The sequence below is a fragment of the Stegostoma tigrinum genome, chromosome 4, assembly GCF_030684315.1.
Source record: "Stegostoma tigrinum isolate sSteTig4 chromosome 4, sSteTig4.hap1, whole genome shotgun sequence".
Classification (NCBI taxonomy): Eukaryota; Metazoa; Chordata; class Chondrichthyes; order Orectolobiformes; family Stegostomatidae; genus Stegostoma; species Stegostoma tigrinum.
In genome coordinates this window covers 38,361,977-38,434,065 of record NC_081357.1, presented here as the reverse complement: position 1 = coordinate 38,434,065, position 72,089 = coordinate 38,361,977, and positions in this window count along the sequence as shown.

The window sequence follows — 72,089 nt, the reverse complement described above, 5'->3', positions numbered from 1 at the left end:
TGAAATGTATATTTGACATGCAGCCAAGTCATCATGTTGCCCATTGAAGCCCTGCCTGCCTTTTTTGGCACTCTGTGTTTAAGTTGTTTGAATCCCTTCAACCTCTGCTAAAGTGTTGTTACATCTTTTATTAAAGTCAAAAGTGACATTCTATGTAACTGGCATAAAGGTAGGCTATCTATCCTAACCTTATCAGCCTGCCTGCACCATCCGGCAGGGTTGAACACGCTATCCTCTTCCATGACATTCCATTCCAACCCTTTCATCCAGCGACTGCACTCTTAAGGTTCCATTATTTTCTGTCTAATTATAGCCAAAGATTCCTTAGTTATCTCTGATTCTCATCTACATGCTGCCCATGTACAATTCCTCCCAAAAGCACTGCGCTGAATTTTATCAGAAATCAGCGGTGTCAATTTTGGCGAGTTTCAGGAAGGGTTTTTCTTCATGAAGCTGAGTGAGTTTTCTTACACTATGTTCCCAAAATTGTCTGATTACCTATGGTGCGCCGACTTTCTTCAATTCTTCCACTCACCATGGGAAAAAGCTTTTGTCACTGCTGCGCTGTTGCAGGCTTTACTTACTCCGTTCCTTCATGAGATATCCAGGATCTCATTGAAGCCTATAAAATTCGAACAGGATGAGACAGGGTAGGCGCGGGAAGGATGTTCCTGATGGCAGGACAGTCCAGAAGTGGTGGTCACCATCTAAAGCTACAACATAAACCATTTGGGACTGAGATGAGGAGAAATTTCTTCATCCAGAGGCTCCGGGTGGTACAGCTTGGAAACAAAACCAGGAACGAAACAGAAGTTGCTGGAAAAGCTCAGCAGATCTGGCAGCATCTGTGAAGAAAAAAAAATCAGAATTAATTTTTCCGTTCCGATTACCCTTCCTCAGAACACAAACCCTTAGGCCCAACCAATCCATGACGATCATGTTCCCAGCTCCTTCCAAACATTCCTTAATCGTGTTCTTACCTGCTTGCCTTTTAAACATTGTAACCGCACCTGTACCCACCACTTCCTCTGGAAGTTTGTTCCATGTAAGAACCAGTCCATGTAAAAAAAAGTTGCCCCTCAGAGATAATGGGAACTGCAGATGCTGGAGAATCCAAGATAACTAAGTGTGAAGCTGGATGAACAGAGCAGGCCAAGCAGCATCTTAGGAGCACAAAAGCTGACGTTTCGGGCCTAGACCCTTCATCGGGTCTAGGCCCGAAACGTTAGCTTTTGTGGTCCTAAGATGCTGGTTGGCCTGTTGTGTCATCCAGCCCCACAAGTTGCACCTCATGTCTTCTTTAAATCTTTTTCCTCTCACCTTAAAAATATGCCCCTGGCCTTGAAATCCCCAACCCTAGGGAAAGGACACTTGCCATTCACCTTATTTATAACCCTCATGATTTTATAAACTCACATGTGGTCACCCCTCAATCTCCTACGCTCCAGTGAAAAACATCCCAGCCTGTTCAACCTCTCCTGATAAGTCAAACCCTCCAGAGAGTGGTGAGCCTGTGGAATTCACTACCAAACAGTCAAGGCCAACACAAAGCATGATTCCAAGAGGATTTAGCATTTGTAGGTAAATGGATGAAAGGACATGGAGAAAAGCAGGAACAGGCTATTGTGTTAAATGACTAGGCATGATCATAATAAACAATGGAGGAGGCTCGAATAGCAGCCTATTCCTGCTCCTATTTTTTATGTTTCTACCCCCAATCCCTGCAACTGTCACCTGCTTTAAAGCTCAGCCATGCATTCTATCATGTGCTGAAAGTTGCCCTTCAGCATATATGTTGGAGCAGGACAGCCACAGACCAACACTTCTCAGGGCAGAGAGGAATGGAAGAAGTGTTTTAGAGAGCTGTAATTGTTATCCTGTATGTTAGAACACAAATGGAGTTCACAGCACTTGCTGAGAATCAGACAATAGTTACACTTAAATCAGGTAAGGACAAAGATGCAGCAGACTCAATAGGAGCAGCCTAACTATGTAGATCGGTCTGAAGGGTACAGCACTGAAACTCAACTCCCTGACATCAGGCTGAATCTATGAAGATGTGATATTGCAGGCTTTGGTTCATGGAATATCCCTGTTGTGGGGACAGCAACATTAGCATAGATCAGGTAGCTCAGTCAGTCCGTGTTGCAAGAACGTGCTGTCATCTCTCAGGATAGTAAAACTTGTACTCCTACAACTCTGAAAGTACAAAAAAAACTCATACTCTTACAAATGCTCATGCTTCCATAACTCTGCCAGTCCTCTTGTCATTGAGTCTCGGTTAACCAACCCCAGGCTGGAACTGCCCATGTTAAAGCAATGTAAACAAAAGCTGCACATTCAAAGTCCACAATGCTAGATAATATCCTGAAAGGACATTTGCAGTCTTCCATTCAATCCTATTTCACAACATTTCCAGATTGGGATATCACTGTACAACTTCTGAGTAAGCATTTCCTACACACTACTTAATCATTGTTGTTAATGTGAAGCTACTCTATCCCTGTCTGTGATATTGCAATAAAAAGAATTAAACACCTATTAAATGACCAGTGAGCAATGTTATTGGTGGTCTCATGATAGAAGGAAAATGATAGATTCAATAGATAATCGGGACAGGATGATTTCACAAGGATCTCTTGAATAACACCTTGGAAATACAATGATCAAACTTCAACAACAAAGCTATCTTCCTTTATGTTGGCTATAGGGAGACGCTGAATAGACTAGGACTATTTTCTCTGGAGGATCAGAGGCTGAGGGGTAACCTTATTGAGGTTTATAAAATCATGAAGGTCATGGATAGGGTGAATAGACAGGGTCTTTTCCCTGTGCTGGGGGATTCCAAAACTAGAGGGCATAAGTTGAAGGTGAGAAGGGAAAAATTTAAACGGGGCCTGAGGACAACATTTTCACACAGAGGGTGGTGCGTGTATGTAAAGAGTTGCCAGAGGAACTGGTGGAGGCTGGTACAATTACAAGATTTAAGAGGCGTCTGAATGGGTATATGAATAGGAAGGGGTTAGAGGGATATAGGCCAAATACTAGCAAATGGGACTAGATAAATTTAAGATATCTGGTTGGCATGGATGAATTGAACCAAAAAAGTCTGTTTCCACACTGTTCAGTTGCATGACTCTGTGAATCCACAGCATTTTCTCATGGATAGCCATTGACCTTAGTTTCACTGGAAATCTTGAGTGTTAGGCTGGGCATATAAGAATCCAAAACTTGGCCTGGGATTATAACTTGACTGGATCCTCCTCATTTTTAAGCATTTCAAATTTTTGTTAGAATTTCATGAGCTGGTGTATTGAAATATGGGAACAATATCATGAAACTGCATGATAAAACGGTTAGTGTTCCTGATGGAGATGCTAATTTCTTGCATCAATCATTGTAATTTGTGTATAACATGTAAATCAATTGTGCTTGAGGTTTGCCCATTTTGAGTAGATAGATAAATATGGTACAATCATGCAAAGTCAAATCACGTGTGGGGTACACCCATAAATTTGTTTGTGTGGAATTTCAAGATAACTGAGGGTGACTTCGTGTCACCTCGTTTGTCTGCAAACATGATGGTTTGATTATCAAAGAGACAATTGAAAATGCAATGATGCAGTAAATACATGAACAATGTCTATCTTTCAATTTGTTCACATGTTGCAATGACCTGACCTTGTACAATGAAGACTTTGAAAAACAATACTGAGCTTTCCCAGAGTTAATTTTTATTCTTTTTCTGCTTCACCTCCTGATTCCTGAGGCATATGATATAGTCCGCTACATCATCAATGCAGGCAAAACATAATTTCTGCATTTTTTTTTGCAGTGAAATATGAAATCCTTGAGCATCTCTACAAACTTTGTGGCTTCAGCTAAGGAAACTGGAAGATGAGCAGGTGGATATTAATCAGACTCTTTGGATCATCAGGGTGATAATCTTCCTTTTCATCCATTGATACATTTTGTCCAATTTCCTGATGCACACCTCAAAAATGCTGGAGGTTATCCAGGAAATTTTATTAGCCTGATACTACTTGGGTATTGCCTTGACATTCACAATGTGGAGCTGTGGGTATTGGATTGGGATGGACAAGGTCAGAAATTAGTTATAGGCCAATAGGTTTATTTAAAAACAAAAGCTTTCAGAATCTCACTCCTTCTTCAGGTGTTAGTGAGAGAGGCACTGTCAGACACAAAATTTAAAGCAAAAGATCAAAGGGTCATACCACTGATGAGGATGTGCTAAAAATCCCTAAGATGCTGCTAAATCTGTTTTGGTTTGCAGTTAGACTGGCTTTATATCTAAAGTAGGAATTTTTAAAACACAAACAGATTCTAATCAAGGCCTCATGCCTAACATGCTTTGTCTCATCTAAAATGGCGCCTCTCTCTTTACACTGATAAAACTTTTCGTTCTCTCAGGAGAGTGACTTCAAACAAATTCGGGGGATTTTCATGTACATATTAATCAATTAAAACCTTCTAATTGATTAAAAATTTAATAGCGTCTTAGGTTTGTTTGGTAAATCCTCATCAGTGGTGTGACCCTTTCAATTTTTACTTACAAATTCTGTGTCTGATACTACCTCTCTCACTCACACCTGAAGAAAGTGCAAGTCTAAAAAGCTTGAGTTTTCACATAAACCTGTCGGACTATAACCTGGTGTCGTGTGATTTCTGACCATGACATTCACAAAGCAATGTACTTTCTTGGCCTTTCCAAGAAACAGCAACTTTTTGATGCCATCCATGTTGACACATTCCGGGAGCAGAAGTAGACCATTTGGCTCATTGAATCTGCTCTGCCATTCAATGAGATCACGGCTGCTCTGATAATCTTTAACTCCACTTTCTTACCTTTTCCCCACAACTCTTGATTCCTTTACTGATTAAAAATCTGACTTTCTCAGCCTTGAATACAATAAATGATCCAACCTTGACTAGGAACTACCATATTCCACAGACTGACTACCCTCTGAGAAAAAGTATCTCCTCCTCTGTTTTAAATGAGCTACAATTTACTGAGAGTATGCTGTTTGCCCCTGGACCCTACCACAAGGGAAAACTAATTCTCCACATGTACCCTGTTGAGACCTCTTAGAATTTTGTGTGTTTCAGTAAGTTCTCTTCTCATTGTTCTAAACTCCAATGAATACAGTCCTAGCCTACTTAACTAATCTTCAGAAAAAAAATCCACCATACCTTGAATCAACCTAGTGAATGTTGTCTAAGCTTCCTCTAATGCCAGTCCATCTTTCTTTTCTTTACTTCCTACAATTACCTGTTTCAACTTTATTAAAGAGCAAGCTGGTAGTAAAAATTAAAGCAATCCAATTTTGTCCATGCCTCTTGGTGCATACTTGTCCATGATGTGGGCAAGACAATTTGTAGCGTGCAACTTAGTGCTGTAGTGTGGCCTAGCTATGCTACAGTTTCTTAGTGCAGTAACATGACAAGTGTATATGAGTTTGTTTAATCCAATTACTAGTCTGGAGTTTTGGCTTATTACGAACACCCTTCTTTATGTTTCATTGAATTTTGGGGAGGGCACAGTGGCTCAGTGGTTAGCACTGCAGCCTCACAGCTCCAGGGGCCCAGGTTCGATTCCAGCCTCAGGCGACTGTCTGTGTGGAGTTTGCACATTCTCCCTGTGTCTGTGTGGGTTTCCTCCAGGTGCTCCAGTTTCGTCCCACAGTCCAGAGATGTGCAGGCTAGGTGGATTGGCCATACTAAATTGCCCATTGTGCTCAGGGATGTGTATCATAGGTGAGTTATGCGGGATGGGTCTGGAAAGGATGCTCTGAGGGTCGGTGTGGATTTGTTGGGCCGAAGGGCCTGTTTCCACACAGTAGGGAATATAATCTAAGAACTGTGCAGAAAGAGGCCATTTGGCCCATCAGTCTACTCTCACCCTCTAAAGAACACTCATCCCACTCAGACCCAGGCATCCCATCACCCCACATTTACCACGGCCAACATGCCTATCCTGTACATCTTTTGGTGGGAGAAAACTGGATTAACTGGGGGAAACCCATGCAGGTTCCTGGCAATTTGAAGCAGCAGTGCTAACCACTAATTTACCAAGTTGTTTCTGTTCTAAGGTATGGAAGTTACAGTTGGCGTTGTCACAACCAGAGTTTTGAGCGATCCAAATCTGACTCATTGTGATTTTACTGCAAATACATAGATAGCTCCTGAAATATGCATGAATGGATAGAGCTTGAAAGATAGATAAACATATACATGGAAAGTCAGGTAGGTAAATAGACAGATGAGGGGAGCTATTTCAAGAAATGGACAGACAATCTGATAACTAGAACAGAAATAATGCATACTGATGGAACATTCATGGTCCCAACAGGACATTATTAATTCTGCTTCTTTGTCATTGCTCACAACAATCTGCATAACTTGTACTTTCTCTACCATGATTAAACTTTCATGACAACAGGTATTTTCCAGGCACTGTCCTGGTAAATTAATTAAAACATTGATGCCAAGTGGAGTCAACTGCATTATCACCAAATAAAGAATGCAACCATGCCCACAAACTAAAATAAAGTTGGGGAAGTTCCTATGAATTACTCCCACAATGTGGGTTTGACTTCACCAGAAATGCAATGGAAACTCTGTTTACGCACATAGATTGCTGAAGTACATCTGATGGAGCGTTTCCGGTGAATATCCTGGCCAGAAACAGTGTATAATCTATAAATGTTTATGTGCTGAGCGAAAAGAAAATCAATCACATTACTGCTTATGTAACCAACACATAGTTGCATGTTCATCGATTCAAAAGTTATTGCCATTTGATGGTTTATTTTACATGAACAACTAGCTCCTGCATTCTCTATTTCTGAGTCATGAAAGAGTTTTTTTGTAATGTTCTATTTCAGGTTTAGTACAGTAGCAGCCTGTTTGTGGGCACCCTATCCATGAGAGCATCTTTGTAAGAGAAAAATGCACTGAGGCACCTTTCATTCTGGAGTGTTTGTTTAAGAGCAAAGACTGGATAAGTTAAACATTTTGCATACTATTTGGAAGATTGTGTATGTTTTAGAGCAGGAAATGGCCAGGCATTTAACATTAAATATGTTGAACAAATGAGAAAACAGTGAACTGAAATTCTGGTCAATATTTCTGAGAGAGATTAATGTTGAACATCTGCATAGCTTCACTAATGAAAAGTTCCTCCAAAGCTGTTAGATTACAAAAGCAATTGTTAAGTGCTTAGGTCATGTTTCAAACAAAGAATGTACTTTGTTGAAAGTTAGGAATTTAGATATACAAAAAAACAGTATATGCAGCAATTGTAGAGGTCTCTTTGGATATTTCCTTCTTTTGCCTCCTATTGAAGATGCATCTCCAATTTTGCCACGTAAGGTTGGATGTGTGAGGGAGTGTGGAAGTTTTGTGTTTCTTCTACTAGTACTCTCTGCCCGCATATTGTACAACCACCTCCAAATTAATGCCACATTTCTGCCATCGCTGGAAGTGATGACAGGTGGATATAACACATCTGGTCAAATGTGAGTGAAAAACATTATAACTAGATACTAAAAAAGAGACACCTCGTTACTTCATAATATAAAGCATAAATGGCACAATGGCTCAGTAGTTAGTGCCGCTGCCTCACAGTGCAAGGGACCTGGCTTTGATTCCACCCTTGGACTGCTATTTGGGTGGAGTTTGCACATTCTTCCCATATCTGTGTGGGTTTCCTCCAGGTGCTCCTGATTCCCCGCACATTGCAAAGATGTGCAAGTTAGGTGAATTGGACATGCTAAATTGTCCAAAGTGTCCACCGATGTATAGGTTAGGTGGATTAACCGTGGTATATGCAGGGTTACAGGGATAGGGTGGGATGCTTTTCCGAGCAGACAGTCCTACTGGAGTTGGGGTAGGGGAGAGAGGACATGATGGCAGAGAATGCAACAAGTAAAGCTAAAAGAAAGGGAAGAAATGAGAGTGAGTTCACAATCTGAAGATGTTGAACCCAATACTAAGCCCAGAATTTGTAGTATTTGATTTGATTTATTATTGTCACATGTACTTAAGTACAGTGAAAAAGATTTGTTTTAAATGTTGCACAGTCAGATCACAACGTACAAAGATTATATGGTGATTGAACAGAGCAAGGAATACAGCTGTAAAGTTACAGCTTCAGAGGAGGTTAAGACATTAGTTTTGAAATTTGAGAGACACACTCAGAAGTCTAATAACAATGGGTAAGAAGCTGTTCTTGAACGTGTTGGTAAGTATGTTTAAGCTTTTGTATCTTCTGCTTGATGGTAGAGTTGGAAGAGGTTATAGCCAGGTTTGGAAGTGGTCTTTGATGTTGGCTGCCTTTCAGAGAACATTGAGAAGCTAAAATCGAGTTAGTGGATGGGAGGTTGGCTTGCATGATGGTCTGTGCTGTGTTCACAACTTTCTGTAATTTCCAAGGTCCTGGGCAGAGCAGTTGCTGTACCAAGCTGTGAGGTATCCAGATAGAATGCTTTCTGTGGTGCCTCTATAAAAGATGGTGAGGGGCCTTATGGACATGCCAAATTTCCAAAGCCTCCTGAGGAAGAAGAGGCATTGTGGTGAACTTGATGATTAATTACTTTGTTTTGTTGACATTGAGGGAGAGATTGTTATCTTTGCACCACGATGCCAAGTATTCTGGCTCTTTCCTGTATGCTGACTCATCATTGTTTGATATCTGGCCTATAACGGTGGTGTGGTCAGCAAACTTGTGGATGCCATTTTGACAAAATTTGGCCATGCAATCGTGACTGTACAGGGAGTAAAGTAGGGGCTTGATTATGCATCCTTGTGGGGTGCCAGTGTTGAGGACTATCTGGGAGGAGATGTTGTTGTCCATCTTCACTGATTGCAGTTTGTGGGTCAGAAAATGAGGATCCAGTCACAGAGAATGGAACTGAGACCTAGATTTTGGAATTTGGATTATAGAGTTGAAGGCAGAGCTGTAGTTGATATGTAGAAGCCTGATGTGGATATTCTTATTATCCAGATGTTCTAGTGGTGAGTGTAGGGCTAGGGAAATAGCATCTTCTGTAGAACTGTTTTGCTGGTAGCTGATTTGCAAGGCATTAAGGTAGGCTAGGAGGCTAGCGATGATGTGAGCCAAGACTAACCATAACTAACTATGGTGTCTTACTCTGCTAGCATCCAGCTGATTATAAATCCAGGCTGCCCAACCTTTCCTCATAAAACAAACTGTCCATTTTTGATAATAGCCTCAGAAACTTTCTCTGAAAAACCACCAATGCATTTACATTCTCCCTTAAATAATCATGTACGTTGTACTCAAGATGAACTTTCACTAGTGCCATGTATCATTGAAGCATAACTTCCCAAATTCTATATAGACAGTCTCTGATTTACAAATTTTTGGCATATTCTTGCTGTTCTTCTTATGTAAGAACATAAGCAATTTCATTTTAAGATTTCAGAACTATACTTAATTATATAATCACTACAACAGTTTGGTTTTGCACAGTAGCATATGAAGAAACAAACAAACATTGGAGTGTGACTATATCCAGAAAACAAACCCAAGGCATCTCTTGTAGAAGACTACATTTACATATATTTGAAGCACTGGGAGAGCCTGATAACTGAACTGAACTGTTTAACTTTGGCAGAAAGACTTTGGAAGATGTTCTTTCTCCACTGTGCCTTAGTGGCTTCTGCTCCAAGCTTTAATGCGTCCTTCAACACATAGTCCTGGACATTGGAATGTGCCAGTCTGCAACACTTGGTTGAGTTCAACTCATTCAGGCAGACCAAAGAATGTCTTTCATCCAGTGGGTAATCATCCAGGTGCAATATGACAGCTACATGGAAATATGAACACACTAAACAGGACTTCAATGGCAAGGTTTCTGATTCTGTGTGCACATACTTGAGATGCCTTTCTCAGTCGACATTTATCTGTACAACGACTGAACTATTTACAGACAGTAGCACCAATCTGAAGTGCAAATAAAAATTGCTGCAAATGTTTATCAGCATTTTGTCAGCATTTGTATAGAATGGAGAGAGGATGGTAGAAACCATTCTAGTCCTAAAGCCCAGAGGAATCCAACTAAGTGGACAATTAAAATTCAGAGATAATGGGAACTGCAGATGCTGGAGAATCCAAGATAATAAAATGTGAGGCTGGATGAACACAGCAGGCCAAGCAGCATCTCAGGAGCACAAAAGCTGTTGCTTTAAACAGGACAGTGTCTGCTGACTCTGGAACTGCAAGATAACAATGCATGCATACTCCTTAGAAATGCCTGTGTACATGGTTCCAGACCCTCCATGTCTTTGTGTCAAGTGCAAAGTTCGCACTCCTCATGTGCTCAGAACAGGCTTGACATTGAAGTAGGAATTGGACCTGGCTGGGATAGGGGTGACAAAGATATTTGGCTGAATGGAAATCTGGGGGAAGAGATTAGGAGGAGTGGTGGGGGTGTGGGGTTTGAGAGTTTGGGTTTACGGCGAGAGGAGTTCATGGGAGACATCTCTTCTCCCAACTCCAGTCACTGCCCAATTTCTTCCCTGGCCAATATCTCATTGGCAGGCCACCCATCCTGGCCTGATCATTTTGTGCATCTCTTCCTGAACATTGCAACAACAGTCCTATATCTGTTTCAAAATAGTTAAATTCCTTCTCACATTATCGCTTATGAACTTTAAGCAACTATGATTGTTTCAGGAAATTTGGAAATATGAGCATATGAACTATGAAAAGTATAAAAAGAAATGTCAGTTTTAATGTATGACAAGCACCTTTCAACCCAAAATAGGTAGATGTTTCCCACTGTCTTCTGAAATTCAGTTTTATTCATGCTACTAATCTCGGTGAAAATCAGTTCTGCACCTCTCTACGATCGCCTCCACTGTCCAATATGATAAGATTATCGTTGACTATTTTTGGGAAGGAGGATGACTCAGTTGTTATTTTGAACTTACTGCAAAAAAAAAGTTTATTTCTAAATGCTGTTCTAAATCCAAGCTGTCTTAATGAGCAGAGTCATAAATTTTCATATGGTACCTTCTCCCTTTTATTCATCTCAGCCATAGGTTGAGTGCTTTCACATATGCCTTTGGTTCAGAATGTTGTAACTTCATGTCACACACTAGAGACTTGGGCAGATGCTCCAGGTCAGCACTGAGAGAATACTACATTGTCAGAGGTCTCATCTGTTGTTTATATGTCTGGAACAGTCCGAAAGTGTTAATACTTAATTGAACGCAATAAGCGAGCAAAGTCTGATCTTGTTGGGGGCAGATCTAAGGCGAGGACTTCCCAACAGCCTTTGCAAACATCAAGCTTTAGTTCATGAGACACTGTTTACAGTCAACAGAAGTTCAACTACTCCAGAGGTCATGGCCTTTACAGTTAAAAGTGTGCTGTGAGCCATCATTGGAGACACCAAGTATGAGAAACCTGTCCATAATTTCCAAACAGGAATTCTCACTCCTGACCAGAACGACATGCATTGGCTTTTGACTCATCCAAAGTGTAGAAGGCCTTGACCAAAACAAACTAAAGAATTCCTTTGAAGGGGAATATCCAATTTATCCAAAGGATTAGGAAGATTCAAACTGAATATTGCATTACAATGAAGAAAGATGGAAGCAAAGAAATTAGGGGAAGGAGTAGGTCATTTGACCAATAACAAACACACTCTGTCGTTCAATATGATTGTGTTTCATCCTCTATCTAATATTGTACTCATAATCTAGTTTTATGTTGTCTGAAAACTTTGACGTATTATGTTTGAATCCCTCTTCCAAATGAAATATGTTGTGAATACTCAGGATCTGAATCTGATCCCTACAGTACCCCACTCATCACCACCTCACACTTCACAATGGCCCATTTATTTTGATACTCTGTTTCCTGTATGCTAACCAAATCTCAATCCATGTCAGTATTTTGCCAACTATCCTATGTGCTTTGATTTTGCACAATAACTTCTTATGTGGGAACTTTATTAATGTTTTCTTTAAAATCCCAAAAAACCGCATCCACTAGTTCTCCCTCATTTATTCTGAGTTACACCTTCAAACAAATTCCAGTGTTCTTGTTCTACATGATTTCCCTTTCATAAATTCAAGTGGACTTTGTGTAATCCAGTTGGTATTTTGTAAATGTTCAATTATCACATTCTTTAATATAGACGCCAGCATTTTCCCCTCTACTGATGTTAGCATAACCAGTTTATAATTCCCAGGTTTCCTCCTCCCTTTTTTTAAACAGTGGGGCTATGTTTGCCACCCTCCAAACATCCAGGACTGTTGCAGAATCTGAAATCCTCACACCAAAGTAAGTTCAGCATCTTCAAATATTATTGGGCATGGTGAAATCTTGGCAAATGTTTTGCCAATAACATACAACTATTACACAATCCTTGAGACAACTCGTCACAAGGGCACAAGGATGCTGTTACGATCCTCATCAAGGAAACACTTACCAAAAGATTAGGAAATGTTGAAGTCTACAGCTCTCTTAGTACTTTATAGTCCTTCATTTCCAGTTATAATAGCAGCTGATGCTTCAGGTGCAGGCTAAGGAGCAGTGTTCTTTCAGGAGCAGATAGATGTGTGTCACAAATCAGTCTATTATGCATCACAGGCTTTATCTGATGCAGAAACATGATATTCAGTGATGTAGAAGGAGGCTGTCTCGGTTTGTTAGGCTTGTGGCAGATTATCAGATCACAATCTGCATCTGTAAATAGTCGTTGAAACAAATCACACATTTAATTTCTCAAAAGGATGGGGAAATAAAACTAGCAAGAATGTCTCCAAGATCATAAAAATTTCAACCGTGTCTCATAAATGATGCGAATGAAAGAATCCATGCACATGGGAAATTGCAAATCATGTAGGTAGTCTCCAGAGTGATGGCTCAAAGACTTACCAGTCATGATGGCAATTACATCCAAGAAATCAAGCTCCAGACCCAGTCTACAGTGGCACAAAGATCAATAGGTCACAATCCACTTAGCCAGAGTCGACAAGACCAAAAGAAAGGCCAACATCTGCCTGCACGCACCGAGGGACCGTTACATCAAGGCTCAACTGGGTGGCCGTGAAAATGTATTTCAAACAGGAATCATTTTAGCATTATTGATGCCGTACTCATGTATGCCAATGGCTTTTCATTCTAGCTTCACTTTGAGAGGTCCATTTCGGGATACTGCACAAAGGACCCTTAGACATCACCAAGTGAACCATGGTTGGTAATGTGGAGGCTTGGGATCCCTATGTAGTTTGAAGAACCTATTACTAATTATCAATTAGTGCCATGCATAGACCAGAACACAGAAAGCCATTAGTACTCTTATGGATAAGAGATTTAATACAACACAAGTGAATTACCAGGATGTTGCTGGGAATGGAGGATTTCAGTTATAATGGACGCTAGATAGGCTGGGACTTGTTTCACTACAGCATTGGAGGTTGAGGAGCAATTTTATAGAGGCTTATAAAATAATGAGGGGTATAGATAAGGTGAATGACAGGTGCCTTCTCCCTATGGCGGGGGATTTCAAGACTAAGTAGCACATTTTTAAGATGAGAGGAGAAAGATTTAAAGACATGAGGGACAATTTTTTTACACAGAGTGGTTTGTGTGTGGAATGAACTTTCAGAGAAAATGGTGGGTATGGGTATAACATTTAAAATACAACTTAGATAAGTACATGAACAAGAAGTGTTTGGAGGGATATGGGCCAAGCACAGGCAAGTGGGACTAGTTTAGTTTGGGATTATGGTTGGCAGGGACTGGTTGGACTGAATGGTGTGTTTCTATGCTGTATGACTCTATGACTCACTACATTCCCAACATGAAAACATATGGAAAGGGCTTGTTTGTGCATGATAGGAGATCTTCTTCATTATTGATTATTTGTCCCAATGGGCCAAGGTTAAGAAATTACATTTGACAACTGCAAAAGCAGCTACCTGGATCTTACACGAAACACAGCATACAGTATCCCTGATGTAATTGTTTTGGACAATAAGCCACAATTTTTGAATGAGTCCTTCACCCACAGCTACCAATTCTGGATTTGAACGTGTCATAAAGTTATCGTGGAGCCCACAAGCTAATGGAGAGGCAAAGCATGGAGTTTAATTTGCACTGGAAGAAGATTTCTAATTTCTACACAGACCTATTGAATTATGGGTTCAGCCCACCTTATTGTAGCTTAGCACCCTCTGAGTTACTGTTGAACAGGAAACTGAAAACTCAACTCCTCATCCTACGATAGAAATTGGCTCCAAATTTATGCTTTAATAATTCCAAGATAAATAGCATGATAAATAGCAATCCTATCATGCTGGACAGGCACAGCACATCAAAATAAGTGCTATTGTGTGAGATATCCATCAGAGCTAAGAACAAAGTGATAGATGGAGGTCAAGGCTTTGAATAGAAAAGATACAAACATCCATGAAAATGCTAACAAATGGAAGTTGTACATCATTCATGCTAATTCATTGTGTACTCCCTTGTCTTGTTGGGCCTCCCAGAATGCATCAGCCCTCACTTTACATGATTTAATTCAATTTGCCAGTTCGGTTCATCTGACCAGCCCATTCATATCATCCTGTAGGCTACAGGTTTCTGCTTGCTATTTACTATGACAACAATTCTTGTCATGTGCAGACATACTGATCTGGGCATGAATGTAAGCGATTTGATCATTAATCAATGCTACAAAGTAGCCCAGCACTAAACCCTATGCTACGCCACTGGAAGCCATTCTGGAAATGCCCATCGGGCATCACTCTCTGCTTCCTGCTCCTCAAACAACTTTCCAAATCTCCTGCATCACATGAGCTATTACCACCTTGACCAGTCAGCCACATTAGACCTTGTCAAAATCCTTACCGAAGTCCATACAGCTACAACATGCACTGCACTGCATTGCCCTCATCCACACATCTATTAACCTCAAAACTCACTACTCAAGTTCCACCACCTGTCACAGTGGAATTAGAACCTGTGTTCCAGATCTTTGCGTATGTCACTAATCAGTAATAGCACAATGATGACATTATCTCTGCATTTCTTTTGAAAAAAAAATAGAAATTGCTATTATCTTTTATATACATGTAAATATATCTCTGGCTAGCTTTCTCTCATACTCTGATTTTCTTCTTTGTTAATTTTCGGTCATCCTTAGCTGTTTTTAATGTTCTGTGCAATCTTCTGACCTGCCTTTGCACTATTATAGCCCTTTTTTTAGTTCAATACTTTTTTTTAATATTTATGGTTAACCATTGATGAGGTTGCAGAGATATCACTGAGCCAGTGGGTTTGGTTGCAAACATTTCATCACTCTGCTAGATAATGTGGTCAGTGCACCTGTGGTGAAGTGTCGGTGTTCTGTCCCACTTGTTATTTATATGCCTCAGTTTGCTGGGGTGGTTAGTATTACTTCTGGTTCTGTTTCTCAGTGGTTTGTACACAGGGTCTAATTCATTGTGTCTGTTGACGGCGTTCTGGTTGGAATACCTGGCCTCCAGGAATTCTCTGGCATGTCTCTGTTTGGCTTGTGCAATTATGGATGTGTTGTCCCAGTCAAATTCATGTCCCTCGTTGTCTGTGCATTGTGAGAAAAGTGAGGATTGGTTGTGTCTCTTAGTGGCTAGTTGGTGTTCATGTATCTGTATTGTCAATTTTCTTCCAGTTTGACCTATATAACTTTTTTCACAGTCCTTGTGTGGTATTTTGCATATTACCCTAGTTTTGCTGGTTTTGGGTATGGATCCATTATGTTTGTCAGTAGCTGTCGTAGGGTGGTTGTCGATTTGTGGGCAACTCTGAAACCTAGGGGGCTATGTAGTCTTGTGGTCCTCTCTGAAATGTCATTGATGTGCAGTTGGGTGGTTAGTGAGTCCAGTCGTGCTGTGAGTTCCTGTTGTGGTCTGTCTCAGAGGTAACAGCGGATTGTGCTTTTCGGGTATCAATTCCTTTTGAAGAATTTGTTTAAGCATTACGATCCTGCTTTGCACAGTTCTGGGTTGCTGCGATGTGTTGTGGCTCATTTAAATAGTGTCCCAATGCAGCTCTGTTTGTGGGCATTGGGGTGGTTGCAAGTGTAATTGAGTATTTGGTCCATATGTGTGGTCTTTCTATATATGCTGGTCTGGAGTTCCTCGTTGTTTTTGCATTCCACCATTATGTCCAGGAAGGATAGTCCGTTGTTATTCTCTTCTGCTTTTGTGAATTTTATCCTGGTAAGGGTATTGTTTGTGTCGGTTGGTTTCTCCTAGTTATGTGGGTTTTAATAATCATGAAGGTGTCATCTACATATCAGACTCAAAGTTTGGGTTGTCTAGTGGGGAGCGCTGTCTGTCCTAACCTTTGCATTACCACTTCTGCAGTCAGTCTTGATATTGGGAATCCCATTGGTGTTCCGTTGATTTGTTTGTATATGCTGTCATTGAACGTGAAGTGGTTTGTGAGGCACAGATCTAGTAGTTCATGGTGATGTCCTTACTGATGATGTTGGTGTCCTGGGTTGCCTGTTTACTTGAATCATCCAGCAATTTGGTGATTATTTCTTTGGCTAGGTTGATGTTTATGGATGTAAATCATGCTGTTACTGTGACCACTGATGGCAGGCCCGTCCCTCAACTTTTCAGAGGCAGTGTATTCTAAAGTGTCTCAGCTCTCATAGAACAACTTTCCCTTCATCTGTGTTAAGGCCACACCAGATTTTGAAATTGTGTGCTCCTTTGTTCTAAAAACATCCTTCTCAAATCTACCTTGCAAAGGCCATTCAAGATCTTATACACTCAAGTTATCCCTCGGTCTTTTAAATTCCAGTAGAAACAAGCCCAGTCTGTCCTTCAGCCCACTAATTCCAGGTATCAGCTTAGAACCATCTCTGAACTACCTCGGTGAATTTGCATCTACCCTTAAATAACAGCCTAGAACGATACGTGGCAACATAGAATCATCGAGTAATACAGCATAGAAACAGGCCCTTCGGCCCAAACTGGTCCATGCTGATCATCATGTGCACTCAGCTACATCCAATTGCCCGCATTTGGTCTGTATCCTTCTAAATCCTTCCCATCCATGCATCTATCCAAATGTTTTTTTTTAAATATTGCTATTGTACCTAAATCAATCACTTTCTCTGGCAGTCCATTCCACATATGCACCACTCACTTGTGTGAAGAGGGGTTAGGGTTAAATCTATCCCCTCTCACCTTAAACCTATGCCCTCCAGTTTTCAATTCCCAATCTCTGGGAAAAAAGACTATAAGCATTCATTCCATCTATGCCCTTCACGATTTTATACACCTCAATAAGGTCACCCCTTATTCTCCTTTGTTCCAAGGAATAAAGTCCTATCCTGGCCAACCCCTCCCTATAACTCAGGCCTACTGGCCCTGGCCACATTCTTGTAAATAATCTTTGCACACTTTCCAGTTTAACCATGTCTTTGCTAGAAAAGGGTGACCAAAACTGTACACAATGCTCCTCGTGTGGCCTCACTGATGACTTATACCACTGTAACGTAACACCCTAACTTCTATACTAAATGCTTTGACCGATGAAGACCAGCATACTAAAAGCCTTCTTCACCACCCTGTCCACCTGTGACACTGCTTCCAATGAACTATGTACTTGCACTTTTCAGCCCACTTCCCCCTCTGATCAAGATTCCTCTGTAATTTTTGAAAACCTTCCTTGCTATCAATGATATCTGCTAATTTTGTATCATCCTCAAACTTACTAATCATGCCTTGTATTTTCATGTCCAGATTATTTATGTAAATAAAAAATAACAAAAGTCCCAGCACACCGTAGCACACCGCTTGTCATAGGCTTCTAGTCTGAGAAGCAACCTCCAACCATCACCCACAGATTCCTACCATCGAGCCAATTTTGAATCCAATTAGCTTGCTCTCCCTGGATCCCACATGATCTGACCTTCATGATTAGCCTGCTGTGTGGGACCTTCTCAAAAATGCCTTACTAAAATCTATCTTGACAATATTCATTGCCTACCCTCATCTATCCTCTTGACTACCTCTTCAGAAAACTCTAGAAGATTTGTCATATGTGACTTCCTGCACACAAATCTGTGCTGACTATGCCTAATCAGACTTCACCGTCCAAATGTTGGTTGAACTTGCCCCTCAGCATCTTCTCCAATAACTTACCTACCACTGATGTCAGGCTCACAGGCTTGTAGTTCCCCGGCTCGTCTTTGTTACCTTTCTTAAACAATGAAACAACATTAGTCACCCTCCATTCTTCCATAACTTAGGCAGTGGCCAAAGATGAAGCATAAGTCTTGGCAAGGGCCTCTGCAATTTCTTCTCTAGCCTCCCACAGCATCTGAGGATAGACTGGATTAAGCTGAGGGAATTTATCCACCTTAATGTGCTTTAAGACTGTAAACTCCTCCTCTCTGGTAATATGTATGTGGTCCAAAACATCCCCACATGGTCCCCTTTTTTGTAGCTTCCATGGCTGTCTCCTCAGTCAACAGTGGAGAAATGTTCATTAAAAATCTCCCCCATCACCTGTGGTTCCTGACAGCCATGTTGATCTTTAAAGGGACCTATTCTCTCCCTTACCACCCGTTTACTATTAACATAGCTATAGAACCTCTTGGGATTATCTTAAACCTTACCTTTCAGATTCAACTCATACCCTCTTTTTGCTCTTCTGGTTTCCCTCTTAAGTGTGCTCATCTGCCCAAACCTGAATGTTCTCCCGATCTTCCTACACATGGGCAGAGTTCTTCAGTACCTGCAGGGTTGCAAATGATGCTGAATATTATGTGAACATCTCCACTTCTGAGTTTATGATAGAGAGATCATTGAAACAGATTAAGATTGTAAGGCCAGAAATCTACCTAAGGACCTCCTGCAGTGATGTCCTGGAGCTGAGATGATTGACAATGATAATCATCATCCTTTGTTCTAGGTATGACTCAAATCAGCAGAGTTTTCCCCCTGTTCCTATTGATCCTGGTGTTTCCAGGGCTTTTTAATGTTATCAGTCAAATTCAGCCCTGCTATCAAGGGCAGACTCTCTCACCTCCCCTCTGGAGCTTCATTCTTTTTTCATGATTAGACCAAGAGCGTAATGACATGAGGAGCTGAGTAATATGTATTCTGGAATACAAGTTAACTTTGAGTTTTAATTGCTGTCTAAGTGCTGCTTGTTGATGCTTTATACAACCTCTTTGATTACTTTGCAGATGACCAAGGATTGGCTGATGGGATGGTCATTAAGCCAATTGGACTGCCATGTGTTATTGCGTGGATGGAACATAGTTTGGAAGTTTTCCATATGATTAGTAGATGCCACTATTGCAGCAGTGCCAGAGTAGCTAGACTAAGGTTGCAGCTATTTCTGGAGCACAGGTTTTCATGGCTGCTGATTTTGAGGTGGGGATCTATAGCCTTTGCAATTTCCAACGTTTGCGGCCATTTCTTGATATTATATAGCAAGTTGGGCTGGTCACCACATTACCAGAAGGGTGTGGATGCTTTGGAGAGAGTACAGAAGAGGTTTACCAGGATGTTGCCTGGGATGGGGGCATTTTCACTAAGAAAGGTTGGATAGCCTGGGCTTGTATTCACCGGAACGCAGGAGGTTCAGGACCAACCTCATACAAGTTTATAAGGTTCTAAATGGCATAGATAAGAGTGGAAAGTGTGAGGCTTTTTCCCAGGGTGGAGGGATCAATAACTGGGGGACACAGGGTGCGTGGGAAGGGTCGGAGTCGGGGTAGAGTTTAAAAGAGGTGTGTGAGGCAAGTTTTTCACACAAAGGGTGGTGCATCCCTGGAATACAATGCCAGAGGAGGTGGTGGAAGCAGACACAATAACAGCTTTCAAGAAGTACCTGGACGAATATATGAGTAGGAGGGAATAGAGATATATGGATCCTGTAAGTGAAGACAGTTTTAATATAGAAAGGCAAGGTGCATCGGAGCAGGCATGGATGACCAAAGGGCCCATTCCTGTGCTGAATTGTTCTTTGCTCTTAAATGGGACTTTGACCAGATTTAGCAACTCAAGACTGGGCGCCCAAGAAATATTGTTGGCCAAAGCAGCAGCAGAATTGTACTGTATACAATCTGCAGCCTCATTGGCCCAGCATATACCCCAGTCAACAATTGCCAACAAACCAATGGATGAACCCTGGTTCAGTGGAGACTGCAGGAAGGCATGCCAGGACCAGCACCAGGCATCCCTAAAAATGAGGTGTCAACCTGGTAAAACTAGAAAACAGGACTACTTGCATGTCAAACAATATAAGTAGCAAGGCAGAGACAGCATTAAGCAATTCCCCAAACTATGGATCAATGATGGATTATTAAACAATTCTCTGGGGGAGGAGGCTGCACAGATATCCGGATCCTCACTGACAAGGCTGCATCACACATCAGTACAAGTAGAAGGCATAACAATCTTCAGCCAGATGTGTTGCGTGAATGATCCACTGCAAACTCCTCCAGAGGTTCCTATCATCAAAGATCAATCTTCAGCCAACTTGATTCACTCCGTATCATATTAAGAAATGGTTGGAGGTTCTGAACACTACAAAGGCTCCAACAACACTCCATGAGCTTAACTTCGTCCAGGACAAAGCAACTGTTTGATTGGCACCAAATCCACAAGCACCCACTCCTTCCATCACTTATGTTCAGTAGCTACAATGTAAAACATCCTCAAGATGAGCTGCAAAAATACACCGAGGCTCTGTAGGCAGGAGCTACTAAACTCATGATCACGACCATCTAGAAGGACAGCAGATCAGGTACATGGAAACACCACCACCATATACCACCATTCCTTCAGTGTAGCTAGGTCAACATCTTGGAATTCCTTCCCTCATTGCATTGTGGGTCTACCTACTGCAAACAGACTGCAGCAGTTCAACAAGGCAGCTCATCACCACCTTCCTATGTGCATCTGGGCATAGGCAATAAACACTTACTTAGCTAGCAATGCCCCAAAAGCATGGGTGATTTAAAATTGAAAAGTGCTGTTGAAGGACACTTACAAAGGAATCACAGGAATCTCACCTCCTTATGGTTGAGCCATCCTCAGAGTAAACTAAATGATGAGCCTCACAATAGAGAACAACCTCAGACCTCAGATCTTAACATGTCAGGAAAACAGATAAACAGAGCAAGTCTTTAACATGTAAACCATTTTTCGATGAAATCAGTGGAGAGCACATTCGCGAATAATAATGAAACCTCCAGGTCATTTGACTGTTAGGGGATGTGGAATATCAATGTATAAATAAGTATATAATGATAATAATGATCAGAGAAATTCTTGGTGGAGACTTATGTATGGGTCTGGAAGGGTCTGAAGAAGTTAGTACTTGATTGAATGCAATAAGCCCCACCCATTATGATGATGTCATGATGGCTTTGGGGCAAAATAAAGTTAGATCTTGTGGGAGACTGACTGTACAACCATAAGTACAAGCAAAAGTAGGCCGTTCAGCCCATTGATTCTTCTCCACCATCCAATGAGATAATAGCTGATCTGACTTTTCAATTCTACTCTCCAGTCTTTTTCCCCCATAACCTTTGATTTGCTTACTGATTAAAAATCAGTATTAGTCATGACCTAAGGCTATGTCATTTGAAGGGTCTTTACAGTAATGTAGAGCCTAATCTGATAAACTGTGAATAGTTGCAGAGATGCACTGTATTTCATCTTGTTTGCTGTTCTCATTAGTCCAGAAAGTGGCTACCTTTGCACGAGTAGACCACATAAGCCCTGAAAGAAGACGACACTCAAAAGATATGGATGACAGCACATACAGCATGATCATTTAGTTGAGACATTAAACTGAGACACTATCACCTCTCAGTTGGATACAAAAGATCCCTTGGCATTATTGAAGAAGAGCAGGTGAATTCTGTCAGGCAAGCTAGCTAATATTTATTATTCTAACAACATTGGGAAAAAGGCGGCATTTTCTTGCATTCAACAGGGATGACCCTCTTAAAGTACTATTGGAAATAAAATCCTAAGGTAATGGAAGGAGATGAAATAATGTAATCTTTGTTTATGTTATTTAAAACAGAGGCACTTCTTATTCTTTAATCATTGTAGCTTTTAAATGATTGCGCTCCACAATGTTGTTCTGGGAATTCAGTTCAGGGATAAGTAATTCATAATCATTCTCTTACTCTGTTACTTCCAGAGTTAAAACTTAATTGCTATTTTTATGTCGGAAGTGATGCAATTTTATTTTACTCCCAAACTAATAAGTCTATCTTCTGTGATGCGCATCATTTCCAATAATTTTAAGAACCAGATGTTTCTTAAGATTCATGACTCAAATCTTCCAAGATTTGAAAAATGTCTGATGAATGAGGTGGTAGTGTTGCCCATAAGCAGTTAAACACATTTTATTAATGCCACTTAAATTCAATGGGCACGTTTGAAAGCATATCTATATACTTCATATTTGTCGTCGAAACTCTTTACTTCGTATATATATGTCAAAGAGCATCATGTTTCATAAAAGCAAACAGATTGCAAAGTTCATCAACCTTCCTTTGATGTTGGAAATGAGGGTGCAACATGTTTCTTTTCAAAATATGAGCTAACAAGAACAACATTTACAGACCTTATCTATTGTTGTTAAAAAAACTCTCTTCAGGCCTTTACAATCAAATTATCTGTCATTTTCTTTTCTCAAGTTGCTATTCAACAGATCTAATTTTCTTCTGAGTTCACAGAAGCCTCATGCCATTGGGAGATATAAAGGCTAAATTGGGATCACCCATGAATGGATATTGGAATCAATGGAAGACAAGCCTAATTGATGTAATACAGGCAGCAAGCTAAATTTGCCTGACCTGCTTACTTGAATGATTGCTGTTTGCAACCAACGTTGTTCATTGGCTGCATGCAACAACAGAGCGGTCAACATTCAAACGCCAGCACCACTTCAAATTAGCAGTGCTGCAAGAAGTTCAATGGCCTCGTGAGTGGGTCAAGGTCAGTGAGTTTATTTGCAACTTAAGCCTTCTACAAACCGCATTATTTGCCTGAGTCAATTTGCCACTTAATTCAACACATCCCATCAATCACCCGCCAGGAATCTTTATTTCCCAGAAACTCACTCCTCACATTAATGAGTTCAATCTCGCCCTCACACACTTAACACTGCTGCAAGCTTCTCACTCACATTAGGTACACAGGTACCAACTAAAACTACCTGAAAATAGGATGGCAGCAGATTCAGGAGTAAATCTCAAAATAGAATTGGGTCAACTTTTGAAGAAAGAAATAAGAACAGGGTGATGGGAAGTGAGCAGGAGAGTGGAACAAATTATTTGGGCCTGAATTTTGTCAGAAAAGATCAAGCCCTACAACTGGGGCTAAAAATGTGTGTCGACCCAGCTCTAGCAGAATCCTGACAGGGCACTTGTTGCTGGTGGTCTCTTAATAGGCAGTGCCAGGGATGCTGTTTTCTCCTGAATCCTAACCTCCACCACGTGAGCTGCGAGCCCAACCCTAGAAACAGTAAGTCAGTAAGCCTTACCACACTTATTGTTGGAAGTGGCCAGTGCTAAGGCAAGGGAAGGTGATGGCCTAGTGGTATTATGGCTAAATCAATTATTCCAGAGAGCCATGTAACACCCTAGGGACCTGGGTTTGAATCCTTCCAAGTAGATGTTGGAATTTGAATCCAATTTTTAAAAATATCTGAAATCAAGTATCTAATAATTACCATGACACCATTGTCAATTGTTTGGGGAAAAGTGCATCTGGTTTCCTTTAGGGAAGGAAGCTACCATCTTTACCTGGTCTGGCTTTACATGTGACTCCTGAACCACAGCAAATGTGTTTGACTCTTAACTGCTTTCCATCCAATTAGGGATGGGCAATAATCACAGGCTGAACCAGGATTTCTACATCACATGAATAAAAGCAAAAATTCTGCAAAGGAGTAGGTGCCTCAATACTGAGATACGCTTCCAGACCAGTGAGGAGTACCTTTAGTGAAACTGTGAAAGTGCAGCCGAGGGTCTGAGGTTGGACATTAGGATGTTCTGCAGCTGGGATTGGCGGGGTAGAAGAAGGGCAGGTAACATTTGTTCTGGTAATAGCATTTAGGGTTTATAGAAGGCTATTGCCACCAGGGAGATCCTTTGTAGAAGTAATATCAAAGAGGCCTCACCCCTCCTGTGCCACCACCACAGCCCCTCAGTCAGCAGCCAGGTGGTCAGAAAGGTAACAATAGGCCATCTATACCTGGAGGTAGCAATAGGCCATACTAACATGGGCAAAGTTCCCATAGGAGTGGAAACACTTAACTGGGCTTTGAATTGTCTCAGTCAATTGCTCCGTGTGTGGCTGTGGTTCCGATTCCTGTCACTGGCAAAAGCATGGCAGTGGAAAGATGACAACTCCCCTCCAGGTGCTTTCCCCACCATATTGCCGTCTTTTCCTCCTACCTTTCAACTCAAAAACCTTGGAAAATTTAGCTTTCAAAGCCAATTCTTTCAATGCTTACAGAGGCATAATGGGCTGAATGGCCTTTTTCTGCACAGTATCAATCCTTATTCCATTAATGTATAGACAGTTGAAAGAAAAGCTGTATTTTTCTGTTGATTAACAACTGTTTTGTCAATTTTTGTTAGTAAACATAAGGATGTGCACTGCTAATATATGTGAACAGGGAACTAGAACCAAAGAACAGAGGAAGAGTGTTACAAGATTGTGACTAATATGAGCAGCATGTTCTATCTCATAGTGTAATGGAGGCTCCTGGCTTCACTCTCCTTTCTTCCATCCACCCTGTCATACCTAATGAGGTCCAGAATGAATTCCTCAAAGCTTTGAAAGATCAAGGGATTGTAGCTTTTGAGCTCTAATCCCATCTGGCTCTGTTCCTCATAATGATGAGTCAAATTGCCGTCCAAACACAAAATAGTCTTGAGATGTTGTAAGTTTTCTGGAGCAGTACAGTGACACAAATCAGCTGAACTTGCAGTGCATTTTGTGTTCAATAAATGAACATGCATCTTGCTACTTGGTTGAATTTGAATGGTTTAATCATGAAGGTGAGTTAACATTTCAATGTGATAATAAACCTTTCGTCCTTAATTTTATTTAGATGTTTTGTGTTGGCCTTTGACCTAGAAGGAGTAACTGAAAGGAAAAATAATGATTGCTTTAAAATATGGTTAGATAATTTGTAATTGTTTTGCAAATCCTTGTAAAAAGACTTTAATGAGCTTCTAACACCTCTAAAATGGAACAGTTGTGATTTCTGAGTAATACACTGTAATGGTCAAAGCAATCAGTAGCCCTTGATCTGGAAGCAGTACCAATGGGATATTAGATACGGTGTGCCATGCAGGTGCAAATAGGAGGAGTTGGCTGCTGTCTGAAGAGACTTGATTAAGCCCTTAAAGGAAAGGGACTGGACTTCTGCTTTGAAGGATTCTATACCTGAAACTGAAAAATAAATGCGCAGTGGACTGACTGCTAACACTGTGATATAATGTTTGCTGCATCTGCTTTTCCATTACAATTCTTGCTTTTATCAAATGTGATTTGCATTCTAATTCATGCTTGATTTATGTTGATTCTGATTCATGTTATAGTAAAGTCTACAAAAAGTGATATTGTGTCAATAATATTTAAATCTGAAGGTTGTGTAGTAAATTGGTTATTTTGATTTGCCGATGCCCAGAGGGATCAGAACATCTGTTACTTTACAGCTGTATGTGTAAAGATTGCATGCAATTACTTTGAATTTAAAGTATATAAACAGACCATTTGGTCTAACTGATCCATGAAACAGCTAATCCAATCAATATGTCCTTCATTCCTTTCTCCCTTATGCATGTCGCTACTCACCTACTGATCTATTCAATTACTCAATGAATCTATTTAGTGGCAAATTCTACATTTTAACCCAAGTCTGAAGGGTTCAATGACCTCAAAAAAAGCATTGGATATAGATACATACAAATGTATAAGAAGTAATGTGCAAGAAGTAAAAAGAACCATTTGTGGCAAAAACGGGCCTGGATGAGTACAGCTCCAACAACATTCAAGAAGCTTGGCCATCCAGGTCAAAGAGTAACTGAGGTGGGATGCTCTTCTATTTGATTGGTACCACACCCACAAGCATTCACTCCCTCCACCACTTTTGCTCAGTAGCAACAGTATGTACCATCTATATATGCACTACAGAAATTCACCAAGGCCCCTTAGTCTGCACCTTCCAAACCCATAACCACTATTGTCTAGAAGAACAAGGGCAGCAGATACGTGGCAGCACCATCATCTTCAAATTCCCCTCCAAGCCACTCACCATCCCAACATGGAAATATATCGCTGTTCCTTCAGTGGTGCTAGTTCAAGAACCTGGAACTCTGTTCCTTGCAGCATTGTTGGTAAGCAAGTAGACCATGTTGATTCAAGAAGGCAGCACTGCTATCTCACAGTCCCAGGGATGAAAGTTTGATTCTCGCCTTGGGTAATAGCCTGTGGAGTTTGCATGTTCTCCCTGTGCCTGCTTGAGTTTCCTCTGGGTGCTCCAGTTTTCTCCTACAATACAAAGATTTGCAGGTTAGGGGGATTGGCCATGCTAAATGCAGGTTATGAGGACAGGTTGGAGTCTGAGTCTGGGTGGGATGCTCTTCGGACAGCTGGTGCCGAATGCGCCAAATGGCCCCTTTTCACACTGTAGGGATTCTATGATTTGATTTGCCCAACCAGAATGCCTGGGTTCAAGTCTCACTTGCTCCAGAGGTGTGATAACATGTCAGAACAGATTGATTAAAAATATTTAGAAAGCCATTCTGCAATATTTGCTGACCAACTTTTTCTACCTGCAATATTTTGCATTTTCAATCAAGGCCTCGGGGTTATGCACTAGTATCATCTGCTATCTGTTGACTGTAGCTGGTTTGGCATACATGTTTCTTTACAGCGGTCTTTCAGGGCCTCATTTGTTATATTATGACTTCCAACACTGAATTATGTTGCTTTTCAAAACAAATTACTTCCCTTATGTCCCATACTTTTTCACAATCCCAAGTTTCTAACATAATGCAACCGCTTCTGGGCGAAAATGATATAAATTTGCTCATATTAAACCTACTAATCATTTTCTTAGCTTTGTTGTGGTACAAAAGGGATCAAAACTCCACTTCAGTTAACTCCCACTTAAAACTCCTATAGGCAGTATTGTACTGAGCTCCCAAAGTGGTCGAAACTGTTAACCATCATTCTCGTTTTGTTTGTCACCATGATGTGAACAGAAGGAATCACTCTGGTTTTCTGCTAATGGAGCTCAATGTCTGGTGGCTTTGCTTCACTACTGAGGTACTCAGTGCCAGACAAATCATTTTCAACATTACTCAGGGAAGGATAGAGTCATCGCTGTTGGGCAGAGGTGATTGCTTCCATGCTTGGCATTGTGCTGTTTATTCTTTGCCAAACTATACAATCCAAGGTCCAGTAAATGGTTTGCAGAACAAGAAATGTGTAATGTTTTCCTTTATCAGGTGATTGAGATATTTGAAATAAATGTGAATGAAATATTCATACATTATGCTGGAGCAATACACAATGTTGTAATGATCTCACACATTGAATGATTACTTGCCACTAATAAAGATGGTGGCAGTAACATGGAACCCGTCTCCACCCGTTTTCCCGTTTGCTACAAATGTGAGACTGGGAGTTTCTAATTCGGTTCTAGCAGCCCACACTGGGTATTTTTAAAACCTCCTAGTCCATTCTGGCTCCATTTTTCTCCTGATCTCTGCTGTTTCTCCCCCACTTTCGCATCTGGGCAAGATGGTGGTGGTGTAGGTCTCCTTACCGGAGATCTTCTGCTCTAACCACTTCTCTTTTTTTTTGCTCCTTTTCTTTTCTTTTTTAGTTCACTCATGTGTTTCAGGGAAGGAGGCTACCATCCTTACTTGGCCTGCCTACATGTGACTCCAGTCTCACAGTGGTTGACTCTAGGGATGGGCAATAAATGCTGCCTAGCCAGCGACACTGTCATCCCATGAATAAATAAAAAAAAGTTCTTTATAGGAACAGGCCCTTTGGCCCAACATGTCCACACTGACCATTGCCCTGCAGACCCATCCCCCTAATCTACACATCCCTGAACACTGTGGGCAATTTAGCATTGCCAATCCAGTTAGCCTGCACATCTTTGGACTGTGGGAGGAAACTGGAGCACTCAGAGGAAACCCACTCAGACGAAGGGAGAATGTGCAAACTCCACACAGACAGAGGGAGTAATTGAACCCAGGTGTCTGGTGCTGTGAGGCTGCAAGGCTAACACTGAGCCACTGTGCCACCCCATTTAATCTTTAGCTCTTGATCATGGAGGCAGTGATGGCATCTGGCAACATCGCAGCTTTCTCGATGTCCAGAGTGGGACTCTGCAATGGGGTAGCTAACGCAGCAATAGAGTGTGGCAGGGGCTGGGGTCCCATGCGAGCCCGCATGTCAGCAGTGGTGGTTAGCGATGGGCTGGCAGCCGGTTGGGAAGGATACCAGCAGAAGCTGCTATTGGTGCTGCGGGGTAAGCGGCTGGTGAGCACCATAGGGTCTAGGCCCGAAACGTCAGCTTTTGTGCTCTGAGATGCTGCTGGGCCTGCTGTGTTCATCCAGCCTCATATTTTATTAACAGGGAAAAGTGACCCTTTTTGGCCAAAGCCCAGCTTGGAGCGTCCACAGGCCCATGGCTTAAAAAAAGGACTGTAATGTTTGACTTTTTAACTTTCTTTATTTTTCTACTTTTTATATAAAGAAAATTGTGCTTCTGAGCTTTTTAACTTATTTCTTTATTTTTCTTCTTCTGTAACTAAGGTTTTGTACCTCGGTACTTTGTACCCAGGATAACACCATGCGTGGTGACATTGTACACTTTTCATTGTACTCTTGTACCCCTTACTTGAGTATCCATGACAATAAAATCTAATTCAAAACAAAAGCAATAAAACTGTTCTATGAAAGGTTATTTTGTCATGAAGATTTATCTTTGTGGTGCCCATTATGTGTAACCTGGGCAATGAGGATGGAATCCGTTGATAGTTCGTTGGGTTCCTACAGAATTTTAGGTGAACTTGTTCCATCTTGACTGCCATATCATGATGCTTAATATTAACTGCCTTGCATGTTTGGTGCACGAGACTGTATATTACTTTTACAGAGAGAGAAACTACATCATTCACTGCATTACTGTTGAATTTCAGATGATGAAGGGTCTAGGCCCGAAACGTCAGCTTTCATGCTCCTGAGATGCCGCTTGGCCTGCTGTGTTCATCCAGCTTCACACTTTATTATCTTGGATTCTCCAGCATCTGCAGTTCCCATTATCTCTGATACAACTGCAACCTGTGCTCAATCGGAGGGCTGAGAGTGTATGATGGGGTTCAAGAACTATCCAGCTTGTGTATGGAAAGAAATGTACAAGAGCTATAACATGCTGGAACTTGCAGGGGACAAGTGAAGAGATTAAGATGCAGCATGTTGCAAGCCTTGAGGGTTTCCAAGCCCTTTGAGATGTCACGATTGAGGGCACTGTGAGTGGGAAGGCTGCAATCAGATGAGTGGGCAAGGCTAGGCGGGGAGAGGGGGGTGGGTGGTCCTGCTTTTTGGGTCCTCTGTATTCACTTGAAGTCCCTCAGCCCTTGGCCTATTCTCTTTCCTGATGCCCCTCACACTGCCTCCAGCCTTCTCCAATGGTGAGGCTAGGACCAGCCCTCAGATGTGGGCACCAAGCCTCCCTCAAGCCAATGTGTTAATTCCACTATATGAGGGCCAAAGAAAGACATGAATCAAAATGAGCTGAAACCCGGCAAGATGGTTCTGATGCACGCAAAAGAAGCCTTTCTGTCATTTACTACGCATTTACTATGACACAAATTACATCCTGAAGTGAGGCTGTGGTGTTTAAAACCATGGAGTTGGAGCATTGAGCAATCATGTCATGGATGATGGTCAACAGATGGCCATAGAACTCGCATTGTGTATTTCATGAGGAGCGGATGCAGCCCTTCATGGAAAGAAAATGAAGCGGTTGTAATCACTTTAGAATTTAAAATTTTAACCAGTTTTTGTTGGCTAGAAACTTTGCACTAGAACCAGTTCATAAATCTTTCACTCTAGAATAAAGAATTGCAATACTAGAAATTCTCAAGAATATAGCAATGGGTTGTGTTATGTTTTGTATTTTCCATTGAGGTAGACAGAGAGTACACACCAGGTTCTATGTCTGAACAGGACTTTATTCATAATTCTATTTAAAATATCCATTCCCTCAAGTTATAACTTCTTGCAGCCACTTTCTGTTTTGTTTCTGTTTTTCTCTGTTACTACACTCAGTCTTGACTGATAGCACACCTTACACAACCAATTACAAACTGAATAATTGAATCTCAAAGTTGCACCTAGCCCACAGCAGAGCTACAGAATTGTATATCACAGTTCCAAAGAGAGGATTTGTTGCCATGTCTGCATGAGGGCTCAGAAATAGGCTATGAAAGGATAATCTTCATAATGGTGGATGCAGATGTTGATTTTCCAACCATAGTAACTGAAATTGGAACGAAAGCCCAGAAAGACTCAGTATTGATTAGAGTCTGCAAAGACACATTGAAGGATTGGAAAGAGTTTGACCAGGGTATGATTCCATGATGATGTCAATGAGTTGTGATTGTGGTAGCACTATATCAAATGGGCTAACAGAGTGGTGCCGCCTTGTTCTGTGAGAAACAGGAATTCAGCAGCACTCTGTGTTGCAGCATCCTGGTGCAACTCCTTTGCAGACTCTACAGTGCAATTACATCCTTCCTGCAGTGTTGCAACCTGAACTGCAAACAGTATTCCAGCAGAGGCCTAACCAAAGTTCTGTACAGCTCCAAAGTAACCTCCCTGCTCCTATAATCTATGCCACGACTAATAAAGGCAAGCATTTCATCTGCTTTCTTAATCATCCTATTAGCCCTTCCTGCTACTTTCAGGGATCTACCGACAAGCACCCAAAGGTCCCGCTGTATCTGTGAGCTTCCTTGTGTCTTGCTTAATATATTGATTTCTAGATGTAGTCAAAGTGAAGCCAGTTATAATTATGCCATGTATGAACATAGAGTTAATGCTTCAAGTCCAGTAACCCTTCTGCAGAACAAGAGCAGCTAGAAAGAGGTGGTATTGCTGTGATAGTTAAGGATGGGGAGCGAGAGAGAAGGAATGAGTGAATAAGTGAAGAGGGAAACCGGAGAGAGAGAAAAAAGACAAAGGGATTGTTGAGAGTAAGCTAGAGAAGAAGAGAAACTAGCTAGGTCACAATGGAGACTATGAAAAGTTGGAAATGAGTTAACTATGTTGAAAGCAACTCATCCAGCTCAACACCTTGTTATCTCATTTCATGACAGGACATGGGATCTGTGAGTAGACTATCGACAAGTTAGGGGTGTGCACATGCTCTAAAATTCCTCGTTGTTGAGCCCAGAAGGCAGTATGATGCCTAGGTAGAAGAAGAAGTGCTCCCCAAGTTTGCCTCAAACGTGATTGGAGCATGCAGCAGGCCTGAGACATCAGCAGTATAAATGCCACATTTTCCTAGCCACTTCTAGTTCTGAAAAAGGGTCACTGGACTCAAAGCATTAACAATATTTTCTCTCCACTGATACTGTGAGACCTGCTAAGTTTCTCCAGCAATTATTGTTTCTGTTTGTGCCAGCCTGTCTATTTGACCAGCAGTGCAAGTGGTCCCAACTGTGCCAGAGCTCAGGACTGGGTGCAGGTGGAGCTGAAGCAGGGAACAGGAGCATGGTCAAGGGCTTACGTTGTTTTGGCTAAAAGACCAAGATGGCAGCAGAGTAGGACGCTGCAGCTGGAGTTCCTCTGCTCCGCCTGTTTCTTTTTTTTTCCCTGTTTTTCCTCATTTTGAGTGAGTTTTTTTAAACTTCTAACTTTTTAAACTTGCTTGGAGGGAATGGAGGAGGTGACTCCTGGACCAGAGGCCATTGTGGGGAGGGGAGTCCCAGCCCGGAGACAGTCATGGGGAGGTAGGTCCGAACCCGGAGACAGTCGCGGGGAGGTGTGTCCCAGATGGGAGACAGTCTCAGGGAGGTGAATCCCAGACCGGAAACAATCCATAGGGAGGTGAGTCCCAGACCGGAGACCATCACTGGGAGGTGAGTCCCATCCCGGAGACAGTCACAGGGAGGTGAGTCCCAGACAGGTGACAGTCACACGGAGGTGATCCCCAGACCGGAGACAGTCACACGGAGGTGAGCCCCAGACCAGAGACAGTCGCAGGGAGGTGAGCCCCAGACCGGAGACAGTCACACGGAGGTGATCCCCAGACCGGAGACAGTCACATGGAGGTGAGCCCCAGACTGGAAACAGTCAATGGGAGGCATGTCCCAGACTTCACCATGAGGAAGCGAACCCTTATAAATGTGTCACTGCAATCACATGATTGCATGTGACAATAAAGCTAATTCATTCATTCCAAATTTCTTTGACTTCTTTGGAGTGAATTCTGTCACAGGGCCAAGTGTATTTTCTTTCTGTATTTTACGAAACTCACTACATTGATTACCTATTGTTCACCCTTGACATCATTCTCATCTAGTTCCAGCTCCCCCTTACCATGCACTGTCTCCAGAATAGCTCACTACTTAGTGGATGTCCAGGATTCATTAGCATCCCTTTCACCTCTGCCATCTCTAAAATCCCGTTGTCCATCTGGAAAAGCTCTGTCAATCTACTTCCTAACATTTGCCCTCGACATAGCAGACAGGGGAAACTGGTGGCCCATTTTGCAGGAAGTGAGCTGGAGCTCCTGCTGAATGTAGTGGTGCAGATGTAAGACCTCTTCTTGCCCCAGGGCCAGCAGCACAGACCATGATACCAGACTATGCCAGACTGTTCTAAGACTAATGCAATCTCAGCAATCTGGATGAATGTAGGAAGAAGTTGAATGATTACTTCCTGCTAAGGCCCAGTCCTGCTATTATCTGCAACATTAAATGGAAGAAGGGTCCAGACCTGAAATATCAGCTTTCCTGCTCCTCTGATGCTGCCCGGCCTGCTGTGTTCATCCAGCTCTACACCTTGTTATCTCATTATCTGCAACATCTTCCCTCACCCACCCTAATTTCTGATACCGTTTACCCCTGCATGCCTTCCGTGCTGCCTATTCTCTCACCCAGGGCATCTGCACCAAAAGTAACTGGCACCTCCTGTAATACACACCTTTCACTCACTCCAGGAGTAAAATCACTTCCAAAGGGCAGAAATAGTAAAGGCGAGTGATGGGTTACCCAACATCCAGCTTCTCAGCTCCTTGTGGGGAGAGAATCCTGACTCTGACTGCCCTGAGTAGCTGACTGACTGTATACACCCCATGAACTGGTATCAGAGACTACCTTTGTCTCACTGTACTAGGACCCCTCAGTTGCTCTTCACTTAAATGAAACTTGTTGGCAACTGTGACAAGCCTCTTGCCTTTGTGCCTGCAATAAATGGCGAGTCACAACAGAGGTATGAGCGGTAGGAATGGCTTAGTGATATCATCACTAACAAATTAATCCAGATGTCCAGGTAATATTCTGGTGACCTGTGTTCAATGATAAATAACAGTCTAATGATGACAGTGAAATCACTGTTAATTGTCAGGGAAAATCCAATCTGGTTCACTAAATAAAGAAAGAAATCTTCCATCCTTGCCTGGTCTGGCCTAAGTGTGACTTCAGACTCACAACAATGTCGTTGACTCTTAACTTAGGGCCGTTAAGGGTTGGAATAAGTTCTGGCCTAGCTAATGACACCGACATCTCATTAGTGAATAAAACAAAAGTTAACATAAGCCTGGTATTTCTGGCTGAGGGGGCAAGGCGAGGAAATGCAAGGCAGACAGGCTTAGAGTGACAAAGAGTAAAGAGCCTTTAGGTACAGCCTTGTCTAATCCACAAACTGGTTTCATGTCACTGAGCATGCAGTGTCCATGCAGCAGCATTATAACGATAGTTGCAAGGTACAGAAATGTCATGCAAGTGGATCAGAGTTGTGTCCACGAGGGCAATTTGTGACAGATACATGTCAGATCTTAATGCCCTTGGATGTGAGGTGCTTGTGTCTGGTGCCTATGGATGGTGCCCTAAATTCCAAAATGGTGTCCATTGTCTCCAGTGGCCAACATAGATGACCTCTGGAGCAAGGAGAAAGCTGAAGTCGCCAGATACCTGCTCTGGTTTCCATGGTGCGTTTTCTTGGATTCTAGCTTTCTTGCTAGAGTAGGAAGCTACATATTAATTAAATGAATATTTGGAATGTCATTAGTGTTCTCTACCATGAAACTAATGCAAAGTTTCCTGGTATTATTTCCAAACCCTCGTTGTCTAAGGGGGTTAGTTCACTTTGGCTTCTCTCTGTCTTTTTATGCATTGCATTGTAAGATGTGTTTTCTAATACATATAATGAAATATCATTTATTTTTATGTTTAAGCTTCTGTATTTCAACTGATGGTGTATGAGCTCTTGTGAGTCTGAAGCACTCTGATCTTTAACTTGGAGCCATCCTTTTAAAACAAAAGGAGAAGATTTCCTCGAGGGTATTAGGCTTTTGTTTCACTTTGGGAGAATCTGATGAGGTAAACAGTTGTGCATAAGACTCCTGTTTAGAATGTCAGAGATTGGTGGTATTCTTTTAATTAGTAGAAACACCATTAAATTGGGGGGAGAAAAGGTTTAAGTTTGAGCAATTCTGCAGTGTTCTTTACTGAGGCTGTCTGTTTGAAGCAGTTGTTCCAGAGAAAGGGAGATGATGGTTTAGGGTATTAAAAATACTTTAGTGTCAGGAGTTTAGTAAAAGATTCAAAACAGAAATCGTTGGTTAAAACCTGAAAAGCTATTTGAAGCTGTGAAATTGTATGAAGGGTTTGGAAGAGTGGCTGTTAGACTCTCAAAACTGAGAGTTGAAGCAACAGTTATATTAAAAGGGGCAACAGAGAAGAGAAACTATTCTTCAGTAAGCACGGTATAAGGGCACTTTTGAGACCAATTGGCTTTTTTATCGTGTGTTTCAAAATATTTAAGAACATCTTCTATGTAAACTATTTGGCTTATCCTACTTTATTTTCACTTCTTTGACATAATAAACTTGTGCTTTATAGCTAAATCCAAATGTGTAACAAAGTGTCCTAATGTTTCAGTAAGGAACACCTCATTAAAACAATTTGAAAAAAGCATCATCTATTGAGCCAGATTTCGGTAAGGGATTTGACTTGTCCAGTAATAACATCAGCTGGAATTATAACAATATTTTGAAGAATTCTTACTGACTTTTTATATGACTTGCAAGTTTACCATCATAGTTTATTTTCTTTTTTTGGTCATCTTTGAAAGCTTTTAAAATTTTCCTATTGCTTTTGTGTGAAAATAAAGAGACATTGAAATATGAATTTGGAAGACATTAATTCAGATTCTCAGTTTATTTATTGTGTCTATAGTATTCTTTCATTTAACTGCTGTAGCAGAGTCAGAGCTGAGCAGAATCAGACACTACTCAGCAGCTGGACTTTGGGAGTGATAGCACAGGAAAGACATGAATTGCTTGGTTGCTGAGCAGCTGCAGTGGGTCTTCTGTTTAGATTAAGTAAGCGGGGAGGCCGTGACCTCCCAATATTATTACTGGACTGTTAATGCAGAAACCCAGATAATGTTCTGGAGACCTAGGTTCAAATCCCGCCATGGTGGATGGTGGAATCTGAATTCAATTTTTAAAAATCTGGAAATAAGAGTCTAAAGATGGCCGTGAATCAACTGTTGATTGATGGAGAAACCCATCTGGCTCACTGACGTGCTTGAGGGAAGAAAAACACCATCCTTATGCAACATGGCCTACATGTGACTTCAGACCCAGAGCAATGTGGTTGACTCTTAACTGCCCTCTGGACAATGAATGCTGCCTGGCCAATGATACCATCATCCATGAATGAAAAAATGAAGCTTAAAGTTGAGGAAATAAAGCAAAGTTGTAAATATATATTTAATATTCATTAAGCAAAAGGAAATAGCCGTAAAGAGAGTACTGTAAAGCTAAGTCATGGAAAGGCAGTTTGGTCATGTAAAAGTCCCTCGTGTTGGAAATCAGGAACAATTTCAGTGTCCACGGTAGCTACACATGGCTCCAGCTGCAGCCATACAGGAGTCACATTTTGTACCTGGAGCAGCAGCTATAGCCAGTGAGGAACATCCCATTGTCTGAAATTGTATGGATAGTTATACACAATGAGGAAGTCACATTGTAGGTAAGGAGTCTATATGCAGAAATAGAATGGGTAACCACCAGACAGAGTAAAAACTCTAGGCAGGCAGCGCAAGAATCCTCTGGGTCCACTACCTCTCTTACAGATATTGCATTTTGGATGCTGTTTTGGGGAGAGAATTCCTCAGGAGAATGCAGGAAGTAGTAATTTCAGGATTACTTCCAGTGCCAAGTGTTAGCCAGATCAAGAACAATAGACTAGACCAGATGAATGTATGGCTGGAAAGATGGTGTATGAAGGAATGATTTACATTCTAGAAGCATTGGGACTGATTCTGGGAAGATGGGACCTGGCCAAGTTATCCTCACAGGGGATTTTTTAGTACTTTGGGAAAAGATTTAATCTAGAGTGACAGAGGGATGAGAGCCTGAATAATTCGACAAAGAATGGGAAACACAGATAGAAGGATGGAAAAGTAGAAAACAAAAGCAGAAAGTGGACAAAACAAGTAGCTAACATTAGATAGAGCTAAAGTACAAAAAAGTTTAAACATATTACAAAAACAAATCTGAAAGCACTGTTAATACAATACCTGGACAATTTGCAATCAGTCGATGAATTATCAACACAGATTGTTATAAACTAGTATGATATGATTTCGATTGCTGAGACATAACTACAGGGTGACCAAGGTTGGGAGCAGGGCATGAACTGAAGTTGCTATGGAAATTAATGGGACAAAAAGCTGACAAATCCTATATGATAACATACATCTCAGAGCTCTAAAGGAAAGGTGGCCATCAATATCATTGAATTTTGATTGTTATCATCTAAAATTCTGGAACGGAACAGAAAATTGGAGTGTGACAAATATAACTCCACTATTTGAAAAAGGATGGACGGAGTCTAACATCAGCAGTAGGAAAAATGCTGCAGTCTTTTATAAAGGGCACGCTAATATGGCAATAGAATGTAACAAGACTCAGACAAAGTCAGTATGGATTTCTGAAAGGGAAGCATGCAAGACTTTTTGCGGATGTAATCCATTGATTAGAAGAGAGAGAACCAGTGGATGAGATATATTTGGGTTTTCAGAAAACTTTCAAGGAAGTCCCAAATGTGAAATCATTGTGCATAATCAAAGCACAAAGGGTTAATTGAAATATATTGACATGGACTGAGAATTGATCAGCAGACCGGAAGTAGACAGTAGGAATCAATTGATCTTTTTTTGAATGAAAGGCAATAACAAGTTAGTTAGTCTATGGGCTGTTTGACTCATTGGTTAGAGTTCTTCGAAGATGTAATAAGCCAAGTGGATAATGGGGATCCTGTAGATGTAATATATCTGGACTTCTGGAAGGCTTTTGATAAGATGCCACACAAAAGATTAATTCACAAGGTTGGATCATATGGGATTGGCAGTAATTTATTAGCTTGGATAGGTGACTGGCTCATGGACAGAAGACAGAGAATCAGGAAAAATTGTTTTTTTCTCTGCATGGCAAAAAGTAACTAGTGGGGTGCAACAGGGTCTGGTTCTTAGGCCCCAGCTATTTACAATCTATGTTAATGACTTTGATACAGGGATCGAAGGCTCTGTAGCCAAATTTGCAGATGGCAAAAATAGGCAGGATGGTAAATTGCAATGAGGAAATAAGAGCCTTATAAATTGTTATGGATAGATGGGCCAAAATGTGGCAGATGGAGTTAAAAGTAAATAATTGTGAGGTCATGCATTTTGGACAATAAAATGAGAAGGCAACCTTTTATCTAAATAGGGAGAGGCTTTGGGGTGCTCCAGTGCAGAGGGATCTGGGTGTCCTTGTTCATAAGCCACAGAAAACTAGCATGCAGGTACAGCAGGTAATAAAGAAAGTGAATGGTATGTTGGCATTTATAGCCAAAGGAATGGAAAATAAAGGTAAGGAAGTACTGTTGCAAGTATACAAGGCATTGGTGAGACTGGACCTGGAGTACTGTGCAGAGTTTTGGTTGTCTTTTTTTGAGGAAAGATGTAGTGGCATTGGAGGCAGTTCAGAGGAGGCTCACCGCATTGATTCCTGAGATAACGGGTTTGTCGTATGAAGAGAGATTAAACAGTTTAGGCCTATACCCTCTGGAATTTGGAAGAATGAGGGGAGATCAAACAAAGGTATTCGAGATGATAAAAGGTATAGATGAAATAGACGTGGAGCAGATGCTTTCTCTTGTGGGCAATCTATGATGAGAGATCATATTCTTAGGATAAGTGGTAGCAAATCTGTGGAACTTGCTACCTAAATGTGTGGTGGATACTGAAACTGAGCACATTTAAGGAGGAGTTAGACAGAATTTTAATTGGTAATGGGTTGAAGGATTATGGAGAGAAGGCAAGAAAATGGGGGGTGAAGTGCATATCAGCCATGATCAATTGACACAGTAGTATGGGCCTAATGGCCTAATTCTGCCCCTATTTCTTACAAACTTATGAACAAAATGTACTAGCTCGTCGATAGCCATTCTGACTGTTCTGGAACCCTTGGGTTCTCCCTCACCGTCAAGCGTTGAAGATATCTTAGAATCTGAGATGAACAGAGTGGATGTTGCCGCCTCAAAGCCTTTGCCACTTGAAAAGGAGAATGAATTTCTTTGGAGACAGTCTGGTTGCAAGAGGTGAGTTACTGTGTGTTATACACTGCCCGTATCAGGGGCAAAGGTGGAGGTACCTGACCTGGTGCTGAAATGCCCCAGGAAGTGCTTTGTCCTTGGAGTCAGTGGGAGAGGGATGTAGTGATTGTTAAGAGGTCAGCCAGGTTGACCTTATAAGATATTAGTTCCCTGATTGGGGCTGTTAATCTGGACCAATCAGGGAACCCTGGCTGACAGTCATGAACAGTAATGCCAGACGTCCTGTTCACTCCGATAGCAGCCTCTGAGGAAGCTGCATCAGTGTCAAAGACTTTCTATGTGAAAATAAAGGGTAACTTGGTGATGGGACACTGGCCTCTGTGGAGCTATTTCAGTGTTCAACGCTACCTACTTATTATGGTAAGATAAGAAAACATCTTATGAGCTGGTATTCAGTCTCACTTTGATTCTTGTTTTATGGATTTTGCAACTCAGAATAAAAAGTTAGTCAAATCTTTTTCACTTACCTAATGCTAGTCTTATTTAAAGCATTATTCAGAGAAGGCTGTTAAACGGTCTCAACATCTATTGCATTCCCAAAGTTGCTGGAAAACCTCAGCAGGCCTGGCAGTATTTGTGAAGGAAAAAGCAGAGTTACTATTTTGGGTCCAGTGACCCTTCCTCTGAGGAAGAGTCACCAGACCCAAAATGGTAAACCCATTTTTCCCTTCACATATACTGTCAGACCTGCTGAGCTTTTCTAGCAAATGTGTTTTTGTTCCAGATTTACAGTATCCGCTTTCTTCCAGTTTCCATTGCATGTCGAGTCTGAATAAAAGTGCATTTCTACCTTAATATTATTGCTTGTTGTTTTAACCATTTTCATTAAAAAAGTTCAATATCTAAGCTTATTTACTTAGGCTTATCCTATTGCAATTTGCATTTAGTTTGAAAGCCATCATATCAGGATTCCAGTTTTGTCCCAGTGGTTTTATTAATTCTGACAAATAACTCTGCTGCCTTTGAGTAAAACTGAGATAAACTATAACTTGAGCAGCAAGATCACACTGACTGCCACTTAAACTGATTAGTTAGGTCATGAGAAATGGGTCACTGATCTCTCAGAGCGAGAACGTTTGCCCAAGTAATTACCTGCCATCAAAGTAGCATTGTAGAGGTGCGGAAAATAACAGAAAGTGCAGCTTGACTGTCTTTGTCAATTAAGGTGGCTATAAAATGTATGATGTCAGCTTAGCTTTTGGTTTGACATATTTTTAAACACAAGACATTCACTTCCAGAATAGGGATAACATTTTTAGAAGACAGCTTTTTATCATTTACTTTTATCCCTGTTTTAAAGTCTGTTATTCTCAGTGTCTTGTAATGCTTAAATTTTCACTAGTCCGAACCAAATAATGATATCTAAACTGGGATGGGAGTGGAAAAATTGTTGGAATCAATGCTGAATGCAGAATGACACTGTTTAATGTCACACACTTGTGATTTCTTTGTGACTACTCCCAGGGTTATCTGCTGACCAGAAGGCACACTGATACCTCAGTTCTACTTTTTTCCTCATAGTGGAACTGTACCTAATTGTACATTAACAATATGAGTCGATTACCTTGCATTGTTCCTAAACTTACTACAATTTGATTGTAGTTCATGGTTTTAACAAGATCTGTATGTCTTCTAAATGCCCTCTGAAGGCTCCTCAGAAAAACCAGAGATAGTAAGAACTGCCAATGCTAGAGTCAGAGATAACACAGTGTGGAGCTGGAGGAATACAGCAGGTCAGTCAGTATCAGAAGAATCATCACCATCAATTTCTGAAGAAAAGTGCTGACCTGAAATGGCAACTTTCCTGCTCTTCTGTTGCTGCCTGGCCTGTATTGTTCCACCAGCTCCACACTGTGTTGCTCAGAAGACCCTGTTAGATTTACCAGTGGCCGCTGCCTGATGGGAATGCGTGAGTCCCTTGTTATCAAGCACTCTATTCATAATTGAGAGATCTAGCACTCAGAAGCCAATAAGATGCCCTTGCCTTCAACCACTTTGTTCTTCTTTTCCCGTGCCCACTATCCTATCATTCTCCATTCTGTCTTCACCCTGCTGTGTTCCAGGTTTTCCCAATGTTCTTGGTGCCAAGCATTGGTCTTGGTTAAGAGCCAAGACATCCAGGGCTCTGTTGTATTACCTGGGCTCCTGCTGAAGGCAGCTCGAGTTTCCCTGATATCTGCAGTTAATTCACAAAGATCAGAGAGATTTAACACACTTGATGTTGCGGTTATTGTCATGTTAAAAGATCTGATGATTGATTTTTGGTTTGTAAATTACCAATGAATGATTCTGTTTTCAAAAAAGTTTTTCACACATCCTCGTGGCACTGTAACAGTCACTTCTATAAAATGTACAGTGAGTGAATGGACATTGGTAAAACCATAGCTTAGCATAAGGTGGAGACATGAAGGGCCATAGCTGGCATAGTGGTGTTTTAGGGCAGTAGTGGCTGGCTCAGAGGAACAGCATGAGGACCTGTGGGGATGTGTTGGAAGCACAGACTAGCAAATAGGTTATGAACTGCGATAATAGTGTAGGTGATGGCATAGCCATGCATGAGAAGCTAAATGGGGTGAGTGGGATGTTGCATGTGCTATGGATAGCACAAAGTGTATATGTGGGAAGTGAGGAGGAATGCGGTCTGGAGAGCCTTTCTTTCTGTATTTTAGCTGCGATAATGTCCCAAAGCACTGAGTTTGGTCTATTAAACAGACCACCTTCATACTCCACATCCCCAGGGGCTGCCTCTGGGCACTTTCTTTCGTGACCTGAACCAACTGTGGCCTGCAAGCATGTCCCATCCACCCCTCCCTCTGTGTAAATTGTCCCTGCGGTGGGCAAGCTAAACTGAGACTCTTTTTGACTTCAGGCTAACTCAAGAATGAAAATTCAGGATACACCCCCTCATGGAGTGGCTTAGAACTAGGGGGCACAGTTTAAAATGAAAAGCTCCCCCATGGAGGAGGCATTTGTCCCCCCAGAGTGTTTCATGTTTGAAATAGTCTCTTTCAGAAAGCACTGGATCTTTGAATATGTTCAAGGCTGTGTTAGGCAAATGTTGGTTGATAAGGATGTCAAGGGTTATGAAGGACAGACAGGAAAGTCATATTTTTATTGACTGGTGGAGTAGGCTTGAGGGGATGAATCACCTACTCTTTCTCCTATTTCTTACAACTGATTTTTCTTGTTTGTTCCCTTTTCATTTAGTTGCGGTTGCATAATTTTTAATATCATCCACTGTTGTCATGTCCTTTTGATTTGCCGTTCTCATAAACACGGGAACAAAATAATTATCTACTATTTCTGTTATTTCCCAATTGCTCTTTCTGATTTAGTTTGGCCATCTCTTAATGGTTCTATTCCCATTCCAACTTCCCATTCTTTTCATTTAAGTGCCTGCAGAATATTTTACTAGTTGATACAATGTGGAGCTGGGGGAACACAGTAGATTAGGCAGCATCAGAGGAGCAGAAAAGTCGACTTCTTTAGGTCAGGACCCTTTATCAGGACTTTTACTATTTTGTTTTATATTTCTTAGTAAATTTTAATTACTTTCATATTTGCTCTGTGTTGGCTAATGCTTTGTCTCTTAATTGAGAATGTCTTTGTACTCGCCTTCAATTTTCTTTCTTCTGAAGTCTACATACATTTGTCACACTTAAATTTCACAATACCATCCATATTGATTCGATTTGCTATGATCGAAATGACTACAGTGCTTCCTTTTATAACACTGGTCAATAGTTATTGTAAATGAATAGCTTTGAAAACTCTCAGAACACTCAGAACATTACATCAGCTTCTGGATTATTAATCTAGTGATAACACCAGTAAGTAAACCCCTTCCTGAGACAATTCCTTTGTCTCCATCTGGACGTCTTCAACATGACAGGTGACAATCATCAGCTGATTCGATTCACTTTGCATGATACCAAACAGATTTAGCAACACAGCACAGGATATCCATCAGGTGCTGGGGAACATCGGCAGCAGTGGAATTTTAATCCAACGCAATCTGCAACCTCATGGAACAAAATCAAAGTTGCTGGAAAACCTCAGCAGGTCTGGCAGCATCTGTGAAGGAGAAAACAGAGTTAACATTTTGGGTCCGTTGACCTTTCCTCAGAACTGGCAACCTCATGGCCTGGCCTATCCCTCTTACATCCTACCCCATGTACAATTACCAACAAGCCACGGGTTCAATCTTGATTCAGTGATGAGTGCAGTAGAACACACCAGAAGCAGCACCAGACAAACTTAAACATGAAGTGGTTATCTGGTGAAGTCACAAAATAAGACAACTAGCCTGGCAAACAGTATAAGAGGCAAGTTATAGATATGTCTAAGAAAATTACACAAAGCGTGAATTAAAGTTAAGCTTTGCATTCATGTTATCAATGTGAGTGGTGGTAGACAATTTAACAACTCACTGCGAGAATACTTCCAACTATGTGATGGAGAGAAGGCATGGATGAGGCAGTTGAAGATGTTTGGGTTGAGAACTCTACCCTGAGGAACCCCAGAGATTATATATTACAGTGTTTTGAAATCCTTAAACTTGTGTTATCTATAAATAGCTTGGCTTATTCTGAAATATTCTTTATTTTGCATACTAAACTTCCACTTAAAAAACAAATGGAAGTTTTGCATGTTTATGTTTAAGTGAAAGAGCACTGTCTGTAAACCTAAAGAAAATATGATCTATCTAGCCAGACTGCAGTCTGGGATTTCACTTGCCCAGTAATACTGTCAAATAGGATCATAACAGTATAATAACAGTGGCTACAAGAACAGGTCGCAGGCTGGGATTCCTTTAATGACTAACTTACCTCCTGACTCCCGAAAGCCTGTCTACTGTCTAAAAAGCACAAGTTGGCAGTGCGATGGAACACTCACTACATGTCTGGAAGCTTGACACCATTCAGGACAAAGCAACTTGTTTGATTGACATCACATCCAGACACATTCATTCCCTGTTCCATCTATGCTCAACAGCAGAAGTGTGTACCATCTATACGGTGCTCTGAAAGAACTCACCAACGCTCCTTAGACATACCTTTCAAGCCATGACCATTTTCATCTAGAAGGACAAGGGCAGCAGGTACATGGGAACAGCACCGTCTGCAAGTTCCTCTCCAAGCCACTCACCATCCTGACTTTGAAATATATCACTGCTCCTTCACTGTCGCAGGGTCAAAATACTGGAACTTCATCCCCAATACCATTTTGGGTCTACCGACAGAAAGTAGGCTTTGGCAGTTTAAAAAGATAGCTAGCTCATCTCCACCTTCTCAAGGGCAACTAGAGATAGGGAATAAATGCTGGTCTAACTAGTGACTCTCACAGTCTCTCTGTATTTAAAAATAATGCCCCTGGCAGCATCTACTGCCTGCTGCTAGTAAAATGTGGTTCTGAATCTCACCAACTTATAAAGTGTATTTTCACCCTCAGGGCACGTCCAAAATTTAAAATTCTGGGTATAACACTTGAGGAAAGATTGAAGTCTTTAGAAAGGGTGCAGAAAAGCTTTCTGAGCGAGGTTCCAGGATGGAGAGGATGAGAGTAGATTGGCCGAGCTGATGTTGTAGAAATACATCGTAATTTGATCACTTCTAAAAGATAATGACAGCTGGCTCTCAATCTCATAAACAAATAATACATTTCAATGAAGTAAAATTACCCTGCTTATTCAATATCAACAGTCAATGAATAACCTTGCTATTTTTGATTGTTCAGTTAATTATTATTGCATTTTGTATAAGTGATTATTAGGATATATCTCAAACTTGAAAAGCACGAGAAACCAAAATCAACCGCCCAAAGAGGATCCCCCTCGTTCTCACACACCACCCTACCAACCTCCGGATACAACGCATTATCCTCCGACACTTCCGCCATTTACAATCCGACCCCACCACCCATGACATTTTTCCATCCCCTCCCCTGTCTGCTTTCCGGAGAGACCACTCTCTCCGTGACTCCCTTGTTCGCTCCACACTGCCCTCCAACCCCACCACACCCGGCACCTTCCCCTGCAACCGCAGGAAATGCTACACTTGTCCCCACACCTCCTCCCTCACCCCCATCCCAGGCCCCAAGATGACATTCCACATCAAGCAGAGGTTCACCTGCACATCTGCCAATGTGGTATACTGCATCCACTGTACCCGGTGCGGCTTCCTCTACATTGGGGAAACCAAGCGGAGGCTTGGGGACCGCTTTGCAGAACACCTCCGCTCAGTTCGCAAAAAACAACTGCACCTCCCAGTCGCAAACCATTTCCACTCCCCCTCCCATTCTCTTGATGACATGTCCATCATGGGCCTCCTGCACTGCCACAATGATGCCACCCGAAGGTTGCAGGAACAGCAACTCATATTCCGCCTGGGAACCCTGCAGCCATATGGTATCAATGTGGACTTCACCAGTTTCAAAATCTCCCCTTCCCCTACTGCATCCCTCAACCAGCCCAGTTCGTCCCCTCCCCCCACTGCACCACACAACCAGCCCAGCTCTTCCCCCCCACCCACTGCATCCCAAAACCAGTCCAACCTGTCTCTGCCTCCCTAACCGGTTCTTCCTCTCACCCATCCCTTCCTCCCACCCCTAGCCGCACCCCCCACTACCTACTAACCTCATCCCACCTCCTTGACCTGTCCGTCTTCCCTGGACTGACCTATCCCCTCCCTACCTCCCCACCTACACTCTCTCCACCTATCTTCTTTACTCTCCATCTTCGGTCCGCCTCCCCCTCTCTCCCTATTTATTCCAGTCCCCTCCCCCCATCCCCCTCTCTGATGAAGGGTCTAGGCCCGAAACGTCAGCTTTTGTGCTCCTGAGGTGCTGCTTGGCCTGCTGTGTTCATCCAGCCTCACATTTTATTATCATGAATCCCTAATCCTTTATCGATAACAGTCGAATCTTTTCTCAACTATTAGTTGCTCCTTGATAGTCTCAGGCATTGAACCCCGTGAAGTGCAAAGTTTAGATTTTATTCAGTTTAAAGGCATCCCTGAAGATGATGTTGAAACATGAGTAAAGAAACCTTTAGAATTGTCAGAGTTGATTGTGCAATGATGGTTTGCAAGCTTCAGTTTGAGAGATTACTGACTGTGAGGAACAGCTTGAAGCTATTTCTATTACATGCCACCTGCTGAAGACAAAATGGGTCCACGATTTACTCACTACCCTCGATACTTATCTAATAACTTATCCAGCTCAACAGTGGGTCTATGATATGACATTTAAGATCACCCTGCTGTGAAAGCTGATGATATTGTCAGTGCTAGTGCTTTGTTGAAAGGCTGTTGTGCAAGATGCACAGGAGAATGTAAAAGAAGGAATGCAGACAATGTACCCATTGATTGGAAGACAACTGAAGTACTGCCTTTGTTAAAGGGCATTGAAAGGGCCAAATTAAGAATCAGTGGTCTCGAAACATGAGCTCTGCTTTTCTCTGTACAGGTACTGCCAGATCTGATGAGTTTCTCTAGCTTTTTCTGTTTGTGTTTCAGTTCTCCAGCATCTCTGTTTTTTTAATATATCAAAATGGGATGATGTGTTGTCTCCCTGGTGACATGGTCACAGATGTTACACAGCAACTGCAGAACATCCTTTTGAAGGAGGGAATTAGCCAGAAGTCATGGTACACACTGCTACCAATGACACAAGTGAGAAAGGGAGATGAGGTTCTGAAGGCTAATTTCAGGGAATTAGGCAGGAAACTAAAAAGCAGGACCCCAAGTGCAGACATCTCAGGATCTGTCTCTAGGGCCACGAGCATAAGAACAAGAGATTAGATTAGTGAAATATGTGGCTAGAGAACTGGTGTAGGAAGGAGGGCATCATCTTTCTGAGGAATTGGGATTAAGTCTGGGGCAGGTGGGAGCTGTATAAACTGAAGTGGTTACACTTTAATGGGACTGGGACTGGTATCAAGGCAGGGAGATTTGCTGATGATGTTGGAATAAATCAGTTGTCAGGAGGATGGGATCCTGAAGGACAATCCAAATTGGCAGGAAATAAAGTTGGTAACAGGAAATAGAAAAGATGGTAAGGAGAGTAGAAGAGAGGAGAAACAAAGCCAAACACTGAGCATTCTTTGAAAATGGAACGATGGCAAAACAACAAAGTTGACATTCTGCCTGAATGCACACAACATTCACTACAAGTTAAGTAATCGGAAGGCACAGGCAGAACTATATGGGCGTGATTTAATTGCCACTTCAAAAACATGGCTGCATGATGATCAGGATTGAATATTCAAAGCTAATCAACTTTTAAGATGAACCGACAAGATGGAAAAAGAGGTGGAGTCATGCTGTTAAAGGGTGAAGGCAGTAGGCCAATAATGGAGGATCTCAGATTGGAAGAATAATGTGTGGAACCTATTTGGATGCAACTAAGAAACAGTAAAAGGCAGCAGACCATTGGTGGGAGTTATTTATGGACTACCAAATAGTGCTGGTACTGTGTATGCAGTATGGTATTAATCAGGAGATGAGAGAAACAGAGATAACAAGGTGTAGAGCTGGATGGACACAGCAGGCCAAGCAGCATCATAGGAGCAGGAAGGCTCACGTTTTGGACCTAGGGCCTTCCTGCTCCTATGATGCTGCTTGGCCTGCTGTGTTCATCCAGCTCTATACCTTGTTATCTGAGGTTCTCCAGCATCTGCAGTTCCTACTATCTCTGATGAGAGAAACATGTGGCTTGGGCAATGGTGGTATTTTGGGATTGTTTAAGATTAAAAGATGAGACTTATAAAGTTGCAAAAAAGAAACTATAATTCTGGGGTTGTAAGGTATTTAGAATACAGCAAAGCAGGACCAATAAACTAATAAGGAAGGTGAGAATAGAATATGAATGTGACAGTCTTAAAGGGCCATCCCATCCTCGAAGGATGTACCCTCATATCATAGTCTCTCGTACTAATGAAAACATCTTCTCCATGTCCACGCTATCCAGGCCTCTCAGTATTCTAACAAATAAGAAATATTACAAGGGGTGGATCTGACAACTTTTTTTTTGTTAATTAAAAAACTTAAAGATTGCATCAAACATCAAGGAATGACATATAATTGTGTAAAATAGGTGGCAGATCAGAAGATTTGGCACGTTATAAAAAAAAGCAAAGGTTCTCTAAAAGTTAAATTTAAAGGAAAAAATTAGAGTATGAGAGAAGGTTAGCCAAAAATATTAAAAACAGTAAGAAATGTTCCCTCAAATATTTCAAAAGAAATGAATTAACAAAGTGTGGCTTCTGTGGAAAATGAATCTGGGGAATCAGAAATGGAGGATAAAGAGATAGCAGATGAATCAAACAGATATTTTGCTTCACTCTTCCATCGTGAGAATATTAGTGACATCCTGGAAATAGCTGTTAGTTAGGAATTGAAAGAATGGGCTCAACTCCAGAAAACTATAATTACCAGCAAAGTAATATTGAGAAAACTGCGCTGGTGAGGAGGCAGAGGAGATTCACCAGGATGTTGCCTGGGATGGAAAACCTCAGTCATGAAGAGACATTGAATAGGCTATGTTTGTTTTCCCTGTCACAGAAGAAGCTGACGGAATATTTGATTAAGGTGTACAAAATTATGAGAGACATAAACAGGGTAGATCATTAGAATCTTTTCATCCAATGGTAGACATGTCTAAGATCATAATTTTAAGGTTAGGAGTAAGTTGCACTCAATATTGTGATTGTGGACTTGACAACATTTGAAAGGCATTTGGACTGGTACATAAATGGGAGTGGTTTAGAGGGATTTGGGTCAAATGCTGGCAGCTATACCTATGACTCAATGACTCTAAGTGGTTTAGCGGGGTATCTAAGGAAACATTATTCCATGCAGTGGTTGATAGAAATATGGAAATCAAAGCAAATGGGTGCTGGATATGGGTAATCTCGCAACATTTAAGAAACATTTGGCTGAGCACTTAAAATGCCAGTGCATGGTAGGCTATAGATCGAGTATAAATAAATAAATAAATAAATGAATGAATATTTTTGGATTAGTAAGTTCGCGGACGGTACTGAGGTGGATTGAGTTGTGGATAGTGCAGAGGGCTGTTCTAGGTTACAAAGGGACATTGATAGGATGCAGAGCTGGGTTGAGAAGTGGCAGATAGAGTTTAACCCTGAAAAGTGTCAGGTGATTCACTTTGGAAGGACAAATTTGAAAGCAGAATACAAGTTTTACAGAAAGATTCTTGGCAGTGTGGAGCAGCAGAGGGATATTGGGGTTCATGTCCTCAGTTTCCTGAAAGCTGCTACCCAGGTGGATAGAATTGTTAAGAAGGCACGCTGTGTGTTAGCTTTCATTAATAGAGGGATTGAGTTCAAGAGCCGTGAAGTTATGCTCCAGATGTACAAAGGCCTGGTTTGGCCACATCTGGAGTATTGTGTCCAGTTCTGGTCACCTCACTACAGGAAAGATGTGGAAGCATTGGAAAAGGTGCAGAGGAGATTTACCAGGATGTTGCCTGGAATGGAGGGAAGGTCTAACGAGGAAAGGTTGAGAGAGCTAGGTCTGTACTCTTTAGAACGATGAAGGATGAGAGGTAACTTGATAGAGGTGGGTACAAAATGATCAGAGATATAGATAGAGTAGACAGCCAGAGGCTTTTTCCTAGGGTGGAGGTAGCGACTATGAGGGGGCATAGTTTTAAAGTGAGTATAGGTAGATATAGAGGAGGCATCAGAGGTGGGTTCTTTACTCAGACAGTGGTCAGGGTGTGGAATGCATTGCCGGAAAGGGTAGTGGAGTCAGCTTCATTAGGGGCATTTAAGCGGCTATTTGATAGGCATATGGATGATAGTATAAGTTAGGGGTGGAAGTTAGATAGACATAAGGATTAGGGTAAAAGTTCAGCGCAACATTGTGGACCGAAGGGCCTGTACTGTGCTGTACTGTTCTAAGTTCTATTAAATGTGATTACTGTAATTTTATGTTTGTTTGACAGAATAGATGTGGTGGGTCAGAGGGCCTGTTTCCATGATAAATGGCTCCATGGCTCTGTAATTGTAGTGTTAGAACTGTGAGTTGGCACAGCCCCATACCCTGAAAGATTTCATCCTGGGGTCTTAAAAGACGTAGCTAATGAGATATTTGATGCATTGGTTTTAATTTTCCAAAACTCATTAGATTTGGGGAAGATTCCTTTAGATTAGAATATGGCTAATGAACTCTGTTGATCAAAAACCGAGGTAGAAAGGAAGAAACTACCAGCCAGTTAGCTTAACATCTGTCATAGGGAAAATGTCAGAGGTCGATACGGGTGGTACGATGTCACAGCGGTTAGCACTGCTGTCTCACAGTATCACAGGCCTAGGTTTGGTTTGAGCCTCAGGTAACAGTCCGTGTGGAGTTTATGTGCTCTCCCTGTGTTTCCTCCAGATGCCCTGGTTTCTTCTCACAGCATAAAGATGTGCAGGTTATGTGGATTGGCCATGCTAAGGATTGCTGCAGAGTGTCCAGGGATGTATAGGTTAAGTGGATTAGCCATAATAAAAACTCCATGCAGGGTTGCGAGGTGGATCTTGGTGGCTTACTCTTTGAAGGGTCAGTGTTGACTTGATGGGCCGAATGACATCTTTCTTCACAGTGGGGATTCTATTATTAAAGATGATATACCAAGCTGTTCAGGTAAGTTCAAGGGAATCAGTTAGAGTCGACATAGTTTTTTCAAATGGAAATCATGTAAAACTAATTTATTATAGTTCTTTGCAGAAATACTTTGTGCTATAGATGAAGGAGAACCAATGGATATATTGTACTTAGATTTCCTGAAGACATTAGTTATGATGCTACACTAAAGTTTATTGCAAATAATAAAAGCTCATGGTGTAGAGGGTAACATAGTCGTATGGATAGAAGACTGGGAAGCAAAGTTGGTATAATTGTTCATTTTATTACGAATGCGATGCCACAGGGGTTGGTGCTGGGCTGTCAAGTCTTTACAATTTACATAAATTGTTTTGATGATGGGACTCAAGTATAGGTAGGAAAATAAGTTTTGAAGGGGATATTAACAAAGGGACATAGATATGTTAAGTGGTTAGACAAAGAACTGACAAATGTAACATAATATGGATAAATGTGAGCTTATCTTTTGATAGGCGAAACAGATGTGTAGAGTAAGTTTTCAATAGTATGAAGTTAGAAAGTGTAGATGTACAAAGGTATCTAGGCATCCTTGTCAACAATTCACTGAAAGTTAACTCAGGTGCGGCAAACTATTAGAAACAAAGAAACAAAGAAACCTACAGCTCAGGTACAGGCCCTTCAGCCCTCCAAGCCTGCACCGATCAAGATCCTCTGTCTAACCTGTCGTTTATTTTCTAACGGTCTGTGTCTATTTGCTCCCTGCCCATCCATGTACCTGTCCAAATATATCTTAAAAGACGCTAACGTGTCTGTGTCTACCACCTCCGCTGGCAACGCATTCCAGGCACCCACCACCCTCTGTGTAAAGAACTTTCCACGCATATCTCCCTAAAACTTTCCTCCTCTCACTTTGAACTCATGACCCCTAGTAATTGAGTCCCTCACTCTGGGAAAAAGTTTTTTGCTATCCACCCCGTCTATACCCCTCATGATTTTGTAGACCTCAATCAGGTCCCCCCTCAATCTCCGTCTTTCTAATGAAAATAATCCTAATCTATTCAACCTCTCTTCATAGCTAGCACTCTCCAAACCAGGCAACATCCTGGTGAACCTCCTCTGCACCCTCTCCAAAGCATCCACATCCTTTTGGTAATGTGGCGACCAGAACTGTACACAGTACTCCAAATGTGGCCGAACCAAAGTCCTATACAACTGCAACATGACCTGCCAACTCTTGTACTCAATACCCCGCCCAATGAAGGAAAGCATGCCATATGCCTTCTTGACCACCCTATTGACCTGCGTTGTCACCTTCAGGGAACAATGGACCTGAATACCCAGATCTCTCTGCTCATCAATTTTCCTTAGGACTTTTCCATTTACTATATAGTTCGCCCTTGAATTTGATCTTCCAAAATGCATCACCTCGCATTCGCCCAGATTGTACTCCATCTGCCATTTATCTGCCCAACTCTCCAGGCTATCTATATTCTGCTGTCATCTCTGACAGTCCCCTTCACTATCTGCTACTCCACACCAATCTTAGTGTCATCAGCACACTTGCTGATCAGACCACCTACACCTTCCTCCAGATCATTTACATATATCACAAACAACAGTGGTCCCAGCACAGATCCCTGTGGAACACCACTGGTCACAGGTCTCCAATTTGAGAAACTCCCTTCTACTACTACCCTCTGTCTCCTGTTGCCCAGCCAGTTTTTTATCCATCTAGCTAGCACACCCTGGACCCCATGTGACTTCACTTTCTCCATCAGCCTGCCATGGGGAACCTTATCAAATGCCTTACTGAAGTCCATGTGTATGACATCTACAGCCTTTCCCTCATCAATCAACTTTGTCACGTCCTCAAAGAATTCTACTAAGTGGGTAAGACATAACCTTCCCTGTACAAAACCATGTTGCCTATCACTGATAAGCCCATTTTCTTCCAAATGGGAATAGATCCTATCCCTCAGTATCTTCTCCAGTAGCTTCCCTACCACTGACGTCAGGCTCACCGGTCGATAATTACCTGGATTATCCTTGCTGCCCTTTTTAAACAAGGGGACAACATTAGCAAGTCTCCAGTCCTCTGGGACCTTACCCGTGTCTAAGGACACTGCAAAGATATCTGTTAGGGCCCTGGCTATTTCTTCTCTCGCTTCCCTCAGCAACCTGCGATAGATCCCATCTGGACCTGGGGACTTGTCCACCTTAATGTCTTTTAGGATACCTAAGACTTCCTCCTTCCTTATGTCAACTTGATCTGGACTAAGCAAACATCAATCCCTAACCTCAACATCTGTCATGTCCCTCTCCTTGGTGAATACCGATGCAAAATACTTGTTAAGAATGTCACCCATTTTCTCTCCCTCAGCGCATAACTTTCCTTCTTTGTCCTGAAGTGGGCCAATCCTTTCTCTAGTTACCCTCTTGCACTTTATATATGAATAAAAGGCTTTGGGATTTTCCTTAACCATGTTTGCCAGCAATATCTCATGTCCTCTCTTTGCCCTCTTAATCCCCTTTTTCAGATTTGCTCGACATTCCCGATATTCTTGCAAAGCTTCATCTGTCTTCAGTTGCCTAGACCTCATGTCTGCTTCCTTTTTTCTCTTGGCTAGTCTCACAATTTCACCTGTCATCCATGGCTCCCGAATCTTGCCTTTTCTATTCCTCATTTTCACAGAAACATGTCTCTCCTGCACCCTAATCAACCTCTCCTTAAAAGCCTCCCACATATCAAATGTGGAATTACCTTCAAACAGTTTCTCCCAGTCTACATTCCTCAGATCCTGCCGATCTCCCAGTTTAGTACTCTTCCTATAGGACCACTCCTATCCTTGTCCATGAGTATTGTAAAACTTACAGAATTGTGGTCGCTATTTCCAAAGTATTCCCCTACTGTAATATCAACCACCTGGCCTGGTTCATTCCCCAGCACCAGGTCCAGTGTGGCCCTTTCCTGAGTTGGACTACATACATACTGCTCTAGAAAACCCTCCTGGACACACCTTACAAATTCTGCTCCGTCTTGACCCCTAAAACTGAGTGAATCCCAGTCAATGTTGGGAAAACTAAAATCTCCCATCACCACCACCCTGTTTCTCCTACAACTTCCCATTATCTGTTTACATATTTGTACCTCTATCTCACACTTGCTGTTGGGAGGCCTGTAGTACAGCCCCAGCATTGTTACTGCATCCTTCCTATTTCTGAGTTCTACCCATATTGCCTCACTGCTTGAGTCCTCCATGGGGCCCTCCTTCAGTGTGGCTGTGATATCGTCTTTGACCATTACTGCAACTCCTCCATCCCTTTTACCTCCCTCTCTATCCCGCCTGAAGCATCAATATCCTGGAACAACTAGTTGCCAATCGTGCCCTTCCCTCAACCAAGTCTCAGTAATAGCAATAACATCATACTTCCAGGTACCGATCCAAGCCCTAAGCTCATCTGCCTTACCGACTACACTTCTCGCATTAAAACAAATGCACCTCAGACCACCTGTTCCTTTGTGTTCATCATCTACTCCCCGACTACTATTCCCTTTAGTCACACTGACTCCATTATCTAGTTCCCTACAGGCTTTCGTTACTAAATCTTTTCTGACCAATATTTGGTTCCCATCCCCCTGCCACATGAGTTTAAACCCTCCCCCACGGCATTAGCAAAAGCACCCCCAAGGACATTGGTTCCAGTCCGGCTCAGGTGTAGACCGTCCAATTTGTAATAGTCCCACCTTCCCCAGAACCGGTTCCAATGTCCCAAAAATCTGAACCCCTCCCTCCAACACCATCTCTCAAGCCACACATTCATCCTGGCTATTCTTTCATTTCTGCACTGACTAGCACGTGGCACTGGTAGCAATCCTGGGATTACTACCTTTGAGGTCTTACTTTTTAACTTGGCTCCTAACTCTCTAAATTCTGATTGAAGGACCTCATCCCATTTTCTGCCTCTATCGTTGGTACCTTTTTGCACCACGACAACTGGCTGTTCACCCTCCCCCTTCAGAATGTTCTGCAGCCGATCAGAGACATCCCTGACCCGTGCACCTGGGAGGCAACATACCATTCGGGAGTCCCGTTTTCGACCGCAGAACCGCCTATCTACTCCCCTTACAATTGAATCCCCAATGACTATCGCCCTTCCACACTTTTTCCCGCCCTTCTGTACAGCAGAGCCAGCCATGGTGCTGTGAACCTGGCTACTGCTGCCTTCCCCTGATGAGCCATCTCCCCCAACAGGATTCAAAACGGAATACCTGTTTTGGAGGGAGATGACCGCAGGGGACACCTGCACTGCCTTCCTGCTCTTCCTCTGGCTTTTGGTCACCCATTCGCTATCTCCCTCAGCAATCCTAATCTGCGGTGTGACCAAATTGCTAAACGTGCTATCCATGACCCCCTCAGCATCGCGTATGCTCCAAAGTGAGTCCATCTGCAGTTCCAGAGCCGTCATGCGGTCTAATAAGAGCTGCAGTTTTAGGAAGTTTTTTGCAAGAGAATTTGAGTGCAGGAGTAGTGAAATCTTGATTCATTGCATAAAAGTCTTAGTTAGATTGCATTGGGAATACTGTGTGCAGTTTTGATCTCCATATCCCAGTAAAGATATTAATGCCATGGAAGGGCTGCAATGAATTCCACCAGACTTGTATTTGAGATGACAGGACTATCGTATGAGGAGAGATTGGATACACCGAGCCAGTCTTCTCCCAGGCTTCAAAGAATAAGAGATGGTCTTGTTGAAACTACAAAATATTTAAAGGGATAGATCAGGTAGAGGCAGATAAATTGTTTGCCCTGGCTGGAAATGTAGAACTAGGGGAAACAATTTAGAACTAAGGAGATTGCCACTTTGATCCAAGATGAGGACAATGTTTTTTCACTCCAAACATTGTAAATATTTGGAATTCTCTTGCTCAGGGCACTGTGTAAGTTCCATGTTTGGGTATGTTTAAGATAGAAATGAATAGATCTCTGATTGGCAGTGGATCACAGGTCATGGGGATGGTGTGTGTAGAAGGCATTGAGGTGTTTGATCAGTGACAGTTATAATGGAATGAATGGCCTACCTCTATTCCTTTGCTCCTCCTCTTGCCTATATTCAAAATACACTCTTGCTGGGATTTCCTTTCTCAGGTAAGGGGTGCTGATGCAGAAAAAGTCCTGTAACTTTGGATTTGCATTCTGGAAAGAGATCTGGGAGTCAGGCCTCGTGACCCCAGAAGGGCTATGTATGCTATTGAGCGTGAAGGTTGTTGTGTGGAAGGCCTGCTGCGGTGCAGTAGCTCTAGCTTCAGCACACTAGCCTGTACCCTTCATATTCCTTCTCTCTCAGCGCTGCAGGAGCCATGCTGACATAAAATAGTGGTGATGTCATTATCAGAAGAAATCTCTCATCAATTAAAAAGAATAGGCAATCCACTGAAATTCCTAATCTCATGGAAGCACATTCTCATGAGAACAAACATTTCTATTCTTTAAACATTTCAATAACCTGCTGAGGTCATTAAACTTCTTGCTATATTGCCTCAAGACCCTGGACTGATGCTGCTTGAGCTTCTACCTTCAGCTGTCTCTTCCTCAAATAAATTTTGCTGGTGGCTTCTCTGCTCTTGAAGGAGAACGACTGTGGGGATTGACATCCCATTCTTCTGTGAGACTTCATAAAAAGAAGTTGCATCTGAGAATCTATCCTCTTACACTTCCAGTCATTTCATGCCCTCAGTTAACCTTCCCTATTGCCTGTAGCCCCAAGTAATGCTCCAGAAGTACAAATTGTCAGTGTCATGCATTTCCCATCCTCAAAACAGTTTGCCTGCTAATCAGAGGCATTGTAGCATGGACACATAAATTGTGAAGTCAGTGTACGAATATCGCCCAGTTCTCATACTTCATGAATATGAGTCATCTGCACAGTGAACATATTTTTGCACCATTGAGTTTCTAGATTCTCTTAGACCTGTGAGATTCTGGACAACAGAGTTGCTCTTGTATCAAGTGAAATTCTACCATATTTTGAACTAAAAATCGAAGTGTTGACAAAGGGCTGCCCTGGTTTCTTGTTAAACAAAGTAACAAGATTCTTATTAGCCCATAGTGCAGATTTGGGAGTGTGATTGTTCTCTATAATAGAAATTTACTTTGCTAAAGTGTAGATATGGAGACTGCATCAATTAGTTGTATATTAGTTTTAGCTTGAAAATTGTACAAAAGACCCATTAAAGAATTTTTAAAGCTTTAAGACTTCATGAACTAAAGTATCAGGGCATATACTCTAAAGGCGTTGCCTCTACCAGTGGAGGCAGAAATGGTTGCTGCCTGGAGGGACTTGACTTCTCTTTCCAAATGCTTCTGGAGCTAAAGCTTGAAACCTGTCACAAATGGAAAATCAAAACTCAAACCTTGGCTCCATAAATTACATTTTTACAGTTCTATATTTTCCCGAAGCCTATTTTCCAATTTTACATCACATTTAATATAACTGAAACATGGACTTCAAAAACATACCACTGGTCAAGGGGAAAGGCTTTAACTCCCTACTATGTGATGCTCAAGGGCTATCAACTGACAAATACTTCAACCGTTGGCCCCATTTTCAGTGTTTTGGAGTTGTATAAGTATTATTAAACATCTTTTTTCATTAAATTAAGGAAAGGCCAGTCTTACTCTTCTAATAGCCACTGTAAATGTATATGGCTAGCATAAAGGCAGCTTAGATGTTCTGGACGATTTGTGAACTTAATGTGTTGATCACCAAATTGACTCGAGTTACCTGCCACATTTGTCAGTGCTAAGGCTTGTTTTGTCTTGCAGGGAAGAGGAATATATCACTAAAGGCTGCAGAAATTTACATGTTTTCCTATTTGCTGTGCAAGTCTGTTGACTCAGCCTGGACCTAGATCTCGTACTATTAACCAAATCAGACAGTTCTCTCTCCAGTCTGAGATTTCCCAACACTCTTCCACCACAACTTGTTCCTAAATGGAATCTTGCTTGTCATTTTCAAAGGTGAGTAAGAGAGCAGCATTCCATCAGCATAACCATATTCCCTGAGGGCCCACCACTGAGGTGCTGCTGTTGAAAATGTTCCATTACACCAGCAAGCATTTGGCTAAGTTTTTCAAAAGATATTTTTGCCAGAAAATTTAATTTTAGTTGTTTCATGAACAGCCTAACGTAGGAAATGATAAAGCCCATCAATGCTAACAGTCTGAAAATCCAAAGCTCTATCATGGAGAAGACTATATAAGTCGATTTGAAAATCACTTGGTGCCTCTGAGCGAAAAAATCATTTAATATTCCACACTACAAATGTTACTTCTTCATGTTCTCAAATGAGCAGATACTATAAAACCTCAACTTTAATCATGCCAACACCACTGTCAGATATTTTGCAACACACTTATTGAAGGAAAAAGACAGTGTCACAATTAAGATAACAGTAGCTTGAAATAAGAAAATTGTCAGGTAAGTCTTGAAGCTGACAGTTAGAAACTGATGCCCAAAATGCACCTCAGTAATAAAATTGTTGTGGTGACCATCAAGAACATTTCAGCTAAGATAATAAAATGTGAGATAATGGGAACTGCAGATGCTGGAGATTCCAAGATAATAAAATGTGAGGCTGGATGAACACAGCAGGCCAAGCAGCATCTCAGGAGCACAAAAGCTGACGTTTCGGGCCTAGACCCTTCATCAGAGAGGGGGATGGGGGGAGGGAACTGGAATAAATAGGGAGAGAGGGGGAGGCGGACCGAAGATGGAGAGTAAAGAAGATAGGTGGAGAGGGTGTAGGTGGGGAGGTAGGGAGGGGATAGGTCAGTCCAGGGAAGACGGACAGGTCAAGGAGGTGGGATGAGGTTAGTAGGTAGCTGGGGGTGCGGCTTGGGGTGGGAGGAAGGGATGGGTGAGAGGAAGAACCGGTTAGGGAGGCAGAGACAGGTTGGACTGGTTTTGGGATGCAGTGGGATCCCCCTCGTTCTCACACACCACCCTACCAACCTCCGGATACAACGCATTATCCTCCGACACTTCCGCCATTTACAATCCGACCCCACCACCCAAGACATTTTTCCATCCCCACCCCTGTCTGCTTTCCGGAGAGACCACTCTCTCCGTGACTCCCTTGTTCGCTCCACACTGCCCTCCAACCCCACCACACCCGGCACCTTCCCCTGCAACCGCAGGAAATGCTACACTTGTCCCCACACCTCCTCCCTCACCCCCATCCCAGGCCCCAAGATGACATTCCACATTAAGCAGAGGTTCACCTGCACATCTGCCAATGTGGTATACTGCATCCATTGTACCCGGTGCGGCTTTCTCTACATTGGGGAAACCAAGCGGAGGCTTGGGGACCGCTTTGCAGAACACCTCCGCTCAGTTCGCAACAAACAACTGCACCTCCCAGTCGCAAACCATTTCCACTCCCCCTCCCATTCTCTTGATGACATGTCCATCATGGGCCTCCTGCACTGCCACAATGATGCCACCCGAAGGTTGCAGGAACAGCAACTCATATTCCGCCTGGGAACCCTGCAGCCATATGGTATCAATGTGGACTTCACCAGTTTCAAAATCTCCCCTTCCCCCACTGCATCCCTAAACCAGCCCAGTTCATCCCCTCCCCCCACTGCACCACACAACCAGCCCAGCTCTTCCCCCCCACCCACTGCATCCCAAAACCAGTCCAACCTGTCTCTGCCTCCCTAACCGGTTCTTCCTCTCACCCATCCCTTCCTCCCACCCCAAGCCGCACCCCCAGCTACCTACTAACCTCATCCCACCTCCTTGACCTGTCCGTCTTCCCTGGACTGACCTATCCCCTCCCTACCTCCCCACCTACACCCTCTCCACCTATCTTCTTTACTCTCCATCTTCGGTCCGCCTCCCCCTCTCTCCCTATTTGTTCCAGTTCCCTCCCCCCATCCCCCTCTCTGATGAAGGGTCTAGGCCCGAAACGTCAGCTTTTGTGCTCCTGAGATGCTGCTTGGCCTGCTGTGTTCATCCAGCCTCACATTTTATTATCATATAATAAAATGTGAGGCTGGATGTACACAGCAGGTCCAGCAGCATCTCAGGAGCACAAAAGCTGACGTTTCGGGCCTAGACCCTTCATCAGAGAGGGGGTTGGGGTGAGGGTTCTGGAATAAATAGGGAGAGAGGGGGAGGCAGACTGAAGATGAAGAGAAAAGAAGATAGGTGGAGAGGAGAGTATAGGTGAGGAGGTAGGGAGGGGATAGGTCAGTCCAGGGAAGACGGACAGCTCAAGGAGGTGGGATGAGGTTAGTAGGTAGGAGATGGAGGTGCGGCTTGGGGTGGGAGGAAGGGATGGGTGAGAGGAAGAACAGGTTAGGGAGGCAGAGACAGGCTGGACTGGTTTTGGGATGCAGTGGGTGGAGGGGAAGAGCTGGGCTGGTTGTGTGATGCAGTGGGTGGAGGGGATGAACTGGGCTGGTTTAGGGATGCGGGTGGGGGAAGGGGAGATTTTGAAGCTGGTGAAGTCCACATTGATACCATTGGGCTGCAGGGTTCCCAATCGGAATATGAGTTGCTGTTCTTGCAACCTTCGGGTGGCATCATTGTGGCACTGCAGGAGGCCCATGATGGACATGTCATCTAAAGAATGGGAGGGCGAGTGGAAATGGTTTGCGACTGGGAGGTGCAGTTGTTTATTGTGAACCGAGTGGAGGTGTCCTGCAAAGCAGTCCCCAAGCCTCCGCTTGGTTTCCCCAATGTAGAGGAAGCCACACCGGGTACAATGGATACAGTATACCACATTGGCAGATAAGCAAGTGGACCTCTGCTTAATATGGAAAGTCATCTTGGGGCCTGGGATAGGGGTGAGAGAGGAGGTATGGGGGCAAGTGTAGCATTTCCTGCGGTTGCAGGGCTCGGTTCGCAATAAACAACTGCACCTCCCAGTCGCAAACCATTCCCACTCCCCCCCCCCCCCCATTCTTTAGATGACATGTCCATCATGGGCCTCCTGCAGTGCCACAATGATGCCACCCGAAGGTTGCAGGAACAGCAACTCATATTCCGCTTGGGAACCCTGCAGCCCAATGGCATCAATGTGGACTTCACCAGCTTCAAAATCTCCCCTTCCCCCACTGCATCCCAAAACCAGCCCAGTTCATCCCCTCCCCCCACTGCACCACACAACAGCCCAGCTCTTCCCCTTTACCCACCGCATACCAAAACCAGCCCAGCCTGTTTCTGCCTCCCTAACCTGTTCTTCCTCTCACCCATCCCTTCCTCCCACCCCTAGCTGCACCTCCATCTCCTACCTACTAACCTCATCCCACCTCCTTGAGCTGTCCATCTTCCCTGGGCTGACCTATTCCCTCCCTACCTCCCCACCTATACTCTCCTCTCCACCTATCTTCTTTTCTCTCCATCTTCAGTCCGCCTCCCCCTCTCTCCCTATTTATTCCAGATCCCTCACCCCTTCCCCCTCTCTGATGAAGGGTCTAGGCCTGAAACATCAGCTTTTGTGCTCCTGAGATGCTGCTTGGCCTGCTGTGTTCATCCAGCTCCACACTTTATTATCTATGATTCTCCAGCATCTGCAGTTCCCATTATCACAAGAACATTTCAGCATCTGTTTTGGACTATAGGACATTGAGATATTTTTGATATAGTTTTTTGGCAGCAATAGTTCAGACACAGTTGTCACTCAGTTTCTTCACCTGCCACTATGTGAAATTTTACACTGTGGTGCTCAAATACATCAGAACATGTCTGTATTACCATATTTAAACTACCTCCCTTAATTAAATGATTCAATGCTGTTTGTTGGCTTTTGGCATTAATCTTGTCATCAATCCCTGAAATTTAATCTTCTCCATTCTTAACGTGCACAATTATTGATGCAATATGCTAATCTATGTTTAATTAGATCTGACAGTCAAGGCTCACCAAAGTGCTCATTTGGTTCGTTGGTTTGATATCGCAGACTGCTAGCTTGTAGTTTTCATGGGAAGATAAGTAGAAATGTTGCAGAACTGTACTTAGTCATAAGCAGTTATTGTAAAGCCCAGACCTAATGAATGTGATGCTCAAAATATTGATAAAAAATGATGACCATCAGCCATGACTGACGAGCTAGGATTCTTGCCTCTTTACACAGAAATATAAGCTCATAACCTAAGATGACATTCCAATGCTCAATAGATCACTGCACTGTCAGGGGTTTGCAATTTAGGAAATGAATGTCTCTGACAGGACTGGCATTTATAGCTTACCTTAAATTTCATTTGAGAGGGTGATTGTACACCTTCTTCCTGTGCACTAACTTTGCCAGGTCAAACTCTGCAATCTGCAGAAACAGTCATTATTAAAGTAAAACCAACATTTTCATAAAATGGAACTGGATAGGAACCCAACTTATTCCTTTTCCTTTATATTCTATTATGATCTCTCAGAATTTTGATACTTCAATTAAATCTCCCCAGACGCTTTGCTGTTTCGAGAAGAACAATCTTAGTTTTTCTGGTCTCTTCATTTCCCTGAAGGTTCACATCCCTGGCACTGATCCAGTAACATCTCTGCTGTACATTTTCCAAAGCTTTGACATCCTCATGAAGTGTAGTGCGCAGTGTTGGGCGCAATGCTCCATTGAAATGCAGAAGCAGACATAGGAGTAGCAGAAGGTTTGTTGGAAGGCATTCAGGAAACTGAATTGAATGTTGAAGGAGTCTGCCAACAATATCTGTACCATGCTGGCTTCAAGATGCATAAGTCCGTTTCCATGGACAGTTTGGTGGATGCCCGTGGAGAGACAGATATAGTACCCTTGATGGGTTTGCTGCATTTAGGAATGTATCCACACTTTGCAGCTCTAAGCCATTGATGCTCAGCACCAACAACAAGGTGAAAGGAGATTGAAGCACCTTGACCTCATGCTAGGTGCCCCTTTCTCACAGGGGACACGGTGATGCCAGTAGTCACTGAGCTGGAGGAGCAATCCCATCAAGACAATTCAAAGCTACATAACCCAACACGGTGACACAGTGGTTAGCACTGCATCCTCACAGCACCAGGGACCCGAGTTCAAGTCCACCCTTGTGCAACTGTCCATGTGGAGTTTGCACATCCTCCATGTGTCTGTGTGGGCTTCCTCAGGGTGCTCCAGTTTCCTCCCAACATTCCAAAGATGTGCGAGTTAGGTGGATTGCCCATGCTAAATTGCCCATGGTGTGCAAGGATTTGTAGGTTAGGTGTATTAGCCATGGGAAATGTGAGGGTGGAGAGATGGGTCTGGGCGGATATTCTTCAGAGGGTCGCTGTGGGCCGAATGGCCTGTTTCTGTACTGTAGGGATTCAATGAACATCACTGCCTCCACCCTGCCTGCATTGTCCAACCCTGTGGGATTTTAAGACATGGAAGATGAATCTGCACTGGGGAAGGACACTGTCAGCATGTCTGGGCCCTCTAGCTGCAAGCCCCTCAATAGTTACCTATTCAAAACTCTAAAGCCAACAGGCTTCTCTACTGGGCAGGCTCCCTACACCCCAAATATGGACTGCAGGACTGAACCTAAACATAGGCATGGGGAAAAGGAGAGAGAAAACAATAAGCCATATTTTTCCATCTGCCTCTATTGTTCATATTTAGCTGGGCGGATCACGCCCAGTTCTGTTGATTGTTTGTCGACATTTGATACTTCATTTGAACAGTGAAGGACACTTTAAACATAACTAGCATAATCAAGATAAGGTAATCTATTTCCACCTATCTGCCTTGTATCCATCCAAAAGATCTTTACTCTCTGCAGTCCATCATGAGTACTTAGATGGAAGTTAAGGACAGTATGAATGATTGAACTCTGAATGCTCTGCAATCCAAAAATAGGAGGAAGAGTCCTTATGATTGAAATCATGGAGTCATAGAAACCTATAGTGAAAAAGGCATTGAGTCCATGCTGGTCAAAAACAACTACCTAACTATTCTGACCCCATTTTCCACCCATAGTCCTGTAGGCCTTGGCATCACACCTCTTAAATGAGGATTTTTGTCTCTACCACCTGTACAGACAATGAGTTCTAAATTTCCACCATACTTTGAGTGAAAAAGGACCTGGTGAAGAGAGTAAACCTGAAATGTTGACCTTCCTGCTCCTCTGATATTGACTGACCTGCTGGAATCCTTCAGCTCCACACTGTGTTGACTATTCCAAAAAGTGAGATAGAATATTTTTGCTCTCCATAAAGTTGGAAATGAGGTTGAAGAACCACAATCGTAATGATCCCAGAAAACAGGGCACTTCTGATAGAAGGATATAAACCTCAGATCTCAGAAGATGGGCTTTTGAATTTTTCATGCTGACATTAAGAAAAGCGTTTCCAGCTCTGCTCCCACCACTTCTGAAGCACAATGATTACAGCCCTAGAGTCATAAAATCCACTGATGAGGAAAATTTCCATTTTTTGGACGTTTCTAGTTTCTCAATAGCTGGATTTTAGATGCTATCTGTGTTGCTATTAAGAAAGCCATCAAGAGGGTGGGCACTAGAAAAGCTATATGAGCTTCTTCTGTCCTTGATAATGTCACAGTACTAGAATGTTCAGATTAAAGCCATCAAAATGAGCAAAAAAGTTCTTCTTGCCTAACTGTTGCTAAGAAACTATCAGAGATGCTTCCAAATAATATTAAATTGGTATCAAGCTCTGTCTTGTCGCTAACATTGGCATTGATTATTGTTGATGCTTCCATGCAATGCATGATTTAATATTTCTGCTTATGTAAGGTTTAGGAAACTAAAATCGGACAGGGCCACAAGGAGTAAAAAGAAAGCAGGAAAGAACTCAAGCAGTGAATTAGGAGAACAAGGAGCGGCCATGAAATGACTTTGGTAAGTAGGGTTAAAGAGAATCCCAAGGCATTCTATACATACATTAAAAATGAGAGGATAGCTAGAGAGAGGGTAAGGACACTCAAGGATAAAGGAGAGAACTTGTGCTTAGCTAGAGAGAGGGTAAGGACACTCAAGGATAAAGGAGAGAACTTGTGCTTAGAGGAGGAGGATGTGGGCGAGCCCTTAAGTGAGTATTTTGTATCAACACTCACACAAGAGAAAGGTATGGAGGATAGTAAGATAAGTGTGGAGCGTGCTAATATACTAAGGCATTTTGAGATCAAGAAAGAAATGGTATTGTGTCTCTTGAATAACCCTAGTTTATTGAGAGAGACAAGAGAGGAGATTTATGAGGCCTTAACCAAGATCTCTGTATCCTCTCTGACCACTGGAGAGGACCTGGAGAGCTAATGTAGTTTTTCTGTTCAAGAAGTGAAATAGGGATAATCCAAGAAACTATAGAGTGATGCCCCTCACCTCGGTGTCTGGGAAGCTGTTGGAGAGAAATCTTAGGGATAGAATTTGCACACAATTGGAAAGGCTTGGTCTAATAAGGAACAATCAGCATGGCTTTGTGCAGGGTGGGTTATGCACTACTAACTTGATTGAATTTTTCGAGAAGTTGAAGAAGGTGTTCAATGAGGGTAGAGCAGCAGATATTGCCTACATGGATTTCAGTAAGGAGTTCAACAAGGTCCCTCATGGTAGGCTCATCCAGAAGATTAAGATACATGGGATTTATAGTGATGTGGCCACTTGGATTCAGAATTAGCTTGCCCATAGAAGGCAGAAGATAGTGGTGGAAGGGTGCTTGTCTGGCTCAAGGTGGAAATGTGGATAGTAGTTGGATATGCTTTTTCACATAGACTTGATACCACTTTGATGCTCAGTATAGCAAAATAATTTAGACTTCAACATAATGAACATTGTCTTGAAATTTTCTGGTAGTACAAAGACAATTGGTTTGGGAGACAGTGAGGAACTGTTCAAGACTGCAAAAAAAAATGTATGGGTTGGTTAAAAGGGAAATCTGATGGACGGTTAAATTTAATGCTGGGTAAGTTATTAGCAGGTGATGAAGATTGGCTGGCTGACAGAAAACAGAGACAATGCATAAATGGTCTTTTCTGATTGCCTGGATGTAAAAAGTGGCATCCTGCAGTGGTTTGTGTTGGAGCCTCAGCCTTTTACAATTTATAGTTAATTGAGAAATCAGAGATATTGCTACTAAATTTGCAGTTGGGGTTATGTAGGAAAGTACACGATGTACAACTACATCACAAAGTTGTACACTGATAGAAATAGGTTCAGTGAGTGGTCAAAATCTGGCAGATGGAGTGTACAATGACCATATCATGGGCAATGTTCTCCAAATTATTACAGTTCCAGACATGAAATGCTTAATTGTTAAGGTCCCGGTTCATGCAGGATAAGCTATCAGCCCTTCTTTATTCACCTGCTCCCTTGGTTGTCTCAACAAGGCTAAGTAGAAAGGATTCCCTCCCTTGTGGATACTTTTCTCCCAGAAGAGGTGAATCTATGTTTTAAATGGAGCCAATATAACCACACTTTCTTGAGATAACAAAGACTGAGTTTATTAGTTACTGAACAGGAAAACAAACAATAATGCAATACACATGTCAATAGTTCTGTCCAAGCTACATTATCTCTTTAAAGGCGGATTTGAAATGAGGAGTCAGTCAAAACAAATTGTAACAGTTAAAATATATACATATCCATTTCTATGGGTCATTCATGAAGAGTGCACAGTACAACATTGATAGTTGAATAGCTGTTTTCAGGATTCTTTGCTTTGCAGGTTTAGTTGAAATCTTTAGTCCTTGTTTCTTCTGACGGTAGCTGACTGATGACATTGAGAGTGAAAGAGTCCTGGTCTCTTTAGTGACTGTAATGAGGTCAGCTAGATGGCCCTCAGAGTATGAATTTCCTGACTGGGGCTGTTAATCTGATCCAATCAGGGAGCCCTGGCTGAAAGATATAAACAGGCATGTCAGGGGTTCTATTCATTCTGAGAGAAGGCTCTGAGGGAACTGGATCAGTGTCAAATACAGTCTATATTTTAAATAAGGGGTGGCTTGCTGACAGGCTACTGGTTTCTATGAAATTATTTCATTGCCCTGTTCCCTTTTTATTGATTAGTAGGTGGTTTCTAACACTCAGAATTCCTTCTTGAGCATGAAGGGTCACCCTTAAAGAACGAAGGTAGAATTCTTTTCTCTCCGAGTATTGCTTGACTTTGAAACAATGCCTTTGGGGACAATGGAGATGGGGTCATTGAACATTTTTAAGACGGGGTTAGGTAGGTTCTTGATAAGCAAGGGAATCAAAGATTATCGGAGATAGATGAGACTGTGGAATTCAAGCTCAAACAGATCAGCCACAGTCACATTGATAGGTGGAATGGTTTTGAAGGATTGAAGGGACTAACTCTGTACCAAATTCTTATGTTTGTACATATGAAGTAATATATTTTGGGAGATAAATGAAAATTGATTTGAATCATTCAAGCAAACAGCCGCAGCAGAAATAATAGCCTGCATTGCCTTCTCCTGTGTTGTCAATGTCATTAGTTCTGCCTGAGTTACATTATCTCTTTAATTGTGAAAAGCAGATCATAGATCATTAGGGACAGAGTTGATTTATGGTAACTGCTGTTAAACTTCTTGATGAAAACTTTTGTGCTTTTTGGCCTTAAATTTCGAAGCAAATATCATCATACAGCTTTTTAAAGATGGTTAGACAAAGAAATTAAATAAATACTGTCAAAAGGCAAGCTAAAAGAAATAGTATCTTCTGGGGATAGTAGGAACTGCAGATGCTGGAGAATCTGAGATATACAAGGTGTAGAGCTGGATGTTCACAGCAGGCCAAGCAGCATCATAGGACCAGGAAGGCTCATGTTTTGGGCCTAGACTCTTCATCAGAAAATCTGAAGAAGAGTCTAGGCCTGAAACGTCAGCCTTCCTGCTCCTCTGATGCTGCTTGGCCTGCTGTGTTCATCCAGCTCTACGCCTTGTATATCTCAGTATCTTCTGGGGGAATGGTCTGAAAATTTTGCTGAAGAATTAAGTTGAACTGTAGAACCAATAAAAATTGATGTTGGTAAGGAAGAAATCATTAAAATTTTATTTAAATGCCAACTCATTACTGAGAATTAAGTTATGAAGACCAGAGGGATGTTAAAACTGATAAATGGCATGCTATCAGACAAATTTAAATCTTTGGTTCCCATAAATTGTCACTAGAAATTTGGATGATGATGAGCTAAAACGGTGTAAAAGATCATTGTAAATCTGCAAAAAATACATTTAAAATGTGGCAACGGAGGGGTAGGGAGAATGTCTCGCAACATGAATTGCTGAAAGGAATAACAAAAATAATTCTTTATCTCAGAAACTTTTAATTTGAGAAAAATATCAGTGCCTTGTTTTTCCTTTCAGCATTTTGTCAATTGAATTCTAAAGATTTACAGGCAGAATTGTACAATGTAATCCATCATTTCGGGAACCACATTCTATGTTTGTGTCCATCTCCTGTGACAATCACAATGAGTGACCCTACATCTACATTATGAAAATGATGATAATTTTTAAACAAATCAGATCTTTCTGTAGGGAAATTACCCCTTTGAAATTTGCAAGTTCTGAATTACACTCCAATTTTTACTACCACGTTTATGTGCCTTTCGAGATTCTTCTAAACTGTTAAAATGTTAAGTTTACAAGGTCATTAAGCCTCAGATTGAGGTAGTGTAAGGTAAAGCACAGAAGCGAAGGGAGTAGTGAAACATGCTTTGATTCCTGTCTAAGAACAAACCTTGATTAGTTGATTGATTAAGGTTATGGGGCTTGAGGGGGAAAGTTAGGTTGTCTTACTGGGAAGAAGATGCTTAGTTAGCAGTCATAGAGTTGGAAGGCCTGGGTTCTAGTATCACCTGATCTAGTCATAACACATCGGAACATGCTGCTTAAAAAAAACTGACTTTGGGACAGTGGTTAATTTCTGAGTCTATGGGAAAGTATTAAGAATGTCAGATCTTATAAACAGCTGTTCTTATAACTATCTATTTATCATTCCAAGATAAAATGGATTTTGGGTTAATAAGACAGTAAATTAGTGTTTCTACCTGGATGTAAGGTACATGTGATTCACATAGGCAAGGTAATGAACTTTGTAACAGTAAGCATGCATTGAAAACATTGTGGTCTAGGATTACAGGTTTAGTAACATTTCACTAAACATCGCAGACAACAGCAGTTGAGAAGAATTTCAGAGAGAGAAAGCAGTATTTCGAGCTAGTTAATTCTGCACGTGAAGCAATGAAAATGCTGACTCTGTTAGTCACCACAAAAAACATGAGTAGGGCCTTATGGTCAGTCTGGAGAGACTGAGAAGATGAGGAGTTCATGGAGGCTGGAAGTTTTGGCTCATTTGGGATAGAGAGAAGCAATTCTGGTGTAACCTGACACTAAATGTCAATTCTGGGATTATGGGTCCCAGCTGGAGTAGGAAAAAGGAAGCAGGCCATTGGGAATGGAGAATAACTTTGGGCTTGTTCCAGAACAAAGAGGGCTTAGAATTATTTTGAAAATTAAATCGGAAACTTATCTATAATTTATTGCTAAGTTACCAGGAAAGTAGTGTTTTATAAATGTTACTTCTAGTTTGTTATTTATAGTAAAGGTCACACAACTTGAAGTCTTGTTGCTTGAGGATTTGAAACAGAAAATTCAAATATCTAATAGAGATCATTAGCAATAAACAATGGGAATTGATCCATGGCATAAAATCATTGAACCATACAACACAGAAGGAAACCGTTTGTCCCATTTTGCCTGTGACTCTGAAAAATAAGTCCCATTCAGCTTTCCGCATAATCCTACAAGCCTTTCTTTTTTCAGTAAATACATAATTCCTTTCTGAAATATACCAATATATCAGCTTTCTTTTTCCATTAATTCATTCATAACAGCTAATTTTAAGCGATTCTTTACATACTGTCACTCAATCAATTTTGAATTCCTTCTGCGGTATTTCCTTCAATTCCATGAGCTTTTATCTTTTTTATGAGCTATATATGTGGCACATTGACGAAAGCATTTTCTGTGCACCTTGTCAATTGTCTCCTGTTCCTTTGTCTATTATCTTAATGCCATGTCCTCAGCTAAAGAGTTTCTTGACTGCAGAAACAGTTTCTCCCTATTAGTTTTGTGAAAGCTTTACGATTTTGAACATACCTATTAAAGTGACCCTTTTTTATTTGCACTAGATAAAACAGCATCATCTTCCCTAGACAATAGGCAATGCTGAAGTCCTTCAGCCTTGTTTTCATTCTAGTAATTTGCCTCTGTATTTCTCCACTGCCTTTTTATTCTCCCCAGGACTCAGAAGCGAACACACCCCTCCATACTAAACCAACCAGTAGTTCATATTTTAGCACAACATTGCTGTGTTGCTCTTAGTGCCTTGACTTTTAACACACAGGCTTTTGGATGTTATTATTTTAAAAGCCTTCTCACATTCTGTTACTGTGTTTGAAGATTTTTGTATGTACGTCCCAAGGTTTAACTGGCCTTGCAGCCCCATTAAATTTATACTACCTCCTTATTTTTCCTATCAAAATGTATCACTGTAAAACAAAAAGGTGTGTGGTTGACCTTAAGTATATACAGACACAAGAAGAATGCTAATATTACATGGGATCATTATGAAATAAAATCCCAGAAGTATTTCAGCTATAGATCATTTGAAGTTTTAATTATGAATTTAATGCATGCTTGTGGTTTAATGTAGAACTTGAATTGTCAGAACAAATCCCCATGATGCATGTGAACCACCATAATTTTTATGACTGAATGTAGAGATCATATAATCTACAATCATTTTGGGGTAAATTGCGACATTAAATCATTCGACTCACTTTACAATCTGGGTGTGTAGGAAATCCTGAAAGATGCTGAGGATAATGTTTGCATTTGATAAAATACTTTTGTACATCAGTATAGCCTGCACTGTGGTAGACAGAATGCTCAGAGATTGAGATTAATCACAGGCGGAGATGTTTCACAATGGTTGCTCTGGTGAACCTGCTATGTCCAAGACACTGCACATTAAGTAAAGTCCTAAACATCTCCCAGTATACATTCTCCCTTGAGAAAGGTGATTAAAATCAGCTACAAAAATCCAGAAATGATATATTGGAATGTATATGGAAAAGGCATGCCACATGTTAGCATGCAAAAGGCTGACTAAGAAGATGGAAGCTCATGGAATTAAGGGGGATGTGACAGATGTATTGTGAATTGGCTGGTGACAGTGTGCAAAGGTTAGTGAGGAATAGATGTTGTCAGACCAGGAAAGGATTTGAAGCAGTTATCTCCAAAGGTCAATGTCGGGTTCCTTTTTCTTTTCAATTGCAAGGAGAAACATCATGAAATTTACAGATGATGCATCACCCCCAGCAACAAAGTAGACCATGATGCTATGAACAGGCTTCAGGATGACAGACAGGGTGCTCAAATAGATATTAGCATTGCAGATGCATGTAAAGATTTTTTAAAAATTGTGAAACAGTGAACCTTGGGAGAACAAATGTTAGATAAAGACAACATAAATGGGAAGACTTTGAAAAGAATTAATGAGTGAGAGGCATCGTCAGCTTGGGAGCAGTGTAAAGCAAATCAGGAGCAGTGGGAGGCAGATCAGGAATAGAAAGAAGCAGGTCAAGAGCGATGAAGCAGCTAGGATCAGTAGGAAAAGGTCAGGAGCACTAGGAAGTAAGTCAGGAGCAGATAAACTGTTCAGGAGTGGTGACTCACATCAGAAGCAGTGGCGAATACATTAATAGCAGTGGGAAGTAGGTTGTGAGAGGAGTAAAGGAGGTTGTGAGAGGAATCAAGCAGGTCAAGAGCGCCTGCTTGCCTCCTCTCCTAACCTTCATCCCACTGCTCCTGATGTATTCGTCACTGCTTCTAATGTGAGTCACCAATCCTGAACGTCTTACTCGCTCCCACAGGTCAGGAGCAGAGCAGATGAAGAACAGGGTAAAGCAAGTCAGGAATAGTGTAAAACAGTTCAAGGGCAGTGGTAAGTAGGTTGGAATATTAGGCCACTAACAAACACAGACTACTGTTGCAGTTGGTCTTTAATCTCTATTTTTGCATATTCTTGGAGCATGGAGATTCTGCAAGAGGCAGCCTTTTGCTGAGAGGGGGAAGACAGTCAGCTTCCTCCTTGTCTCTTCCTGTTCTATTTCTACCCCTGTTAAAAGTTTGCCTTGACAATCTACAGGTGTAATATTCTATGGGTCCCACACAGGGCTTTACCAGCTAGAGAATTATTCTCTATCTGCAGTCAGGTTTTAATAGTAGCATATTATTTTAACCTGCAATCCTTTCCATGTTCATGTGACGTAGGCACTGAAAACGGAAATTGGTAGTGGCTACAATCAGAATGATTAGAGTCAGTGTCTTCTTTTTCTCTTTCTGAGGATGTAGGCATTATTTGAGTGATCTGAGGTCATTTCAGGGGAACCTGTATTAACCAGGCACTATCACAAGATGACATGAAGTCATTTGTAAACATAGAACTGGGTGCATAAAATGCAACTGTCAC